Below are 72,089 nucleotides of genomic sequence, written 5' to 3' on the forward strand. Positions count from 1 at the left end.
AACCATTTTCCTGTTGTATCCAGTGATATTTCATAGTGCTAATACACGACAGACACAAACTTTTACAAACAACAGACAGACAGCGGTGTTTTACACCTGTCGACACAAAAAATTGTGAAAAAGGTACCTTCATATTGAAGTCAATTTACCGACATCATAGGGAGTTTCAGGGATGGACCACCATCCCTGATGTCACACACTAAAAAGAAGGAAGGACACATATTGTTTTAGCTAATTTTTTCTTTACTCACGATTTGGTGATTCAATTGGGATCAAAGGTTAAGTATTAGGTTATCTTACCTCGCTAAGGGTAGTGGTCCGCTCAACACTTGAGAAATGTCCCCGTCTCCCTGCATGTTAGAGACAGAGTGTTCACTTCCTGGTTTTTAAAGAAAGGCCCGTGATTGGCGCTAGCTATCACGTGATACAGTGTCACGTGATCCATTGTTAGATGATCACATTGCCTCTGTTATGATTGGTGCATGTGACCGGAACTGCCGGAGTTCATCATCTAGCGGGCTCCAGATATGCGTCCCAGCATCACAAGCTATCTGAGATTCATGTTATTATATTTGCCTGCTGCATGCGATTTAAGCATTTGATATGGAAATAGCAAAAACCGGCAGCAGCAAATAGTATTTCCCCTCTGTATTTGTACTAATGGGTCGTGCGCAATGTCAGGCATATGATTGGTATGTAACATTACGATATTGTTGCATATGCCATTTATGGTCATCCTGTTGTAAAGGCATTATCAAAAAACACTATCTCAAAAATGTGTGATATGATTTTTTGTGTATAAAATTGGAATATGTGAACACAGTCTTAGAAAATGAAACAGGATCTGAAGTATCCAGGTGGATTATGGGACACTGAGTTTACATAGCATGTAATTACTTGCATAGAGATAAGTCTAATAATCAGATGCTTTCATGGGCAAGGTAATAGGTGTTAATACCTTTCGTCAGAAATATATTTTATCACTTGAGTGCTTTTCAGGGGGTGTCACAGTATGTTATTCTAGGGTATCTCATCATTGAGTCCTGTTGTGTGCGTAGATAGTCTATACACCCACCTCTGTTCTTTTTCAAACATAATTTCTGATGTCCTCCGGTCTATCATTTTAGTGGTGTTATGTCTGCATCTTATGGTACTTCTGTGCTCTACAATTCATGTGCCTACTTTTCTAGTAGTCATGCCTATGCATTTGTGGTTGCATTGACATGTTATGAGATAGATGACATGTTTGGTATTACAATTAGTGTGTTTTTTCAGTTCCCAGGGAGTGGATAATCCAACATCTATTATTTTTGCTGGTGATGTCAAATGGCAGACACTACTTTGGCCACATAGGTAGTGTCCACTGATTGGTGGTAAACCAAATAGTGATTGTATCATCTGGGTCTGTTAAGGATACTGTATTGGTCTTGCGTGTACCAAGGTGTCACGTAAGCTTTTAGCTCTTTTGTGTGAGAACAATGGTAAGTCCCACTTTCTACTTCCTACGTTTAGTATTTTCCAGTTGTGTAGGATTATCTTTTTGACTTTATTGGACACTGTATAGTACGTAGTCACACATACCAATTGGGGTTCCGTTTTTTTGCTTTTGGGGAAGTTCCCAGAAGGATTCTCAATTCTTATTTTTTGCTCGTTTTTTTGATTTTTGGATTATTTCTTCAGGATATTTCCTGGCCCTCAGTTTATCTACTAGTGTCTCATCTTAATGTTTGAAATCCTTCATCTGGCTACAATTCCGTTGTAGGCGAAGGAATTGTCCATACAGTAAATTTTCACGCAATGATCTTGGGTGAAATCTAATAAATCGGAGAAGGTTGTTTTTTGCTGTCGGATTTTGGTAAATGTCTGTGTGTAGCTTTCTGTTGTTATTAAAAATTGTGACATCCAGGAATACCAGTTTCTCTTTATCCATTGTGTAGGTGAACTTAAGGCTGGTATCCTGATTATTCACCCAGTCCACAAACCATAATACTGACTCATTGTCTCCTTTCTATATTACAAAGATATCGTCTATGTATCTTTTCCATATGGATATTTGATCCTTAAAAGGTTTGTTTTCATGAAGTATGCGTTCTGTTTCTAGGTTGTGCACATAGAACCCTGCCACACTTGGTGCGAAAACACTACCCATGGAAATCCTGTGGGTTTGTATCTACAGTGTTCTTTCAAATTCGAAGAGGTTTTTGGTTAGAGCAAGACTGGCACATTCCATGATGAACTCTATCGGTGTTATGTACTTCCAATCTTCTTTTTGTAATATTCTTCTTATTACATTAAGCGTATCATTCTGCGGTAGAATGGTGTACAAGCTCTCCACATCTAGACTCATCAAGAGATGGATTTGAGGGTTGTATTCAAGGTCTTTGATTTTGTAACAGAAGATCTTTGGCGTCTCTGATGTATGTCTCAGTTCGTTGTAGAATAGGTTTAAGAAAAAAAAATTAAATCACAGAACTGTGATAGAGGTTCCAGTAAGGATCCAATTCCGGAGAATATTGGTTGTCCTGGTGGTGGATCCGGATTTTTGTGAATTTTAAGCAAGGTATAGAAATATGGTGTTCTGGGTGTTGTATTTCTCAGAAAATCTCCTTCTGACTTTGTGATCCAGCCTTGTGTTTGTGCTTCTTCTACCATGGTTGCAACTTCAAGTTTCAGTGATGGGGTGGGATTGACTTTGATGATTTTATAATAGCGGTCATCACTCAGTAATCGTAAGCATTCCGTCCTGTATGCCTTGGTCTTCTGGATTACTACTCCTCCGCCTTTATCCGTGGGTTTGATCACTATATCACTGTTGTTTTTCAGTTGTTTCAAAGGCAGTTTTTCTTGGTTGCTTAAGTTCTAGAAGGTATTTTTCTTGTTAGGATACAGAATCTCAATTTCTGTGTAGACAGCCATTTCAAAGATCAGTATTTCTACTGGTGTTGTATGTGTGGGAGAAAAAAATGTTGATCTCTTCCGGAGGCCTGTATCTGAAAGGTCCTCATCGCGCTCTTGTTCGTCAAAATGGGCTTTTAGGCATAGTTTTCAAAAGAAACCTGCTAATTCGCACTGTAGGTGGAATTTGTCAAACGGGGGGGGGGGTAGGTACAAACCCTAGTCCTTTATTAAGTACTTGTATCTGTATTGGTGTTAGTTTTTACCTGACAGATTCGTGACTAGGTTGTTGATGTGCTCGCTCCCTGCTGTGCTGACATACTCCTGGTGTTTACTCGGGTATCTGTTCATGTGTCTCCCTCTCTCTTCCCAGTGAACCTTTCTCCTCCCTCCCTTTTGAGTTTGGCCCCTGTCTAAAAAAGTGGGGCGATAGGTGATTTGAAAATTGGGATTAAACATTGCATTAAAAGGAGGTGCCCATGGTGGCAATTGGTGATCTTGTGGGTTGAAAAGCGGTTGAAAGAATGGCATAGGAGATGGTGTTGGATAATTATATCCTGACCATGGTTGCATCCAAGGTTTCCTCCTGTTCCTATTCCTATTGGACCATGTCTGTTCATTGTCACTTCCCCTTGAATCAGTCTGTTGAACTGCCAGCTGACATATACTATATTCAGCAGTTGAGTATGTGTATTTATTGAAAGCGAAACGTGTGACATCTTTTTGAAGTTTTTGATTTTAGACTGTGTTATGTATTCTTTGCATTCATTTGTCTCTTTATTTATCTCGTCCAATCTTTTCTTAAATGCTGTCACTGTGGCTCTCATTTCTCCTTCACTTATTTGTATTTCGATTAGTATCTTATCTGATAGTCGTTCTGAGTGTATGATATAGACCGGGTATATATAAACAGTAGGTAGGAAAACTCTCCTATTTGGACTGCGCAGCTAATACTACAATTAAACCTCATCAAGGCCACAATCCACTAGAAACTGTTTAAACAAGAACTAAATACATTATTTTGACATGTTCCATTGAAGTCAGGTGTGATGAGTCCTGTAAGGGAGGGGCAGGCAGATAAACAAGCCATCCTGCCAGGGTGCTTGCTTCCCTGAAAGAAATGTAAATATGCGCAACTGGTTAATCTGCACATGTAAAGGGTGCTTGGAAGCTGGTATTGGCTTTAATTGATAGAATCACTTGAAACTTCCTAATGATACACATTTATTCAAGCTGTGAAGTGTGTGCTTTTAAAGACAGTCATTAAAAAATGTACTATGCACAATCTCAGTATTACTAAATCTAAATTTTAGAAAGACTTTTTTTTATCTTATCAGCCTATCTTATACTGTGTAATGCAAGTTTAAAATAAAGACTTGCATGTTCACAGTGTTTTCTCTCACATACTGGGACCTTGTAGCCCTAAACATACATACGTCACAATTTTCCACTGCATCAATCAGGATTCAATTCTGTGGCTCTATGGTGAAGTGCATTAATTAATAGAGGGTTCTTAATGTACAAAGTGCATTTCCCTCTAATTAATAGCACTTGCATTTAATTTTAATTTAAGCTGTGTATTATGTTATATGTAGTTACCTGATGGTGAAAGACTGAAAAAATAACAAAATATGTTGTTCTTTTAGCCAAGCCTTTGACCACGCCCCAACGCTCATGCACACCGCCCTCATTGCACGCAGCATCACTGTTCCCATACTTTTTTTAAATGCACTTTGACCAATGGGTAAAACAGATCAAATCAGCCCACATTGCAGGTGGAAGACACCAGAACGTGGTTATGGGGGCATGGTTAGTGCCTGGCACCCTGTCCAAGTCTGAAAGCAGCCCACTGGCCTTTCACCTACCAGGGAAAATCCAGTCATAGAATGTCCAGTACAGCCATGGGACAGCTCCTTTCAGTTATTGGGTGTTGTGGGTCAGCTTCTGTACTTCAGTGGCTGGATAAAGTGACATTTACATACAAACCATGTGTTCACCTTGAGGTGGTGCCATTATTAACAGTAGCATATCAGTAGCCGTCAGTTGAACAGATGCCTCACGTCAAAATGGACCAGCACGGCCTAGCGGTGACGTGTGAAGTAGCATGCCAGCTGTCATTGTGGTTTTCAACCTTTATTTTTCAGTGATAAGCACATCATGCGTTCACTTTGAGGCGGTGCAGATCATTGCGGGTAGCACAGCAGAATCGGTGATACACAAACCACGCGTATCACACAAGGTATTGTGTGCATCTTTTAGACAGTTTAATTAAGTGCATCTTAGAGGTGCAAAATTACAATCTTTTCAATTATTTCCAGGCACTGCAGATCAGACAAGGTACTCTGTGCATACCAAGCTGTGAGGTGTGATCTGTTACACCGTATTCACCCATATACTGTTCTATAGGTGACATGCACATCACTTGTATCACGCAATGTACTTAAAGGCACCAGTTTTCACTGTGATACGCACACCTTACTAGCGTGCTACCTTAAATAAACCACAGCTTACTTTTATTTCTAGGTGTTGTGGGCCCCTTCTGTTTTTCATGCATACATTTTTTGTTTGTAACTGTGTCGTGATAGCAAATTATCGTAACTATGTGCACCCAAACATTCTCACTCACACCTCCCCTTCCATTTCTTCCTTATCCGGGAGAACCCCAGATGAAGTGGCCGGAGTGGAAGGAATTTTTCCCGAACTATATCTCTGCAATTGAAGATGATTTCCCTGCAGTAAGGAAAAAGATTATTTTGCACAGTTTGGGTCCAGAGGGGTTATGTGTGTTCAACCAAATGGCAAAAAAGACAGAACTGGCAGCGGACAGGATGTATTTGTGAATGCATTAGAAGATCTTGATAATTATTATCAACCTGCCGTCTGCGCTGCAATTGATAGGTTTAATTTCTTCAAAAGGAAACAGAACAAATTCGAACCAATTGAAGACTAAGGGCCTAAATACAACTCTGGCGGTCCAAAGATCGCCAGACTCGTGGTGGTGCGGTGGTGGCGGTCCAGCCACCTCCGCACCAGCAGTCCAACTGCCCCATTACAACTTGAGTGGTTGGACCGCCCTTGGACCGCTGACAGCGAACCGCGGTTCCCTAGTGTTGGCGCAGCAGTCAGAGACCGCAATATGCTTGGCGGGACTGTTAGTAGTAAGGTAACCATAGTGTATTCATGAAATGTTTGTGTATTAGCATTCACAGCTGGAAAATTCACGCCACAAATAAAAGACTTCTAAGCGATAGTCCTGATGGGCTTCAACCACGACCATAAAATCACCACCTGCATTGCCACGGCCATGTAAGTTATATATACATGGTTTGCAATTGTCAGCAATTGGTGTAGGCTGCGCCAGCACCATTATAAAAGCAGTATGGGAAAAAACTGCAAACACAAATATGGGTAGTCCTCTTAAAGGTTCAAGCTTGAACAACCAACAGATAACATTCGGTGCTTACTAAAATACTGTGAAAGATATTTCCCCAACCCCGCGATGTCTCTGGTGGTCAGTCTAAGGGGGCTATGGGCATGCACAAGCACTACTCAGGAGACGCGTTAAATAAGTACCAAATCATTGTTGGTGGTGCCATGTTGCAGGAATTCTGGTTGAAAGCAGAACTATGCCTTGGGAGAGCAGAATGTAGAGAGTGAGTCTTTCTGCCACGTCAGTACCTGTAGGCCCAAATCCGACTATCTTACAGTGCCTCACCTAGACTCCTAACCTTCCAGATTAGCAGGTGATTCCAGCAAACCTAGACATGAATCTCTAGTCCCCAAGGGAACCATGGAAACAGCTCATCACCTTTCGTTTCTCACTCATTCATGTCCTTAGTGAACAAAAGTAGGACACCAACTAAGTTTACAACATATTTATTGAAACTATCAAAGTCTATTTTGAAGTCAATGTACTGCGATAAATAGACAAATACAACTAAGCAACGTAATCAACTTTACTAGCAGGCTGATTGCATTGAACAAGCCAACCATGGCAACTATTATATCTATCTGGACCTACCCTCATTATGTGAGCACACAGATATATAAGGGTCCTCTGGGATTAGCACTGGACCCCATACCTGGTGTGTGTAGTTAGGTGGTCCACATCGTAGGTGTAAACTCAGTTTACACAAGGCTGCTGCCTCCGTTCCAGAACCGATCTCTCGGCTGTAATTCTCTTCTCTGCCTCCCCTATGGGTGAGACATGGTTTATATAATAAGAACTACTGGGTTGGAAAACTGGAGGTGTGCTAACGTGGTGTGTCTAAAAATGTTAGATGTTGCTGACTGGACACAAGAAAACAGTACACCTTGTTGTTCGAACCTGTACAAAATTTTCAGACTCAATCCTAAGAAAGATCAATGAATAACAAATAATATGTACAGCATATTTCTTGAAAGATTTCATGTCACAAAAACAAATATATTATGTGTGGCTGTTCACAGCAAAGGCAGCCTAAAACAGATAATATGTGCAACTAAGGGAGAACCAAAGTGGGCCCAGAAGGGAAACCACTAAAACAGTAAGTAGATGCTGGGGATCTGACTTGATTGGCAGTAGTTAAATCACCCCCTTCAACCATCCGCTAGAGTCACGTAGTCACACACACAGACCCTTGTGCACAGATAGTGTGGCGTCAATGTAGAATAAGTGTGGGCTTCGGAGCGTCTCCAGCCCTAAAATGAATGAAAGCACCACTGAAAGGGTGCATAGGGTGCAAAGTCAAGTACCGTTGGGATTCACACATGGCCCCTTTCCTTCTCGCCCTCGTGCCCCTTGCTCGCAAGGCATGGCACAGACGGGAGGTCCGGGTGCTGTGATTCAAAACTATTTTGAAATATGGACTTTTTTCCCCCAAGTGGCGGTTTTATGGCATTGGCTAGAACTGGACGTTGTGTACATGTTTACCATGAGCAATGAGGGAGGCATGATATCACTGGAGAAGGAGTGGGTGGGAGAGGAGAGGATGTGGCCTTAACAGAGCTGCTAACTTTGGAACTTCAAATCTTAGCATCAGCTCAACAGTGTGTCATTCTGGGCAAATCACTTAATCACCATGAGCCTCAAAAAACAAATATGAATATGTCCTTGTGTAATGCAAATGGTGCTCTTGTGAAGCACGTATAACTTTAGGTCGGTCAAGTTTGTGTTCGAAGAAAAAATGGAAAAAGAAGAAAAACAGAGACTCAAGCAGCACGAGCAGCGGATGGACACTAATTATCTGTACTTGGTCCATGCGCTCGGCGACAAAACGAAGTGACAGCATCGCACGTCCTGCCAAACTAGAAACCAGCAAGAGAAAGTGATAGAAATGCCAACAAATGGTAAATAATGGGTGGGCTAAAATTCCAGTTTTCTTTTTATAGCACAAGAGGTTGTCACCATAGCGACAGGGCATGCACGCTGCCTGCAGGCAAGACCTAAAAAAGGTAATTAAAATATGTGCAAGTGTACATTTTTACTATGCAATTGCTGTAATAAGGTTAGGAGAAGTAGGCTACAAAAATATTACATTTCCCTGGTGTACGCCTGGGACTTCATGAACAGCAAAAAAGTTATAAATGTCTGGAATGTGTAAGCCTAATTGTATATACCAGGCATTGTCTTTTCTGGCTTTTTCTGGGAAACCTGCCTGAAATTCATTGAGTCTGAAATAAATGTGTTTGCTAGGAAAGCTCAAATTACGCATATTTCATTCCTATTTAGACTTGGTTTGAAATGTTTTAAGTGGATAGGATTGAACTGATGTTTTGCAGTTCCAAACGTTTTCATAGCATAAACTAAAATGAGCATCAAATACATCTTAAATACATTTTATTATTGATAATTTTCAGATCGTTGAGCTAAAAAAGAAATTACAGGATGTGAATCAAGTATAAATGAAGGTGGGCAATATTGCAAAAATGAAAAATGCGAGTGCCTAAATAGCACATTACATAGCAAGAGTACAAGTTGAAATTGCATGCAACTCATTAGTGCAGTTGTTTAGTTTTCAGACTCCTGGCGAACAAAATGGAGTAAAATCTACTTTAAATGTTACAGGAGTAGAATACATTTTGGAAATATATGGTAAGTTAAACAATAAAAACTCCATTTGCGATAGTATGGGACAGAAGAAAATGCTTAGATGCATGGTCATCAGAAATACAACTGATTTTTATCTGCCATTAGTAGGTATTTTCTTTATTAACAATAAAAAGCGACAATGCATTCGGTGGTCGAGGCAGACAAGAAAAAACTGGTATCATAGCTAAACCTGACATCTATAGCGCTGAAGCTTTTTTACAGATATACATGTTGGAGGTGTTCTCTTCTGATGATTCCCAGGTTCCTTTGCTTCTACCTCCATTTCTTCTACTTCAAGTACTCTCTCCATGGTGGTACAGACTGGGGAACCAAAGGCTTAGGGTAACAGCAACATGTCAATAATCCTTCATTTTCTTTTCAAACTTTAGGTTTCCTGGTATGCACATGTGGTCTTCATCAACATGAAACCATGTGTTAGCCAAGGTTCTAATGATGCACTCACAACAAACAAAATATCCTGCTGATAAAAGTCTGATAACTAAATAGTGACATGCACATCTTAAGTACATGCATGACAATGCCTAAGACAGCCAACTAATAGATAATCGTTCACCAGGCGATGTATCATGGATGGTACATAGGCGTTCCTAGGCAACCACCCAAAGATTTTCAGGCAAAGTCCTAAATCAAAAAAAGGTAAAGAGAGGAATGTGCCAAAAATGCAAGCCTCCTCAAAACAGGCATAACATTGGAGAAAAGTTTTCTTTTCTCAGAACTTCCCAAACATTGCATGCATGCTGCCTTGTACGGTTGACTTACAAACCTGGAAAAGTTTAATAATATGCCTCAGCATAGTATTTTGTACTGGAAGGCTACCCTTCCAGGACAAAACTTATGCTAGACTTCACAAACACACACCCTTTATATTATGGTGCAAGATTGTGCGTGGTGCAAGGGAGCCTAAAGTGTGCCAGAATAAGCGAAGAGAAATACAGCACCGTATATTAATAGATGTGGCGCGGTTCTTCTTTCACCTTTCACACAATGCAGCATAGCACTGCGTGAAAACATAGTAAATTCGGTTCACAGTGTTTTTAATGTGAGATGATTATACATTTCTTTTTAAATATTTCATTTTGTAATGAGGCTCTTGATTTTCAAGCAAGAAAATAATATTTGCATGCACATTCGCAACAAGTATCCACATATTAATTTGCAGGTGCACAAGAGGAGACAAGTGTTTGTCGTTTTGTGCGTTTGCTTAGCATTTTTCACAGTGCTAAAAAGTATTTACTCCAGCTTCTCTCTGTGAATTGAGGAAGTTTGTAAAAATAGAGGGGCATATTTATGACACCCCTTGCGCCACCATAGCATCACTTTTTGTCACGTTCTGACAGGGCAAACCTTGAAATCATATCTATTAGGCCACGCAAAGCTACTTTTTGTTTTTGTGGCTTTGCATGGCTTCATAGATATGGAGTAACGCAAGGCACAGCAAATCGCTGTGATGCCTTACTCTGCGCTTGGGAGGCTCATGGGTGTTGCAGTGGGTGTTCCCACGCAACACCCATGAATTCTGATGCTTCCCCAGGTTTATATATATGGGGATGCGCCAAAATCTTACGCCTTCCGAGGTGAGGCGTAACAAGGAGAAATACATTCATTTCTCCTTGTTTTTTCATCTTTCTTTGTGCCCTGTGCAGCACACATAGAAAGAGGAAAACACCTCTCAGGATGATTTTTGTGCAGGAAGGTGCCCCTTCCCGCACAAACAAAATCCTGCCAACAACACAGGCACCCTTGCACCATGGAGCATGGGTACCTGCGTTGATGCTAGGCTGCCGAAACGGAGCCAGTGTAGGGGGAAAAGGACAGCAATGCAGCATATTGGATAAATACAGTGCCTTCCTGCCCTTTCGCTTTGACATAGGGCAGTGCAGCAAGATGACCTGCTGTGCTGCCCTATGCCAAAAACCCCGTAAATGAGGCCCAGAATGCATAAGCTATGAAAAAACAATGCCATACTCGAAAGAGTGATATGTGGATAGTTTGGATTTGCTCTATATAATATATTTATTAAGTGAGGCAAAACTGCTCTATGATTTTTTTAGGAATGGCAGGACGTTTGGGGATGGGCATTTGTATGAAATATGAGGCTGTAAATATTAGAGCGGCAAATATCCACAAACTGTCCTAATTGCGCAAGGCACCCCCCCGCTTCCTTGGTATTTGTCCGTCAATTTTCTTTACGCGCCTTGCACTCCTGTCAAGCTTAGTTTCTGCATACGCAGGACTAACCTTCTCCCACATAGCTTTGTTGCAGAGACCAATCACGCAGCAAGCAAGACGCTTGCCTGCATTCCCATTCTCTATACTGGCCTGGTTGCCGCCTTTCCCAAGATCATCTACACTCTTATGGACCAAAATCGATCTGGCTAAAACAGAGTATGGGCCAAAGAGCGTGGCCTGAAGGTTTCCTCTGCGTTTCCTGATTTTGCCACAGCTGGTGTCAAAATTGCCAAAATCTCCTGGGTGTCTAGGGTGATTAACGCCCAATGGGTTATAGTGACCAGCTGTGGAATCACAACCATCGCTGAGATCCCCAAATTCATGAATATGAATAGCTCTTAAAGTCTGATTGTCTTCGGTGGGGAAGCCATCCACTTCAAAGATGACCTCTAGTTTTCCAATAGGGTAGTTTTGTTTGAACAATACATGTCCGGTCACTGCCATCTCATTAGCGTCCAGCTTCTTGCTCGGTCTTAGTTCACAAGAAGCATAGTAGTTCCCATCGCTGTCTGCCTTGGAACTCTGTGGTGGCATCCAGTTCTCCCACAAGCTTGTTACTTTTTTGTGTATTTCTTTCAGTGAATCACATTCCGTTGAATTTCCCTCTTCAACAGCAATGACGCTGAATACCAAAAATAGCAGGGAGAAAACACACGGTACATGAAACATGTCTGCGGCTGTTCTGATCCTGCATAAATGAAAGAGAAAAAAAATCATGAGTGAAGAAATTACGAATTAAAAAGGTGCTCAGTTTCATGAAATAGACAACTCTAGCTGTCATTGAATATCCTCTGACAGAAACTTAAAAACTTAATCATTTACAACTGGATGACTAAACCAAACATCAAATTCCTCAGAAAGGATTTTGCTTGTTTCTTTTTTGTTAACAGATATGATCCATAAAGTAGGCAAAATGATCTAAAAATAGGTTTTCAATCACTTACAACAGCTCTCTTCTCTCATTGTTTAATCTTCATAGAGTTCTGACTTGTTAGACATTCTCATAGATATCCTGATGATTCAGACATCTAACTTTTTAGATAGGAACACAGGTAATTGAGCTGCATGCTAGGATCGGTGTCTAATTTGTCTGGGAAGAGTCTTGTGTCCTGTAATTTGGCTTGTCTTCGGTCTTTATGTCTGCTTTCTAAGGTTCCACCGCTACTGCCATGGCATGTTTATTACAGTGAGTTGTCTGTGGTGACTTTTGAGATGGTCAGTTAGGGGAGACAGTGGAGGTGGTACGTGTACAGGCATAGATGTTAGAAGTTTATCTGCAATCACAACTACAGCACTTGCTTTTCAGAATGCCTCATAGACTCTGTTTATTTTGTCAACGTTTTAGCACAAGTTGCCTCTTTCCAGAAAACTTTTAACACTTTTGTCTTCTATCTGAATTTTGCTGCCTATTGATTGATAAAGTATTATGTTAGAGTTGACAGTCCATAATTAATGCTCACCTTTTTATGTTATTGGCATTTAAGAATTACATATACAATGTGCATTTGTAGGATGATAATGCATAATGTAAGCCACCTATACCAATAGTAACCAGTAAACAAAGCAGGATATAAAAGGGGAGAAAAGTAAGCAATTCCATTCAGAATTAGAAGTCCACAGGTCCGCATAGCTACAGAAGAAAGAGCATGTGATATTCTAAAGCTTTTTGCTAAGTGTACGAAGTGTGTTGCATAGTGACACCATTGGTACAATACCAATTTTGCCTGAATCTAGGGCAGCCAGGTTGTGTGTGTGGGGATGACTTGAGATCTGCGTGTGCAATGTATGTGAGCCAGTTGATGTCATGGTGGCGTAGATGGGATGGAGTGTTCAGAACTGTGAAAGCATAACCATTTCAAAAATGGACCCCAAATGTCTTTGGGCTAGACCCGGTCCATTTGCAGCTGGCATCAGGTCCCAAAAGGTGGACAACTGTTCTTGGCAGTAGGTAATATCGTGTATCCAAGTGTTAATTGAGGGAGCGTTCAGTTTCCCCCCAGTGTATGGCCACCCTCCGTTTCGCCAGTGTGAGCAGCATGGCGAGGAGTCGGCGAGTTGTGACCGCGGCGTCATTAGTATGTCCCAGAAGGCCTGTCAGGGGAGTGGGTTCCAATGGTATCTCCTACATTTCACTAATTGCCTTAAACATTTTATCCCAGACCTGCGCTGTGATAGGGCAGGCCCATGCCAAATGCAGGAATGAGGCCAGTGGGGTATTGCACCTCCAGCAGTTGGCACCCGGCCTAAGCCGGCATCCGGCAGAGCTGCAGGGGTGTCCAATAGAGTCGGTGGAGGAATTTGAAGTGAATGAGCATTAGTTTGTAGTTAGGGGACAGGAGTTTTAACCGGCTGCAGAAAAAGCGCCATTGCTCATCTTTTATGGGTGGGTGTATCTCTGAATTCCATCCTTCATGTGCCTTAATTAATGTTCATCTTTAGCAATATTTTTGACGCATCCTTTATATCCTGTTGTATATCAGTATCTCAACTTCCTTTCCATTAATCTTCTAATATTTTTTCACATTAGTATTTCTTGTTATAGTTCTGCTAAACCCCATATTGGGTAACAGGGTGCTGTGCAACAGAGATAAATCTATCTGAACGCAGATTTCTGATCTTTAGAATATTCCCAGAGTTCAGATTGGATCTGGAGATTTTCAAGCAGTAGCATCGGTCCATAGCTAGGTAGTGCAGTGTGGCTGAATGACAACCTTGCACCTCCTTGGAAGTGATGGACCTGAGCTACATATATTTGTCACCCCTATGGCTGTTGTCAGCTTCTGTCAGTTTCAGAAGCAGCTTTACTCAAGCAAATTGTAGATGCCGGTAAGCTGAAAACTAACTTGGGACCTTTTTAAAATGCGCACATGTCTACTCCACAGAACAGAGAGGTGGAGGGGCAGTGTGGAATATACCGTTAGAGTTTTCATCAGAAAGAGCTTTATTGAAGGTAATAGTTTGTTCTTCAGATGGATACTTCTTATTGCAGATTCTTCACCTGTAGCATAGATACGCACGCAGTACCATCCCAAACAACTGATGGCCTGAGGAGTGGACTAAAACCGAGAAACCCTGCAAAACCATGCAAGCAAAATGACCCTCTACGCAGACCTGGCTGTCAAGGCAGTAGTGCTTTCTGGATGTGTGCACTGATGCCCATGTTTCAGCTTCATTGCTGTCAGCGCCAGGATGCTCAACCCGGGTGAGTTGTGAACTATACAAATATAGATAACATATCTAAAATGGGAACTCTCCCAGCTAACGCTGTCTTGGTGGCCTTTGCTCCGGTGGAGTGTACCATTAGGCCTTCAGGGGGATCTTTTCTAGGCTAGAGAGAAACAGATCTTAGTGCAATGGATGATCCACCTAGGCAGAGTCCTTTTCTATAACGCCTTTCCCTTTTGGCACCAGAAAACTCCACGAAGAGCTGATAATCAACACAATACTCCTTTGTGTACTAAACATAGAAGCCTATGGCCTATTTTGGTTCCTTCCTCTTTCCAGGGATTTGGTGGAGAGAACAAAATTCCAGTAAGGTAACTGATTGCCTTACACGAAGGGCGATACTACTTTGGACTTAAAAGTGGCATTGGTTCTCAGAACCAACTTATCAGAAGTAGTTTATAGAAATTGCACTGCAAGCGCTTCCAGTTCACTCAGCCGCTCGAGCACGCTAAATAAGACAATATTGATTGTTACGAGCCACAAGGAACAGCTATATATGGGCTCCAACAGAATGCACATGAGAAAAGTTAGAATCAAGTTAAGGTCCCATTGTGGCGTGACTAAAGGTTTAATGGAAAGCTTCTGTGTTAGACCTTTCAGATAATGTTAAGGGAGAAGGCTAGTCTGGTAAACATAAAAATGGCCAAAAGGGCTCACATGCAACCTTTAACTGTACCCACTTCGGGCCCTTGCAGGGTAACCACTAAAACAAACAAAAGCACATTAGAAAGTTTGGCCGGAAGAGCATCCAGATGATGGCTCCCTACACCAAGCCACAAATTTCTACCTCTGCCCAGAACAGATGGATTTGGTCAACGCCTTCGAATAAAAGTTGCCCAGTTGCCACTGTTCAATCTCCACATATGGAGGTGTAGATAGGATTTAGGATCCTCTGCTGTTGTTGAGACAGGAGGTCTTTAAGAAGAGGTAGTCAGAACAGGGGGCAAATGTTCAGGCTCACAGAGTCGGAGTACCACACCCTCCTAGCCGAATCAGGGGGCATCGAGATTACTTGAGCCTGATCTTACCAGACTTTCTTCAGGACTTGTGGCAAGAGAGGCTATTATGGGAACATGTAAAAGAGACTTTTGCACGCACCATTAAAGGTGGAATGTGTCTTCTAACAGCTTTTCTTGCAGAAACTCCAGTGCATAATAGTCCTAACATTGGGTGTTCTCAGCAGTTGGGAAACAAATCCAGCTAGATATTTTGGGGCGCCCTGGGTTGAAGATGTGGTTTGTGGTGCACCAGCTGACATCTGTTCAAATTGTCAGAGACCCTGATAGGTGACTGGGCACCCAAAAAATCCCCAGATGAACCATCGACCTCTATAGTGACAGAGGTTCCTGGCACAGGGCCCAGGATCCCACCCCATGTGGCTTGTTGCAGTACCACATGACTTTCATGATGTCATGAGACCCTTCACCAGCCTTTCTCTGAGGTTAAGTAGGAATGCTTTGAAACACCCAGCCGAAGGGCATGAAGCTCCAATAGGCTGAGGTGAAGCAAGCACTCCCCATGAGACCACAAAGTCTGATTTCCACTTCTCAGGTGGCCTTCCCAACAGTGAGATGACGCATAGGTCATTAATTTCAGCAGTGGTTTGGGTAGGGAGAGCAGACTGTCACAAGTACAGTTGGTGACCACTAGTCACTATTGAAAGTCCCAGGCTGTTCTCCTCTGAGATGAAGATGGTGTCTGATAGACTGTCACAGTGCTGAGCCTAGTGCAACCGAAGATTCCACTGTAGGACACGTATGTGCCATCTAGTGCATGAGACATGCACGATACATGAGGTTAGGAGTCCATGAAGCCTCAGAACTATCTTTGCCGAGACCCAGGATTGAGCCCGAAACATTAGGCTCATAGCCTGACTGCCCCAGACTTGCTGTGGTGGTGGAAAGACCTTAAAAAGTCACTGTGTCTAAGATAGCTCCAATAAAGGTAATCTTCAGAGTAGGCATCAGGTAGGACTTCAGTTTGTTGATGAAAACCCCAGAAATATCAAGAGAGCAATTGTTGTCCAGAGGTGGGCTGCAACCACTGCCATCACTCTCATGAACATCTGAAGGGTCAAGGTCAAACCAAAGGGTAGAATGGCAAATTGGAAATGTTCTAACTTCGCTGTGAAGCGCAGGTAGTATCAGTGGGATTTTCTAGATGTGTATAAGAAAATATGTACCCGAAAGTCCAAAACACCATCCAGCTTTCTGGGTCCAGAGAAGAAAAAACTTGAGTCAGAGTTAACATTTTAAATTTCTCCTTCTTCAAGATGGCATTCAGAGGTCTACGATAGGTCTGAGGTCTCTGCATTTTGACTACAAGGGCATAGCAAGCTTAAAAACCTTTGACTATCCTTAAATCTGGTACCCTCTCAATGACACCTCTAATCAGAAGAAGATTCACCACATGCATCAAAACTGTGTCACACAAAGCAAAGCAACTGTCTACACCCACAATGTTAAGTTGATGACAAGAGTTGTTTAGACATAGTGTTGTTTTTGCAAAGTAAAAATCCAGTAGCAAACAAAATCTAAGTATATTCAGTGAAGGGATGGTAGTTTTCTAGAATTGGGAGAATAGATTTTTTTATGAGGACCAGAGGCTGCAGATTATGCTTAAACATTCTCCCCTTTATTGCTCCGCAGCCCATCAGCTTCAAACAAATAAAACAATGCGTGGGACTACAACTCCCATGAATCCAAGCAGGTTCAACAGTCCACCGTGAGAAAGTGGCTCTGTATAAACTGTTCCCAAATAGGTACAGTGTGTACAGAGTCCACAGTCCCCAGAGGTTTGGTAGAGGCTAAAGTTAGATGTCACCTTACTCTCTAAAGTGGTAGCTTGGTTGAGCAGTAAGGCAGTATCAGAGGACAGTGTAAAGCATTTGTTGTACACACTCAGTCAGCAAATGGTCTCACGCACTCAATAACTGAACTCTAGGCCAATGGTTTATATAAAAGAAATATATGGTTGTTTTATTTTAGAACCAACAATAGGTATTAAAATATACTTTCTCAGAATGAGATGCTTTAGGTAAATACTTTTGCAATATGCAATTGACTTTTGTAAATACTGGTTACAGGTTGTTGCAATAGGCAACACAATTTCAAACACAATAATGCATTGAGCTCAATGGAAGTTTTAAGTTATTTGCAATAGATTACTTTCAGGATTACTTTTGTAACTCCAGGACTGGATCCTAGATTCAGTCCTGGGACAGTTCTAAGAAGCAAGTGATAAAAGTCGACTTAGTTACTGTTGTGATTTTTAGGTAATATTTTGCTATTTTAAAAGTTGACACTTAGAAGAAATTTCATAGAAAACAGTCCATGATTCCCTATGGGAGAAAATTCAAGTTGCAGGTAAAGTAGGTTCTTGTTACTTTTGTAATCCAGTACTGGGCTCCTAGACTCAGTACTGGGACCTCTATCTAAAACAGGTAAGTAATTACGTTTTAACAGTTGGTACGATTTTTAAAGAATATTTGAAGTTTGCAAAAATCGACAGAAGAAATTTCACAGAAAAACAGTCAATGATTTCCTATGGAAGGAAATTGGGTTACTGGTAAGTACGGTTGTGAATATTTTTCAGGTTCAGTGCTGGGCACCAAGATCCAGCACTGGGATCTCTCCTAATAGCAGGTGAGTATTTTCATTTTCGTTACTCGGTTGATTTTTGGTGAATATTTTAAGTTTTAGAAACTCCACACTTAAAATAAATTTCAGAAGAAACCAGTCAATGTTACCCTATGGAGGAATATTGGGTTATCGGCTTTTGGGTAAGTACTCGACTGGCAGAGTTAAGGTACTGGGCACAGACTCAGGGGTCTCCCAGTGTCAGGTAGGTACAGTGGTTACACCCTCAGCGGCACAGGGGCAGCCGGGTGCAGAGTGAGTTAGGCCCAATGATATCCTATGGGAGGCAGGGGGGCCTTGGTTGGTGGCTGCTGACTAGCAGCCCACGCGGCTGTGGGAGCTGGGCTCCTGGCCACTTGCTCAGGGCAAATGGGGAAGTAGATAGGTGTAGAGGTTACACTGCCAGGGCCACTCGGCTGACTGGGTGCAGGCTGCTTTTGAGCCTTCGGGCGCTCAATGGGTTTCAATGGGAAAGCTCCCAGTTGAACAAAGGCTGCAAGCTCGGGGACGAAGATTCTTCAGGTGCCACCACCACTTCGAGAGGTAAGTTGAGTAGTTGGAGGATAGGTAGGTACCCAGGAGTTGGGCACAGGGGGCTGCAGGGCGCCGGGGTGCCTTTTGGTCTTGGGAATTCTAACCCTCTGTTGATCGCGGTTGGGGGGGTACCTGGTTCTGAGACTGCAGGCGTCGTCAGGAGCGTCGAGGTGAGTTCTTGGGTGCCGGATTCGGGGTCACAGTCGCCGGGGGGACGTCCTCGGGGTCTTTGTTCACTCCGGCACAGGCCAGGCTTGGCGGGTGCAGAGTGTGCAGGGTTCGCGGTTCCGGGCTGATGCCAGGGGTTAGAAACTTGCTTTGAGCAGAGCCACTGCTCATGGGAGTCCCAGTCTTGGTAGAGTCTCAAGGTGGTCAGGTCCTCCAGGGTTTTTGAGGTTGCTGATCACTGAAGGTGCCGGAGTTCCACAGGAGCAGGTTCAAGGATCAACAGGCCGGTAGGGCTGGGGCCAAGTCAGTTGATGTCGTCCTTTTGTTAGCAGCTGCGCGGCGGGTCTTCTGGTTTCTTGATCTTCTTGCTTGTTTTTGAATCTGGATCTGAGGAAGGAAGGTTCAGGGTGCCCCTAAATACTAAATTTAGGGACGTTACAGGTAGGTAAAGGACAGGGACCATTGTGTCCCTGCCCTGGGGTGAGTACACCCCCTATCCTACCACTCTCCTGTGGGAGGGGGGCAGTGGCCTAGTCCTGATTGGGCAGGGCTCCCCATCCTCAAGATGGCGAGAGCCCGGGGACATGCTTCACCTTGTCTCCCCCACCTGAGGGGTGGGTTTGGCAGAGGCTGGCACACCCCCTGTCCTTCCTTGGGGTTTCTGGCCAGTCTTCCCACCAGAGAGGGGGTTGAGAACCGGTGGGGGCCAGTTGCTGGATACAGCAAGTGGCCTGGAGAAGCTCACAAAGGCGGAATGCCTTTGAAGCTTCCCCTGCCCATCCTGGGGGAGGAGACTTCGCACCTCACCCAGGATGTGCATGGTTGCAGGCCCAGGAGAGCAGATGGCTTTCCACCCAGGGGTCCAGCAACCTGTCTGCTGTGTGGCAGCCTAGGCAGCCCCTCAGTCAAGACGTGGATCATAGGTTAGGTTCAGGGGGCATCTCTAAGATGCCCTGTGTCGTGCATCTTACAGTAAATCCCACACTGGCATCAGTGTGGGTTTACTGTGCTGAGAAGTTTGATACCAAACTTCTCAGTCTTCAGTGTAGCCATCATTGCTGTGGAGTTCGTGTTGACGACCTCCCAGCACCATATACTCTTAATGGCAGCACTGCACTTACAGTTCCCAGGAATAGACCTGGGTACTGTAGGGGCACAGGGCTCATACACCTGTGCCCACACCTCTGACATAGGGCACCCAGCTAGAGGGGTGACTGAGGTATGCCAGGGCAATGTGTTGTGCCATGTCGACTCTTTGGTTTGTTCTGCACCCAGACACTCAGCCTGCAAAGGCAGTGTGTGTGTGTCAGGGTACACGGCCTCTAAGGGTGGCACAATAAGTGCTGCTGCCCTTAGGGTCACAAGGCCCTGGGCACCTAGGGTGCCATTTACCAAGGGCTGACAGGTGACCAGAGATGCCAATTGGGTTTTGGCTGTTAGGCAGTTTTCAGGGAAGGAACACAGGCCCTGGGCACTTGATTGGCAGGAGCCCTGGGCACAACAAGGAAGAGTGCATCAGTTATCAGGCAAAAAAAAAGGGGGGTTACTGCAACAGAAACCCACTTTCTTATATCCACCAATCAGGCATCTCTAGCACACCATAAAACCCACTTCAAGGAAAAGCAATTCCTCTTTCTTTGCTTCTCAGCAGTCACAAAAGTGCTTTTACTTGATTTGGGGTTTATCAGTGTCCTATTACATGTCGGGGATTTAAGGGTATACTGTGTGTTAGACCTGTCAGCCCTTTGGGTGGTCCCTCCTCATCATTATTTATTTTGTCCCACTTTTGCCTCAAACCCTGTTTGAATTTTTCCTTTTTGGGAACCACCAGACTTTTTCGTGTTGCTACAGATTCAGGGAGCCATTTTGGCTACCCCTGAAACTTCTGTCTGAGGGCCTGAAGCACAAAATGGTGGCCTCCTGTGACATCACCAGCATCCACTGGAACCTACCAGCACCTTCCAGAACCTTCCAGGAGATTCCAGAACTGTGTGACAGTTGGAAACCGTTTAGAATGTTGGGAGGATAAGAGAGGCAGTTGGCAGTTGGAGCTGGCAGTTGGCACCTGACTGGTGAAGAGAGAGGAGCACAACAGTGAAGGAGGAAGGAGTGAAGCAGCAGGGGTGGAAACTTGTGCCTGGAGTGGGGTCCATAAACCCACCCTTGATACTTGTCCCTACTGATGGATCCCAGCCTATAGCCCTGTGTGGGAAGAAGTCAGAAGAAAACCTTCCTAAGGACCTGGACAGCAGGAACAGGCCTTAGAACCAAGAAAGCAGCAAGATTCTGACCTGAGAACTGGTTTCCCTGGAGCCTGGCGTCGAGTAGCCGAAGACCTGGAGCCCGAGGTGGAGAAGCGGCGCTGACGGAGGTAGCAGACGTCGTACCCGGAGCCGCCTGAGGTCGTAAGAGGGCGCCGGCGGAGGTCGAGAGGAATACCAAGGGTCGAGAAGGAGGTGAACCGAGGTCGAGTGAGCGGCGTCATCGGAAGGGTGAAGTCCGCCCTCCGGAGTCGTCGGAGACCGAGGTAGAGGAGCACCGGAGGTCGGGAGTGAGGATCGCACTCCGGAGTCGCCCGGAACCTGTGAGGAAGAGCACCGGAGGTCGGGGGTGAGGATCGCACCCCGGAGTCGCCGGAAGTCGACAGCGAGGCCAGGCCGGCCGACGTCATCGGAGCCGAGAGCGCCATCGAACCGGAGCCGGCCGAAGTCGACATCGTGAAGAGACTGCCCGACGCCATCGAATCGGAGGTCGAGATCGAACCGAGGCCACCGACATCGGACCGGAACCGCCTACCGGCGTCGACAAAGAACTGACACTGTGCCGAGGCCGCCGAGACCGGACCGGAACCGCCTCACGGCGTCGACACGACTCCAGCGGCGTCGGAACATCAGAAAAGGGCAGTAAGTGGAGTAGAGGGCGCCTAAGGCCCTGTGGAGACCTGAGAGACTACTCTAAGGGGCTAGGGAGGTGCTGAAACCCACCTGACTGTGCCTGGGGTGAACTGGGACTAACCTAGAGAGGTTGTGCGGAGAGGAAAGCCAGGGCATTGGAATTCCCCCCTTTGATCTACCTCAGTTTAGGCCTCAGCCTTTGCCTCAGCCAGGGAGTAGGACCCCCCCCAAGCCTTCCACACCCTACAAGCTGTGCCTGGGCCAAATCAGCCCTTAAGTATTGAAGTGTCATCTGATTCATGAGTGTTACTGTATACTTCTAATTATTTATTGGGGAAACTGTATTTATTAAGTTCTTATCTATTTAATACTGCACTGTATTTATAGGTCCACAGGACTTGTTGGTGTACAGTATTTATTGGTACAGTATTTATTGGTACAGTATTTATTGGTACAGTATTTATTACCTCAAAGTATTTAATTGTCTGTATATATTGCACTGGTATTTATGCCCTGTTATTTATGATCACCCCTATTTATTTCAGCAACAGCAAATATTTATTTGACCTGCACTATTTAAAATTGTATATTGTGATTGACTTATTTATTTTTCCAATCAGCAACTAAGAGAAAAAGATAAAGAAGAATATTTTCATAATTTTTACGGTGTAGAGTCGTTTTTGGAACGGATGCACGCATGGTTATTGTATGGGTATATTGTATGCTTAGCACTGCGCCTGTTTCCTGACCACTCGAGCCAAGCTACCACAGTGTGTTCGGGGAGTCCACCACCACCCTGCGGAGTGGGAGTGGGCTGTTTCCAACATAAATTGGTGTTCAGTGGTGGGATAGAGCTGTGCCTACATATACTCAACAATAACTGTGGGTAGTCCATAGGCCTACACCGGGAGTTTTCTCACAGCGGCCTTCCAAATTGTGGGTTTTTGTTTTTTCCAAATTTACTCTGGTGGTGGGAGGAGGTATTATTAAAGGTACCCCCCTGCATTGTTACTGCACAAAACCTGTCCTCTAACCTGAGTGGGCAAGATGGAGTTTGTACTAGAAAATCTAGAAACGTACACTGTGGCCCAACTCAGGGAGTTTTGCCAGCGGGAGGGGGTGTACTGTCCCCCAGGAGCAAAGAAGGGTGCACTCCAAACCAGCTTAAGGGCTTGGGGGGAGGCACGCCGGGAAAGCAAGGCTGAGGAGGAAGATAGGGATGGGGAGCCTGACCCCGAGGGGGCTGAGATGTACCAACCTGAGGTGGGGAACCTGTCAGCAGGGCCCAGGACACTTTCTAGGGGGGGCAGCCGTGCCTCTAGCGGTGGCTTGTCTGAAGTGGAGCTAACGGACCGGAGGGAGAAAAGACAGCTCACATGGGACTTAGCAAGGCTGGAAAAGGAGAAGGAGGAGCAGAGGATGGCCCATGAATTGCGACTGAAAGAAATAGATCTTCAGATCTTGAGAATCGGGGCACAACCTGTTCCTAATGGTGGCAGCCAAATCCAAGAGTCCACCAGGGAACCCAAACCTTACCTGCCAAAGGACATAGTGGCTAGCTATGGAGTGGGCGACGATATCGCCAAGTGGCTAGCGGCCTATGAGGTCTCACTGAGGGCCCATGGGGTTCCGGAGAAGTACTGGGGAGGGGGATTGTACAAGTACATGCCTCCAGCTGGTAGGGATGCTTTATTGGCCCTCGAGGAGGATGAGCAGACCCACTACCCCGCCATGAAACTGGCGCTCATCAGAAAGTTTGGACTTACTCCGGAAAAGTACAGACAGAAGTTCAGGGGTAGTCACAAACTGGGCACACAGAATTGGGTGGACTTCCTGGACTATGCAAAGAAGGCACTGGAAGGTTGGATTCAGGGCAGTGAAGTAAGGAACTACGAGGAGCTGTTTGACCTAGTGTTGAAGGAACACCTACTCGAGAAATGTTTCCCTGAACTGCGGCAACACCTGGTGGATAGCAAGCTGACCAGTCCCCGGAAGCTTGCTGAGGAGGCGGACATTTGGGCTAGTACCCGGGTGTCCACAAGGGGGACTGGAGGGGATACTCAAAAGACCGGACAGGGCGCCCCCCAGAAGAAAGAAGGAGGGGAAAAGAAAAAGGAGTTCTCCAAAGGCCCCCAAAATAACTTCCAAGGGAAGGGAACAGGATTCACCTCTAAGGCTAACCCTCCCAGAAACCCTAATCCTGGCCAGAGTCAGCAGCCAAGGGTTGTCCATTGCTACGAGTGCGGTGGCGTTGGACACTATAAAGGAGATCCGAAGTGTCAGAAACGCTCACCCCCTCCCACTGGAGGAAAGCCCCCCGGAGTAGCTAGTGTAGTGCTCGGGGAGGAGATGCCCTTAACTAAGGGAAGGGAGTGGGCGGGTGTCACTTTAGTGTCCCTGGGAGAACGGGAGATGGTTCCTAAGATCCAGGTGCCCGCAAATACTGCAAAGTATGGGCAGTGGATCACCATCAATGGCCAAAGAGGGGAGGCTCTGAGAGACACAGGAGCCAGTATGACTATGGTACGTAGCCAACTGGTGTCTCCAGAGCAAGTCATTCCCGATGTACTCCACCCAGCCGCGATGGCTGACGGCAGAACCGGCCACTATCCCGTGGCTGAGGTTCCCTTTGAATGGGGGGGGGTTGCAGGTTCACTTCGAGTTGCCGTAAGCCCTGCCGTGCCAGTCGATTGTCTGCTGGGCAATGACATGGAGCACAACGCTTGGAAGGAGGTGGAATACCGGACTCACACCGAGATGCTGGGTACACCTGACTGGGCCTGTGTTAGCACAAGGTCCGAGACTACCCGAAGAGGGAGTTCATTCCGGCTGGAGCCTGGAACAAAGGCCCAGCCAGCTGCCAGTCAAGGGAAGAACCGAGGACAGGAGGAGCCTGCCTCGGCGTCTCCACCCCGTAGGACGGATAGGCCACCGGAGGTGGTGGACCAGGAGTCTGCGGAGGGGGACGTTACCAACCTGGAGGACCTACCCATCCCGGCCGAGTGGCACGTGGAGGGAGGCCCGTCCAGGGAGGAATTCTGCCAGGGCCAGAGGGAGTGCCCTACCCTTGAGGGGCTGAGGCGACAGGCCGAAGCCCAGGCAGCAGGGAACGTTGAAGGGAACTACAGTGTTTACTGGGAGGATGGCCTCCTCTACAGTGAACCCAAGGCACCCCTACATGGATCGTCACGAGCCTTGGTAGTCCCTCAACGTTATCGAGCCTTCCTTTTAGAGTTGGCTCACGAGATACCATTGGCAGGACACCTGGGGCAAGACAAGACCTTCGCCCGTCTTGTCCCACACTTTTATTGGCCTCAGATGAAAGTGTCGTCCGATACCTACTGCCGGACATGTGTGTCTTGCCAAGCCAGTGGGAAAACAGGGGTGAAGCTGAAAGCTCCCCTGGAACCACTTCCTGTCGTTAGCACCCCCTTTGAAAGGGTGGGCATCGACATTGTGGGTCCGTTAGATCCGCCAACATCAGCTGGTCACAGGTTTATCCTGGTTCTGGTGGATCATGCCACACGGTACCCAGAGGCAATACCTCTGAGGACCATAACAGCACCTGTTGTGGCTAGGGCCCTGATGGGAATCTTTACCCGAGTGGGTTTTCCCAAGGAAGTTGTGTCCGACAGGGGGACCAACTTCATGTCAGCATATATGCGGGCAATGTGGAAGGAGTGTGGAGTGACCTACCGGTTCACAACTCCTTACCACCCCCAGACCAATGGTCTGGTGGAGAGGTTTAACAAAACCTTGAAGGGCATGATCAGAAGTCTGCCTGAAAGCCTGCGGAGGAAATGGGACGTCCTCCTACCCTGTTTACTTTTTTCTTACAGGGAAGTGCCACAGAAGGGAGTGGGCTTCAGCCCCTTCGAGCTTCTGTATGGGCACCCTGTACGTGGACCTCTTAACCTGGTGAGAGACGGATGGGAAAGAACTCCCAGAAAGCTCCCCCAGGATGTGGTGAGCTACATGCTGGCCTTCCGGAGCCAAATGGCTAAGTTGTGGAAGCAAGCTTCTGACAACTTGGAAGCCAGCCAAGCAGTAATGAAGGCGTGGTATGACCACAACGCTCACCCGGTGGAGTTGGAGCCTGGCCAGAAGGTGTGGGTGATCGAACCGGGAGAGCTTAGTGCCCTCCAGGATCGCTGGTCAGGACCCTTTGAGGTGTTGGAGAAGAAGGGTAAGGCTACCTACTTGGTGGACCTGAAGACCCCTCGTCAGCCCCTGCGGGTGCTGCATGCCAACCGCCTCAAACCCCACCACGAGAGGCCCGAAGTCATCTTGATGATGGTGACTGACGGAGGAGAGGACGTGGAAAGCGAGCCTCTCCCTGATCTGTTTGCGTCTCAAGAAAAGGATGGGTCGGTGGAGGGAGTGATTCTCTCCCCATCTCTAACTCCTGAACAGCAGGAGGACTGTCGCCAGGTCCTGGGGCAGTACTCCTCGTTGTTCTCCCTTGTCCCGGGTAGGACTCACCTGTGCGTCCATGACGTGGACACAGGAGACAGCCCACCTGTGAAGTCCAAGATCTACCGGATGTCAGACAAGGTGAAGGCCAGCATTCATAGTGAAGTCACTAAGATGCTGGAGCTAGGAGTGATTGAACCTTCTAGCAGCCCCTGGTCCAGTCCGGTGGTGCTAGTACCGAAAGCTGCACCACCGGGTGCCCAACCAGAACTGAGGTTCTGTGTGGACTACCGGGGACTGAATTCAGTGACAAAGACTGATGCACATCCGATCCCTAGGGCGGATGAATTGATTGACCGGCTGGGAGCTGCCCAATATCTAAGTACCTTTGACCTTACTTCAGGGTACTGGCAGATCTCGTTGACTGATGGAGCAAGGGAAAGGTCAGCCTTCTCCACACCCAATGGCCACTACCAGTTCTGTGTGATGCCCTTTGGGCTCAAGAACGCACCTGCCACGTTTCAGCGCCTGGTAAACCAGATCCTCACCGGAATGGAGAGTTTCTCTGCTGCTTATCTGGATGACATAGCCGTCTTCAGTAACAGCTGGGAGGATCACTTGCGTCACCTGCAAGCTGTTCTCCAGGCCCTGAGACAAGCTGGATTGACGATCAAGGCCAGCAAGTGCCAGATCGGGCAGGGGTCGGTAGTGTACCTTGGACACTTGGTGGGTAGGGGAGCGGTGCAACCCCTCCAGGCGAAGATCGAGGCCATCATGGCCTGGGAACCCCCCAAGACACAGACTGAGGTCCGAGCATTTTTGGGCCTCACGGGATATTACCGCCGCTTCGTGAAGGGGTACGGTACCATCGTAGCCCCCCTCACGGAGCTCACGTCCAAGAAACAACCTCGACGGGTAGTCTGGACGGAGGCCTGTCAGCAGGCCTTTGTGAGATTGAAGAAAGCCATGTGCGAGGCCCCGGTCTTAAGGGCCCCAGACTTTTCCAAGAAGTTCATTGTCCAGACAGATGCATCAGAACATGGCATTGGGGCAGTGTTATCGCAACTCAACGAAGAGGGTCTGGATCAACCCGTGGTCTTCCTATCCCGGAGACTACTTCCCAGGGAACAGAAGTGGAGTGCAATAGAGCGTGAAGCCTTTGCAGTGGTATGGGCTCTGAAGAAGTTGCGGCCATACCTGTTTGGCTCGCACTTCCTGGTTCAGACCGACCACCGACCCCTTCGTTGGCTGATGCAAATGAAGGGGGAGAATCCCAAGTTGTTGAGGTGGTCTATTTCCCTACAGGGGATGGACTTTCAGGTGGAACATCGGCCTGGAGTGGACCACGCCAATGCAGACGGTCTCTCAAGGTACTTCCGCCTTAGTGATGAGAACTCCCAAGGGGTTGGGTAGCTCTCCCCACTTTCAGCTGGGGGGGACGCGTGTTAGACCTGTCAGCCCTTTGGGTGGTCCCTCCTCATCATTATTTATTTTGTCCCACTTTTGCCTCAAACCCTGTTTGAATTTTTCCTTTTTGGGAACCACCAGACTTTTTCGTGTTGCTACAGATTCAGGGAGCCATTTTGGCTACCCCTGAAACTTCTGTCTGAGGGCCTGAAGCACAAAATGGTGGCCTCCTGTGACATCACCAGCATCCACTGGAACCTACCAGCACCTTCCAGAACCTTCCAGGAGATTCCAGAACTGTGTGACAGTTGGAAACCGTTTAGAATGTTGGGAGGATAAGAGAGGCAGTTGGCAGTTGGAGCTGGCAGTTGGCACCTGACTGGTGAAGAGAGAGGAGCACAACAGTGAAGGAGGAAGGAGTGAAGCAGCAGGGGTGGAAACTTGTGCCTGGAGTGGGGTCCATAAACCCACCCTTGATACTTGTCCCTACTGATGGATCCCAGCCTATAGCCCTGTGTGGGAAGAAGTCAGAAGAAAACCTTCCTAAGGACCTGGACAGCAGGAACAGGCCTTAGAACCAAGAAAGCAGCAAGATTCTGACCTGAGAACTGGTTTCCCTGGAGCCTGGCGTCGAGTAGCCGAAGACCTGGAGCCCGAGGTGGAGAAGCGGCGCTGACGGAGGTAGCAGACGTCGTACCCGGAGCCGCCTGAGGTCGTAAGAGGGCGCCGGCGGAGGTCGAGAGGAATACCAAGGGTCGAGAAGGAGGTGAACCGAGGTCGAGTGAGCGGCGTCATCGGAAGGGTGAAGTCCGCCCTCCGGAGTCGTCGGAGACCGAGGTAGAGGAGCACCTGAGGTCGGGAGTGAGGATCGCACTCCGGAGTCGCCCGGAACCTGTGAGGAAGAGCACCGGAGGTCGGGGGTGAGGATCGCACCCCGGAGTCGCCGGAAGTCGACAGCGAGGCCAGGCCGGCCGACGTCATCGGAGCCGAGAGCGCCATCGAACCGGAGCCGGCCGAAGTCGACATCGTGAAGAGACTGCCCGACGCCATCGAATCGGAGGTCGAGATCGAACCGAGGCCACCGACATCGGACCGGAACCGCCTACCGGCGTCGACAAAGAACTGACACTGTGCCGAGGCCGCCGAGACCGGACCGGAACCGCCTCACGGCGTCGACACGACTCCAGCGGCGTCGGAACATCAGAAAAGGGCAGTAAGTGGAGTAGAGGGCGCCTAAGGCCCTGTGGAGACCTGAGAGACTACTCTAAGGGGCTAGGGAGGTGCTGAAACCCACCTGACTGTGCCTGGGGTGAACTGGGACTAACCTAGAGAGGTTGTGCGGAGAGGAAAGCCAGGGCATTGGAATTCCCCCCTTTGATCTACCTCAGTTTAGGCCTCAGCCTTTGCCTCAGCCAGGGAGTAGGACCCCCCCCAAGCCTTCCACACCCTACAAGCTGTGCCTGGGCCAAATCAGCCCTTAAGTATTGAAGTGTCATCTGATTCATGAGTGTTACTGTATACTTCTAATTATTTATTGGGGAAACTGTATTTATTAAGTTCTTATCTATTTAATACTGCACTGTATTTATAGGTCCACAGGACTTGTTGGTGTACAGTATTTATTGGTACAGTATTTATTGGTACAGTATTTATTACCTCAAAGTATTTAATTGTCTGTATATATTGCACTGGTATTTATGCCCTGTTATTTATGATCACCCCTATTTATTTCAGCAACAGCAAATATTTATTTGACCTGCACTATTTAAAATTGTATATTGTGATTGACTTATTTATTTTTCCAATCAGCAACTAAGAGAAAAAGATAAAGAAGAATATTTTCATAATTTTTACGGTGTAGAGTCGTTTTTGGAACGGATGCACGCATGGTTATTGTATGGGTATATTGTATGCTTAGCACTGCGCCTGTTTCCTGACCACTCGAGCCAAGCTACCACAGTGTGTTCGGGGAGTCCACCACCACCCTGCGGAGTGGGAGTGGGCTGTTTCCAACACTGTGATATTGTTATTTGTGCTTCCCGTTGTAGATATATGCGGCTAGTTTGTTATTTTCTTAGGTCATGTTCACTCTCTCAACCATAAGATTTGGCTTTGCCCTTGACCCTCATTCTCGGTCCCCGCCTCAATCAATCCTCACTTTTGCAGCCTTTCTCCTGTTTGTTGGGAGAAAGCATTCCTCACCACAGGGCTGAGGTATTCTAGGTCCCAGCCTCTCCGCTTCCTCATATTCTGCACGGTTTCAGGTCTTCACAGGCTTCCCCTGCAGTGTGCACAGTCCACCGTTGGAGGGCGCCAACATCCTAGATACACTTGCATCTATATCGCCACCAGTATACTGTCAAAGAAGTAGCGGCATCACATATATGTACAATTACTTCAGTAAAACAGTAAAACAGCAATAGGGGTGTTAAGTTATAGCAAGACTGTGCATAATAGTGCTGTGTCTCCGCAGATGTTGTTGGATTAGGGGAAATTTGATTATTGTTTCCCGGTGCCATCAGTGAACTTTTACAGGGTGAGGCCATCATTACATAACAGACGAGCCTTTGTTCTCAGCTTTTCTAATCCTTACTATATGTTGCTTGTAGGCCATGATCAACCATGGCAGGTACCAGGGACGGGAGCCTAGCTAATTTTAGGGAGGATCAGGGTCCTTTTCTCCTGTATGATGACTTTATGGATGCCACATTACAGAGAGCTATGTCTCTTGCCCATAAACCTCTAAGCAGGCGTATTTTTGGTGGCTGCTCAGCGCAGCATGAATCCCCTGCTGAGGGGAAACTGTGAACCCATGGAGGCTGTTGGAGCCTCACTAACTCATCATACTAGACAAACCAGGATGACCTAAAAACAGAGTAGGGGCCACGGTCGCTGGTTCCCCTTCCAAGAACGGATCCGGCAAGCATTCCTGAAATGGCAAGCTTCTGACCCTTTGAATTCCAACGATGCTGGCTCACCTGGGATTACCCCATGGATGACCAAGTGCTAACACTTGGGAATGGAGATGATGGGGAAGACTTAGGAAACCAGGCCGCCGATGATGACTCGGCCTGGGAGACTCTGGAGACAGGAAGGCAGTCCCAAGCATCCAAGGTTGGATAATTCTTGTAATGACGAGGTCTCAGGGGTTCATGACATTGAAGACATGTTGGACCTGGACGATATTACCCTCTTTTGGTGAATTGGGTCTCAGGCCCTAGAGTGACCCAGTATGTGGTCACTAAAATTAGGAAGCCCTCGGACAAGGAGGTGAAAGGCCAATGTAGGGCCGCATGTCCTACCCATGCCTTGACGAGAGCTTGCCCTGACACTTGAGATTGCTGGCAAAATGGCCACTTTTATAACCAAATTTCTGAAAGAATCCAAGAAGTAGAGTGATCAGCCTTGGAAGGCTTGCCCGAATAAATTATTGGACATTCTAGGTCTCTTAACTAACACACAGGATATGGCTGAGGAGGTCAAAGAAACAGGCAATTTGATTTCCCCTGATGTTTTGTCCCGCTGGAAGCAGAGGGCTATATGCTTCCTGGGAAATGCGAATTCTGTTCTATCGTCAGAGGGAAGACGCTTCCTCCTCATTAAAATTGGATCGGTGGTCGGCGGAGGCCTCTTTTGGGACCAGTTTACGAAGGAGCTGAGCAAATTTGTCACTACCTGTTCATCAGTGAACAAGGCCCAACAGTCTGTAAAATGAGTGTTCAGCAAACACATTTTTGGAGGGGTGACAGAGGCAGGGGGTGCTTTACTGGCCGTTGTCTTCTCCAGCCTCCCAGAGATTTACCGACGGCTGCCAACAGCAATTCCAGTTTCAATATCAGAAGGAGTTTGTTGGTTTCTTGCCAACCCGGGGTCATGGAGGCAGAGGCATCTTCCATGGAGCAGATACCACCTCTGGTGGCACATCAGGTACGGAGATTCTCTTCTTTCCCACCAAGGGAAGCTGACTGCGTCCATTCCTTCAAGTTTGAAGGGAGGTGACAGGGGATGCGAGGGTTTTGCAAACCATTTCACGTTTCCAAACAGAGATCTACAGGACCTTAGTTAATTCCATTGGCCATGTTTTATAGTCCAAACTGTGGCTGACAGTATTCTCATCTCCCAGGAAGTAAGAACTCTCATAGAGAAAGGGGCCATTACTCCAATAGCGCTACACCCCTGCGGGTTCCTCAGCAATTTGTATCTGGTCGAAAATAAGGACCAAGGGATGCGACCAGTGATCAATCAATGGGAGTTCAACCAGTGGTTGGTGTAGCGTCATTTCAAGATGGACGGCCTCCATATTTTGCATGCTATTCTTCTTTCAAATGACTGAATAGTAAGGATGGACCTCAAAGACATATTTTTCACCATACCAATGTTTTCCCCTCACTGCAGTTTCATGCAATTTCCCTGAGGTGTTCAGGTTTACGAGTTCGCAGTAATTCACCAAGGCCATGCAGCCAGCATTCCAGGTGAGTCAGATTGATAATTTGCCTGGATAACATTCTCATCCTTCATCGGGAACCATTGTACCTTCTTCAGTCTCTGTATTTGTCTTGATCCCTCCTTCAGTCCCTTGGCCTCATTGTCAACAAACAGAATTCAGAGTTCAATCATTCTGTTTCCTAGGCTTTCTCATAGACTCAATTCAACAAGTTCTCAAACTTACTCACACGAAGATGTCCAGTGGCAACTGGTTGAATTTGAAAGTGGTGGGCGTAAAAGCAGTGATTGAATTGTAGAGCAAGCGAGGATGGTGTTTATGGAGGGAGGGTTCTCCCACCCTCCCCCAAAAAAGGTTTGAAAATTGCTGTATTTTGGGGCAATTTTCAGCAAAATTTCTGTGATAAGTGGACAAAAAATAGAGTTCTTATTATGGCTTCAGCCTGCCACCCTCCCTCTACCCAGGACATGGTGTTACAGCTAGAGCTGGAGACTTGGGAATTGGGTAACTAGGTTTAATTCTCAGTGTGTATATCCTGCGATTTTAGGTAAATATCTTAATCCCACACCTGCCTATAAAAATGAATGTAACCTTGTGAAATGTAATTGGTGCTTATGAAAGGGCTAATATTTTCAAGGTCGAGTTTCTACTATATAAATCTGAACAAAGAGGTTAAAAACAAAGCCCCAAACATATTGAAAGACTAAAAGATACCCATTTAGTGGCTAATTTGTACGAAGTGAAACCAGAAAATATGGCTAAATCACAGCTACCCCACTTACATTTTGTTATCTTAGGCAAATATTTTATTTCACCAAAACTCAATTTTCTTCACTATGACGCATGAAAGCACTTTTAAATATGTGAGTTCAGAATATCAGTTGTACAAAAGGTGATGCTAAAAAACACAAAATATTCTGTAAGTTTCCCCATGAGGTAGCTACATATAAAATCAGTGGCAAACGCAGTCTAATACATTCTGAAAGTCTATTAGTTGATACACTGCAGAGGTCTGTGTGTAACCAGAGAGCCACAGAATTAAATCTTGGTTGGTGCAGTGCAGAATAGCAATATCTGAATTTTTAATTGTACGATGTCACAGCCTGTGAAAGAAAGCAATGTGAATATGCATTACACACAGTAAGATAGATTGCTACAAAATGCGGAAAATGTTTTAAGATACAATGGTGATTTCAAAATATAGATTTTAGGACTACCGAGACTGTACTTCATGCATTTTTCGTTTTTACATACCTGTCCCTTCAGCACCTGGTCAGAGGTAGTATTCGCTATGTACATGCAATTACAATTAAAAGCTCACACTTCACAGCTCAGTTGATCACTCTATGCACTACCACTCAAAAACAATAAATCTTTACCACAAACCTTGGAGTGAATTCGATCAATTATAGCTAGTATCCGGCTCCCAACCATACTTTTGCAGATTACCCTTCACAATTACAGATTAACTCGTTGTAGTGCACATTTGCATTTCTTTCAGGCCAGCGGACAGCCTGGGAGGAAGGCTTGATTTTGATTATCTGTCTGCCTGGCATTCATTTCGCAGCACCGGAAACTCACTGAATGAAACTTTGACGCGTTTAATTTAAAATATTGGAATTCACCATCCCGGGTTGTCTCTGCTGCTGCTACTAGAGAGAAGGACTAGGGAGAGAAATTAGCGGGAAAAGGAGAGAGTGACAGGCGAAGGACAGTAGGGAAAAGGAAGAGAGGATGAGAGATAAAGGGAGCCCGACACCACAGCAACCAGAGATAGCACCACTCACCCTCAGTAGTCTTCTAGTCCGGTCACAGTGTCGCAGTAGACGGAGGCACTGCACATCAACAGTCCACAGCGCCTCTTTCAACGAGGCCCAGCTGCAGCTCGTGAAAATCACCTCACAGGCCAAATGCTGGAATGCTGTAAACAGAATATACGAGGCGCAGAAGCACGCACTGTGCAACTCTTTAGAGCACATGACAGGCCAACCTGGTAGTGCTGCAACCCCTCCCTTTCCATGTCGTCACTCTATGAGGACATGAGAAAAGGAGGAGTGCTGAAAGGCAGCTGATGATAGACAAGCAGCCCTGGGAGTACAGGGCTGATACTGTACATGCCCAAGACTGCTTCAGAACGTGACACTTTAAAGCGTCATTTGTGGGTGGTTCCAGATAACCCCAATAATTGCAGTATTGGGCTGGTAGCATGTCAGCTCATACTACTTAGCTTTTACTGCTGCAGTGCTGGCAATAGACGCATGCCCACTAGCGCATGTGTCTAAATTAAAACTGCCTGACGTCCGTTGAGTAGAACAGACTCGACAGGCCAAGGCAGTAAACGCAGCAGCTCCAGGAAAGTTTAAAAAACATGGTAATTGCTTTTAGCAATTGCCATCGATATAACATTAAATTGGAAGGGCATAGCCCCGCCACCCACTCCCAGAAACCACAGATGAAGTTGTCACTGATGAGGAAGGAGTTGGGGTACAGCTTGGCGAAAGAGTTTATCGCTCTCTGCCATCAGGCCGGAATAGTGGGTCCCCTTGTGTTTTCAGGCCTGTTGCAATACAGGGCTCGCAGGGGTTGAAGACAGTCCATCTACAAAAGGGTCTGTCCTATTCAGCCCTGGTAGGTCAAGACAGAGATGCAATGGTGGCCTGGAATAGCAGGGATGTCTCTGGCCCGGTTCCGGACGTGGTTATTGAGTCCAACACCAGTCATCTTGGCTGGGGAGATGGGGAGAGATTGCACATCAATTGCTTGGAACTGCTCGCCGGGTAATTTACAGTGCAATCCCTGTCAAAAGACAAGGTGTTGTGCTCAATCTCAATGAAGATGGACAATATGTCGGCGGTCAGTCATATAACGGTACCCTCACTTGAACCAAGAGGTCAAAGGATGCTAACTCTGGCCGCTTATTTCTTGTTACTTTTGTCTGAAAACTGAGGGACTGTTCTCTACATTTCTATAATGTGGGAGCAACAGATTCTCTGTTGCAGCCAGCCAATCAGAAGCCCGGGGTCATAGATCTGGTTTTGGGTTTGCAATCCCAAAATCCGGTCATCTAATCCTGTATCACTTTTTTTATTTAGTCTTTGTGTTTATTTAAAGTTAGACTGTGGATAGGTCTGTGAACCCGAATTCGCGAACCATCTATGGCCCAACCACTGAATAACCAAATAGGTCAAAATTTGTAACTCTTTCAAGCCCACTCTAAAAAAAAATTCTAAATGTCTAAGTTTACGACTTTGGGAATTCACAAAGGGCATTTACGAATACTATCTTCATGTCTGCACTCGGCCGGATCTCTGCCCAGAGTGCGAACATAAAGATCATACTCGTAAATGCCCTTTGTGAATTCTCAAAATCATAAACGTAGACGTTTTGTCTAAGTTCAGGCCAAACGTCTAAGTTTACATTTGTGAATCGGGCCATTTATGTTTAGCCTTTGTGTCAGTAGAGAATAGCAAAGACTCCTATAGGCAGGAAAATGAAAAAATAAACTTTTTTGACCACTGCTCCTGTCCCAATGATGGTAAAGCACAAAACTGAAATTGGATGGATATAATTTTGTGAAAAAATGTACGTAGATTCGTCAAGGTGCACTAATGGGATTAAGAAAACAAAAAATGTCTGTTCCCAGATAGCTAACATATGCTAAATGTTCAGCACCCATTGGTCTGTCCTGGATTCAAAGGCAGGCCATTCCTCTCTGAGCCAGGGCAGCCGATTCTTCCAGCCAATGGTGTGATGACTGGAAGAATTGGTTTTAAGTCATTTATGTTCTAGGCAGCCTAAAGTTCATTTTTACAAAGTTACTTGTCTGCTTTAGTTAACAGAAATCTGATGTCACTATTAAGTCAGTGTTAGCCCTGATATCCTAGGTGTCTATTCCTGCAAACTTTTCCTCTTCACATCCTCCTGTGCTGCTTGATTTGATTTGTTAACTGTAGTACTCTGTGCACTTTACCAATGCTAACTGGTGCTAAAGTTCTTGGGCTCTCTCCTTCAAACATGGTAAAAATTGGACTACACCTAATTAGCACATTTATTTTAATTGTAAATCCCTATTATAAGGTACTACATGTACCCAGGGCCTGTAAATAATTAAAGGCTACTAGTGGGCAGCACTCATCGTGCCACTCACTCAAGTAGCGCTTTAAAAGATGTCTTAGGATTGCAGAGAGGAGTGAAGTTTTGAACTGCCATTTCGACATGGCAAAATACAACTTTTGCCAGGCCTAACCCTTCCTTTGTAGGTCGCAGCCTACCAGACGTGCAGCTGTCTGGTTTGCTAAAGACATCTTGGGGACATTCATTCATTCAATAAATCTTTATTCGGCTTGAACAACCATAAAAGAATACAATAATAATACTGATATCAATAAAAACTGCCATGAAAGAATACAGTGATAATATGAATATCAATAAAACATTGAATGGATCAGTTACAGTAGCATCCAAAACTTCCGGGGTTTCCAAGTTGGTTAAAAATCTAAAGCCTTCAAAATATTAATTAAAAGAGCAGACGCTCCAAACAGGGACAAAAAACTTTCTTCTCACATATTTATATAGTGCACAAAAAAGAAGAAAGTACAAGGTGCTTTGACTCGTGGTACCGTCACACGGCATGGCGGAAGGTTATCCTGCCACCTGCTTTGGACTGAAAATGCCACTAAGAAGTTTACAGTACCCAAATGTATCCTTGTTAATTAAAATCTGTATTATTTTCCATAAAACTGAGATAAAATTCCACCTCACAATTAAAAATCACGTGTTCCAAATTTGCCAAACGTACACGTTTGTACTGGACCTGTTCATAGTAGGCAATCTTACCGAAGGCTTTCGCTGCACGTGGTATTTGAGTTGGCTCTTCAAAAAGCCCAGCTGCCTAAAACTGAAGCATATATATGCAAACCAGGGAATACTATCAGTGTTATCCAGGGCCAAGCAAACCTGAAGGATAAGCCTGGAGAATCCCAATTCTGGTGTATTCCATACCTTTATCCACAGAGTACTGGAGCAAAACCCACACAGTCCTCTAGAAATGGTAAGCCCACCTCCGAATGACCAAAAACGGTCAAAGGTCTCCTAAGAAAATTATGTTCTAAAATGTTAAGCCTAGAGTAGATATCCCCACACTCCCACCCCATATGAAGCAATGGAACGACACTTGGCCTTAAAAAGAGCTATTGTTCCTTTTACAGGTCTATGACTGTATTTTACTGCAAATCGAAAGATTGATTCTATAGCGCTAGTGGTTTGTGGAGCCTTTAAGGTCAGCAGTGGGTCCCAACTAAGCTACAGGTTAAAAAAAAAGACCCAAATAACAGAAGTTCGATACATTAACTGCCAGATTCCCTTGGATGTAAAAAGCCTTGGACGTTGTCATATGTCCCGTCAGGGCAAGGAGCTCAAGGGGTTATCAAGCGCATGGAAGGAGGGAACAGACACCAATTGACATCTCAGCAAATGGTTTATTCAGTTCGAAACAATAGTGAGAGGCAGTCCGGCTTCCACAGTACTTTGCAGGAGTCAGCAATAACGAGTCCAGGCCGAAGACGGGCTCACTTCTCGGGTCCTCGCAGCACAGGGAGGGTATAAGGAAAGGAAAACAAAAAAACACAGATTAGTGGCTTGTCCAATACGTTCTTGGACTCAAGAGGGGTTTGTGAGGGATCACCATTTAACGTCACCAACTGTGGTCCCGTTTATGGTGTCCTCCCTCTAAAACCCACCCTTCCCTACCCAGTGCCCCGAGATTCCCCGTATTCTCTTCTGTACCTTGTTCAGCACCCTCCTCCTGGAGAGTGGCAGGGCGGACCATGGTCTCGATGGCCTCCTGGCGTTTCCGTGTCCTCCGGGACAACAACTTCAGTTTCTGGAGCCTCCTGACGTTTCTGACGTTTCTCCCAGCGGCCTGGCGTTTTTTGTGACCCTCGGTGTTCTTCCGGATTCTCGGGCTCTCCCTGTGATTCGTCCTCTCTTCTCTTCTGCTCGTTGTACTCCTCTGATAGGCCAGCAGGGAATGACGTCACTACGCGGGACTCCGCCTCTTGAACGCTTCACTGTGTTTTAAAGGGGTACTCCGTATCCTGTATATGAAGCAGCAGTACTTCAGTACACAATGGGGTGCACGTCACTAGTTCCCCTAGTCCACTTTCGGCTTCCTGACACACCCCTCCCTTAGGATTGCCCCGATCGGGGGAAAGAGGGAACCGGGACAGGTAGTCTGCATTGTCCCGGTCAGTGCCCTTCCGGTGCCGGATCTCGAACTGGAAGGGTTGCAGTGCCAGGAACCACCTAAGGACCCGATCGTTGCAGCCCTTTTTCTGTTGGAGCCAGGTAAGAGGGGCATGGTCCATATACAGCACAAAAGGCCTCCCTTCCAGATAGTATGTCAGCTTTTCAATTCCCCATATCACCGCTAAACACTCCTTCTCGATGGTGGGGTAGACGTGTTCCCTGAGGAAGAGCTTCCTACTGATATAGAGGACCGGTCGTTCTAGTCCGTCAGAGACTAACTATGAGAGGACTGCCCCTATACCCACCCCTGAAGCATCAGTCTGAAGGATGAATGGTTCAAGAAAATTAGGGGTAAGCAACACCGGAGAGGTTGTTAAGGTGTCTTTCAGTGTTTGGAAGGCTAATGCCTCGGGCTCAGAGGGGGAACGAAGGCGAGAAGGGGATGCTGCTTTTTTTAGGAGGTCTGTGAGAGGGGCAGCGATGGCAGAGAATTGAGGAATTAAACACCTATAATAGCCCACAAGCTCTAAAAAGGCCATCAACTCGTGTTTGGTTTGTGGGAAAGGGATGTCCTGTATTGCTCGTACTTTCTCTGTCTGGGGTTCAATCATGCCTTTTCATGGCAGATAGGCTAGGTATTTCACTTTTTGAAAAGCGAATTTAGATTTTTTTGTATTGATATGCAAACGAGCATTTCGTAATTCGGTCAAAACTGCATCTAGGTGCGTAAGGTGTTCAGTCCAGGAGTTACTGAATACTATAATGTCCCCTAGATATGCTGAGGAATATCCCTAGTGTCGTGCGAGCAATGTGTCCATTAGGCGTTGGAAACTGGCGGGTGCACCATGTAGCCCAAAAGGCAAGAAGGTAAAATGGTATAGACCGTCCGGGGTAGAGACAGCCGTCTTCTCTTGGTCATCGCGATTTAGGGGTATTTGCCAATAACCTTATGTGAGGTCTATGGCGTAGATGTAACGTGCCTCACCTAACCGTTCGATTAGCTGATCCACACTGGGAAGAGGGTAGCCGTCTTGCTTGGAGATCCGGTTCACGGCCCTGAAGTCAATGCAAAACCGGATACTGCCATCAGGTTATGGCACTAAGACAATGGGTGAACACCAGTTACTCTTTGATGGGACAATGATACCGGACTCCATCATTTGAGCTACTTCCCGCTGTAGGGCAACCATACGGGCTTCGGGGACCCTGTAGGGTTTTTATCGAATGAATACTCCTTCTTGAGTCGGTATAGAATGCATGGCCAGGTGGGCTTTTCCGGGCTGATTCAAAAAAACATCGAATGTAGGAAGCTTTGGATGTCCTGTTTCTCCCCCTTCGTCAAATCAGTGTTAACAGTGGTGGCATCAACCGTGTGTCCGTGGCTGTTTAGATGGCATGTACCTGTCTAAGGGGAGGGCCTAACCATTTTTTTTAAACAGATTTATATGGTACATCTAGGTTTTAGTCTGGCTGAGTCTTAAGGCCTAAGTGTTTTTCCAAATTCTTTTCCAAATTCTGTTCACTACCTGATATGGACCCTGCCATTCTTTCTTGAGCTTATGGGTGGATGATGGTAGTAAGATCAGAGCCCACTCGCCCACGCACAATTCCCTCCAGCTCTTGCCTTTATCGTAGAACTGCTTCTGTTTAGTCTGGGCCCTTTCTAGGGAGTCATGAGCCAGGAGTCTCAGCTCAGCTTGTGGAGACGGACTTTCACCTGGTTGGCATAGTCCAACATAGCATGGGCTTCGGTTGCTCCTTCTCCCAGCTCTCCTTGGTGATCTCAAAAAGGGTATGGGGTTTCCGTCTGAAGAGGTCTTCGAAGGGAGAGACACCCAGACTACTTTGTACCTGGCTTCTTATGACAAAAAGGGCCAACGGAAGTAGTTGGTCCCGGTTTTTTCCATCACCTGTTCATAGTTTCTTTAGGGTGAGCTTTATGTTCACAATATAGCGTTCCACGAGACTGTCTGTTTGGGGGTGGTATACCAACATCTTTATGTGTTTGATATTTAGTTGTTTACAAATCTCTTTCATTAGTCTGGAAACGAACGGGGTCCCCTTATCAGTGAGAATTTCGCGGGGAAACCCCATTCGGGAGAACACCTCGATCAATCTTTGGGCTCTGGTAGTGGCAGATCTCAATGGGAGGGCCTAAGGGTATCAGGTGGAGTAGTCAACCAGGACGAGGACATATTGATATCCCCTGGATGACTTAGGGAGTGGTCCTATAAGGTCCATCCCTATCCTATCAAACAGTTTGCCGATGATGGGTAGGGGTTGTAGAGGCACATTCGGAGGGATGTATGGATTTTTCTTCTGACAAACACTGAATTCTTGGCAGTGCTTTTTGATCTGGGCGTAAACCCCAGGCCAAAAACAACTGCGAAGAATAGACTGGCTGGTTTCGTCTGCCTCACAATGGCCTGCAAGGAGGTGGGAATGTGCAAAGAAGATTGGGACTGCAGTAGCTTCTTTCCATGATAGGGGGAGGGGGCCAGTAATAACAGCTCTAAAGATATTTGGCAGTAAGGGGGTCCATAAATAAGGATTGTCTTTAAATAAATCAACTGGGACCCCATCGGAGCCCAGGGCCTTTCCACATTTACCTTGCCTAATGGCTTCATTAACTTCCTTGTCTGAAATGGACTGGCTTAACCGCACTGCTCATTTGACTCCATTCCCTATGCTCATTTACTCTTCGCAGGATGCTAACTCTCTATTGAGAGGATTAAAAATGCGTGAGAAATGCATAAACTAAGATGTTTCCGAAATTAAAAAGTCTATATTAGAGGAAGAGGCCTCTGAAAACATTGGCCGGTTCATAACCTCCCAAAACTTTCTTGAATCTCTTAATCTACCTGCTGCCAGTAGATCCTCCTATGCTTCACTTCTTAGCTTGGCCTTTCTAGCTTTAAGTGGGTTCTATTTTTCTTTTCAACTGAACAATTAGCACAATACAGTTATTGCGTAGTACATTTACAATGATCAATTGCCTATAGTAAGAAACAATCTCTTTGTTAACATAGCCACTTCCCCTTCCCCCCTCTGATTCATATAAGATTATAAGCACCACCCGTATCCCCATCTGTCTGCCATGTGGGCGGAGTTGAGATCTGAAAGCAATATCGCACAACCACCCATTATATTGCCTACGTCAGTCCTCATCTTGACCCCGCTATGAGAGTTCCCTGTGTTGTGTGTGTTACGGACTGTTGTGTATCATCCCGCTTTAAGTAGATTCTTGTACAAAGAACGGGCGGCAATGATAGCTTCTCTATCTTTAGGGGAAGTCTTTAAGGCCAGCTTTAATTTTCTATGTGCCTTTGAACATGCACCATTAAATCACCTTGGGGAAAGAGACCTAGGTACAGAATGAGTGGTTTCTAGGGCATGTGAGATAACTGAACGTTTCAAAATCTCGAACTAGGGCTCTCAGGGAACTCTCTTCAGAAAGGCACCTCAACACTAACATATAGTTGCCTGCCACAATCATACCGTAGAAAATATTCGGGTCAACCTGGTCCCATTTTAATCAGCTTCCACTGTTTGAATTAAATACAATAGGAATGGTGGCAGCCTTGGAGTCAGCTATTGAGCAATCTAACTTTAAAAGAGCTACTAGCGGGTTGTGATCACTAGCAGGGTGCGAAATTATCCTAAAATCCATTACCCAATTATTATGCTCATTAGCCATTAACATGTGATCTATTGTACTGGGACTAGTACCACCTGAGAATTTAGGAAGCTGGTTGGGGATTTCCTTCACACAATCTGCAAAAAAAAAAAAATCAGATCATATGTCATCAAAATGGTATTAAGCGCATCCCCATAGGGAGCATGCTTATAATGTAATAAGGGCTGACACTCCTTGTTCTCAATGCCACACATCCTTGTGTCATGGAACTGGCATGTTTGGCAATTAATGTCTCCTACCCAAAAAATACAAAGCGTTTTTTGGGAATTAATGGCCTTCACTATTGCCTCATTCAACATAGTCACAACATTAGTATTTTGATGATCAAAAAGGTTATGATCAAATTAATAATCAGCATGTCTACATTACCTACTCCTGAGAGCATTAGCATTTGATACCAGTGGGAGGTAATGATTTCACCTTTATCTTATTACATGTACAACTGAGATAGGAAGAGTCAAACCGCCTATCGCTCTTCCTGAAGTGGCTGGAACGGCAGGATTATAGTAGGAAAGGAAACCATTTATATAAAAAGCCCATCCACTCCTAATTCTTTCGTTTTGCACGGATCTCAGCAATATTCCAGGATACCAAGGAAAAAGTGTTACCTGAAGTAACTTGGGCAGAACAATTAACCACACTATACATCCCTGAAGGATCAGAACCTGCGGCCCTGGACATAGGTGGTGGCGCAATAGCACATTGCACTATAAGATCCAACTCACTACACATCTGTGGGCGTCAATCATTTCCCTTCAGGCTGGTTAATACCGAATGTGGTTAGCAAGGTTTAATGGGGGGGGGAGGGGAGGACCCTGTGGCTGCGCCTTCATATTGGCACCGTTTTCCTGATTCCCCAAGTGATTGCTCAACTGATCTATATACAGAGCCTGTAGAACTCTGTAAAAGTAGTCCAGAGGGGAAGCTCTAATCCGTTTGGCAGAAAAGGGCTGAAAGAAGTTTCCTCACCAGCCATGGAGATTGAAAATGTATGACTACACACTCCCTCACCAAGGATTTCAGGCCATAACCTATTCCCGACACTCTTCCTACTGTTAATATTTCAAGAGAAAGACCGTTCATCCAACATGCATTTGATCTTAACCAGTGCATAGTCTTCTATTTAAAGTCTTCCTCCTTCCCCGCCTCTCTGATCGGGATATTATCCAGAATGATCACATACGGGGTAGAATCCGGTGGTAGATGAAGACATAGTCGAGTCAAAATAGTTTGCATAAGGCTACAGTTCGTTAAGTACCTTGGGGCCACAACCGAAAAGGACTCTCTCGCCAGTTGGGCAGTAGGTAAACCTGCAGTGGAGGTCAAGTTCAGAGTAACCACCCCAACATTTTCGCCCAATACCATATTACCAGTGGAAGGCTTTGGAGCAGATTGTGAATCCTGTATTGCGGAGCTTTGCACAGAGAGCTGATCGATTGTTATGTGGAGTGGAATCGCCCTGAAATTTCAAGCCTTTTCCTATATATAGATTTTGAAAGTTGACTTAAACCAGCCACAATGGCTGTCAAACGGGTGGTAATAGGGGATAATTTGGAGTGCAGGAAGTCACTGGCTTGTTTGCTTAGGATTCCCATAAATTGGCAGTGGTAGATTGTAAAGGTACAACATCAGACTGTCCACAACTTAAGGGCGCCTGCTTGGAGGTTATCGATTTTTGTTTTGGTGCTCGTTTGGGTGCCTTCTTCTTGTGCTTGGTTGATGGCTCTGAACTGGGAGAACACACCTGGATAACAGAGTCATGTCCCCCTGCCAGCTCAGAGCTAGGGTGGTCAGAGACCCTAATGATACCCCTGTGGATGTGTTAGGTTCGTCAGTGTAGGAGATTGGGGCTTCAATTTCTTTCAATGTACAGCGTTACAGGGAACACGGGATGCCCAGGTGGGGACAATTGCGCTATGAGAAGATCATCTGATGTAAGTGAAAGACCCAACTTTCTCATAAGCCATGAGATCCACAGCCCTCACTAAAACCGGTAATGGTTGTGTGGGGATAATGTTGTGGTTCTGCACTAGTTGCTCGGGCTGTCTTTATTTTACCCATGTTATCACAAATAGGAAGAAGTGGATAAACAGTCGTAGGTAAAGGCAAGTTATAGAGTGGTTAAAAAGAAATAAGTACCTTCGGGTATAAGAGGCTTCACCTCTATCAGGCAATGACAGGATTAAAATCCATGGACCAAGAGAATAGGCCTGGCACTGCGAGAGCCCAAGGCAGTTTTAAACAGGAGCCACCAGGTCCGAAAATGCTATCTGTGTTCTTCCCGCTACAAGGGATCCTGGGGGGTGTGGTTTGAAGACCCCTCTTCTCCGCCAGCTGCTCTCTCTCTGTCCTCATCAATCGTAGTTAATAAAGCAGATTAAACAGGGGAGCGGGCGGTTTTAATGGGGGAGAGGGCAAGCTGCACTGAGCAATTTTTGGACACTTCAGCACTCTCTGGCAGTAAAACACAGCCTCCTAGGGCCTCGCCTTGGTCCCTTTGAGCCCTCTCTGCTCAACACTCTGAAACCTGTGGGTGCACGTTGGGGCTAGGTTGTGTAAGTTGGGGCCAGTATACAACCCGTATGGTGGCTAGCGGCTGAATGGGGGGCACACAAATGATAAGCGGCAAGGGAGCAAGAGAGGTACTTTTTCCCCCAACTGGTGGCTCACTTCACTCTCTTCTCCTTGCTGCCACTGGCACCCCTCCTCGTGTGTTACAGGGAGAACCACAGAGACAGTTGCAATACCCCCCCGCGGCCCTCTCCCCCAAGGGTTTACGACTCCGGGCCCTACTGCCAGGCCTGTGTCCGTTGTCCAGGCCTCCAAGCAGCAGCGTGCTGTTTCCCACCCTCTGGATGCGTGCGCCTCCTCTCGTGTAAGATGTTAGGCAGTTAAAATATTGCAGATCAGTGATGACCATTAATACTGAGGCCTCCATATAAATATCTGATTCCTGGCACGATCAGTGATGACCATTGACACCGAGACCTCCGTAACAATATCTGATTCCTGGCGCCTCTACTCCTTCTTTCAGGATCTGTAACATCTGAGAGGCAGAAAAACGTACATGGTGACATCCATTATGGTTCCCTGATGAAGTCCTTGTTCAAGGGCGAAACGCGTTGACTGGGCCGGATGTTCTATATGTGAAGAATAATCTTTTTTTAAGACTCACCTCTACGTCTTTTCGTGTGTTTATGGACTTATGGAAGAATTTCTTTACCCATCTGGATGGACTTTGTCATGATTCAATTTTCTTTTTGTTCTTAATATGGATGCTATCTCAATGTCCTAGTGATTATGTTGGTAGCACTTGGGCTTGTGAACAGTGGGGCCTTTTTGGAGGTGTAGCGCTGAATAGTAAAATCGGGGTATCAACACTTGAGTGGTAATACACAGCCTACTACTGCTCTGTTTAGACTGTGTGTCAATTGAAATGTGTTGGCTGTAATGGCAGTGCGCTACCACGCCTCGCATACTCTACACTACGGTACTCCAATCAACTTTATGCCCTTCCACTCTATACCACACCACTCCATTTTACGCCACTCCACTCAATGACATATCACTCCACTCCACGCCCCTCCACTACACACCACTTACTCCACTCCAATCCACTGCACCCTGATCTACTCACCCCACTCCACTCACTCCAATCTTCCCCAATTTACTCCACTCCAATCTACCTTACTCCACTCCACCCAATCCACCCCACTCCAATCTACCCCACTCAACTCCAATCTATCCCACTCTAACCCAATCTACCCCACTCCAATCTACTCCACTCCAATCTACCCCACTCCACATCAGTATACCCCACTTCACTCAATCTAACCCAATCAACCCTACCCCACTCCACACCAATCTACTGCACTCCACTCAAATCTACCCCACTCTGCTCCAGTCAACCCCACTGCACTCCAATGTACCCCACTCAAATCTACCCAAATCCACCCCACTCTAGTGTGCCCCAATCCAATTCATTCCACTTCAATCTACCCAACTCCACTCCTATCTACACCACTCCAATCTGCCCCAGTCCAATTTACCGCACTCCGTTCCAATTTACCCCACTCTACTCCAAACTGCACTGCAATCTATCCAACCCCACTCAACTCTACCCCACTTCACCACAATCTACCACAATCTACCCAATCCAATTCACCACATTCTACCCCACTCCCCCTAATCTACACCACTCCACCCAAATTTACCCCACTCCACTTCACTCCGATCTACCCCACTCCACCCAAAACTACCCCACTCCACTCCAATCTAACCCACTCCACCACAGTCCACCGCACTGCAATCTGCTCCACCCCATGTCATCCCTATCTACCTGTACTGCTCGATCTTCCCGGCCTTATTGTGTTGTACTGCTATTGATGTGACTTCAGTCTCTTTCCATTCAAGTCTAAGGGTTAGAGTAGTGTATAGAGCCTAGTTATTAGGCACTTCGACATGATCCTGTGTTTTGGATAATAGACTGAAGTCAAGGGTGGAATGTACTGCTCGATCTTTCCGGCCTTATTGTGTTGTGCTGCTATTGATGTGACTTCAGTCTCTTTCCATTCAAGTCTAGGGGTTAGAGTTGTGTATAGAGCCTAGTTATCAGGTACTTCGACATGATCCTGTGTTCTTCCCCATAGATCAGGGTTTGCATACATATCCTAGGGGATAGATTCGTTAGCATTAGGGGTAATCTGTTCTGTAGTAAGGGTATTTCATGGAGCTGAATTCAGGCCTGGTAGGCCTTAAACGGGAGAGATATTATTCTTCCACCGATGTTAGTCCTGTTTAATGAATGTATAATAGACTGAAGTCAAGGGTGGAATGTACTGCTCGATTTCCCCGGCCTTTTCGTGTTAAGGGGGGCCTAATGTGACTTCAGTCTCTTTCCATTCAAGTCTAAGGGTTAGAGTAGTGTATAGAGCCTATTTATTAGGCACTTCAACATGATCCTGTGTTCTTCCCCATAGATCAGGGTTTGCATACATATCCTAGGGGATAGATTCGTTAGCATTAGGGGTAATCTGTTCTGTAGTGAGGGTATCTAATGGAGCTGTGCTGCATTCAGGCCTGGTAGGCCTTAAACGGGAGAGACTCCATCTTTCCTCCTGCTCTGGCAGCTTGGGAAGTTTCTAGGTCATAGGCAGTGTTTTAGTTAGGAGGTGTTATTCGCTTGGAGAGAACCGGTTCAGGCCGGCCCTTATCGAAGGATTGTATTCTCCTTCATGCCGAAGACACTATATCAGGCCGGCCGGCTGGGAACGTGTCCTTGGCACGGGGAGGTACAGGAATTTGGTGGGCGGCAGGTTTCGAACTGGAAATTTCCATGAGAGAATGCACATCTATATTAGTGAAAGTCTGAGGCAGACACTGGCACTTGCTTCTAGTCCGTAGGCGGCACCTGGCCGTTAGCAGAAAAGCTACTACTTGTTTCAGGGGAGACAGATGATGAATTTGAAGGAGAAGAAAACCTAAGAATCTAAAGAGGAGAGAGTAGCCGATGAGGAAGAGATCCCAGTGACTCGGAGAAAAGAGAAGGGAGTAGATCTGTGACTGCAGAGGTGTGACTTCCAGGCGAAGCCGAGGCGCAGACGGGAAGGGAACCTAGATGACCTTTGAGTACAGGCTACATATGACCAAGGTGACGTCGACCCCTTTCTATTGAAGTGTGTAACTTAACCTTTTACTTTCCTTGCAGGTTATATATATGATGTATTCTGTGAATGTGCATGTGGCATTTAAATAAAGTATTTAGCTTGTCGTGAGTTAGCATGTGTTGTGTATCTTTGTATAGGAGGATAGCCTATTCTTTTAGTCAGAGTTAACTCGACATGAACAGAGGTTAATCCTGGTCAGGTAAGTGGTAACTGCATGAGGGGAAAGGAGCCCCTCGAACTAAAGAACAGGTTGTGCTCAACTAATAGTCTTTGTGTGATCTGATATATAGTAATCCCGATTCCCCTGTCATGTACTACGGTAATAATAGGATGAGCTCGTGCTAAGGCTGCCGTCTGGTAGGAGATTCTGGGTCTGTCTGAGGCCGCGAGACTATGGGTGTTGCTGCCGTCTGGTAGGAGATTCTGGGTCTGCCTGAGGCCGCGAGACTATGTGTGTTGCTGCCGTCTGGTAGGAGATTCTGGGTCTGCCTGAGGCCGCGAGACTATGGGTGTTGCTGCCGTCTGGTAGGAGATTCTGGGTCTGCCTGAGGCCGCGAGACTATGTGTGTTGCTGCCGTCTGGTAGGAGATTCTGGGTCTGCCTGAGGCCGCGAGACTATGTGTGTTGCTGCCGTCTGGTAGGAGATTCTGGGTCTGCCTGAGGCCGCGAGACTATGTGTGTTGCTGCCGTCTGGTAGGAGATTCTGGGTCTGCCTGAGGCCGCGAGACTATGGGTGTTGCTGCCGTCTGGTAGGAGATTCTGGGTCTGCCTGAGGCCGCGAGACTATGGGTGTTGCTGCCGTCTGGTAGGAGATTCTGGGTCTGCCTGGGGCCGCGAGACTATGTGTGTTGCTGCCGTCTGGTAGGAGATTCTGGGTCTGCCTGAGGCCGCGAGACTATGTGTGTTGCTGCCGTCTGGTAGGAGATTCTGGGTCTGCCTGAGGCCGCGAGACTATGGGTGTTGCTGCCGTCTGGTAGGAGATTCTGGGTCTGCCTGAGGCCGCGAGACTATGTGTGTCGCTGCCGTCTGGTAGGAGATTCTGGGTCTGCCTGAGGCCGCGAGACTATGTGTGTTGCTGCCGTCTGGTAGGAGATTCTGGGTCTGCCTGAGGCCGCGAGACTATGTGTGTTGCTGCCGTCTGGTAGGAGATTCTGGGTCTGCCTGAGGCCGCGAGACTATGGGTGTTGCTGCCGTCTGGTAGGAGATTCTGGGTCTGCCTGAGGCCGCGAGACTATGTGTGTTGCTGCCGTCTGGTAGGAGATTCTGGGTCTGCCTGAGGCCGCGAGACTATGTGTGTTGCTGCCGTCTGGTAGGAGATTCTGGGTCTGCCTGAGGCCGCGAGACTGTGATTGCTGAGATTGCGAGGCTGTGAGGTCTTGATATATATATATATAATAGGAATTCCCTGTCCTTAGGTGGTACATATATATGTGGTTATTTAGGTGTAAAAAGGCCCTAGGGAGGGGGTAACGTTCTGGTTTGGGTCAGAAGGGCTCTGTGGAGCGGGTTCTATCTGGAGGGAAAACCAAAGCAGAACACTACCTCTACCCAATCTACTCCACTCCAACCTATCCCACTCGGTGAACAACCTTTACAACGAAACTATTACAACGCACTACACTTACAACGAAATTTTTACAACGCAACATCCACTACAACGCATTCCATTACATAGCATGACACTACAACGCATGTTTAAAAACTACCTTTACAACGCATTCCATTACATCGCATACTACCTTTACAACGCATACCATTACAACGCAATCCAACACTTACCCTACAGTTGCACCCCCTGGAGTTAGAATAGTAATTTTTACCCCTATACTATCCAATACTTACCTTGTATTGTATTGTATTGTATAAATTCTTGTAACGCGCGAGTCTGCCACCCAACGGGTATCCTGGCGCTCTAAGACACAGCAACAAAGGACAATACAGAGACTGCTAGCCAGGAGTCAGAGTTTGTGCCATACTATTCCTGACGAAAGAGCCAGGTCTTTAGAAGCCTCCTAAAACCCAGCAATGTACTAGCCTGGCGCAGTTCTAGTGGCATCTGATTCCACAGACAAGCTGCCGTCGTGCTGAAAGCCCTACCTCCCATCCTAGCACGCTTTACTCTAGTAACAACTGCCAGACTCTGGCTAGCGGAGCGGAGGGACCTTGTTGGTTGGTACCAGGAGAAGCTATCTCGCAGAGGCAGCGGGCCAAGATTGTGTAAGGCCTTATAAACCATAACTAGCGACTTGAACTCAATCCTCCTCTTGACCGGGAGCCAATGGAGGCCCTTTAGTGCCAGCGTGACAGATGATTCACGCCGCCTTCTGAGAGCCAGTTTTGCTGCCATCGACTGAACTCTTTGTAATCCCTGTACAATGAAAAGGGGAGCACCCAAGTACAGAGAATTACAATAGTCCAGTCTACTCAGGATCACACTCTGGACCACCAGAGACCTAGTCTCATCTGGGAGGAGCGGGAGGATTTGGCGAAGAGCTCTCAGCAAAACGATACAGGAACCAATAGTTTTATTGGCCTGGGATTGCAACTGGAGGTCATTGTCCATCATAACCCCCAAGTTGCGGACTGATTTTACTGCAGTTATGGGAGGGTCCTCCGGCCATAGTCGAAACTCGGACAGAGGAAATTTTGAAATTTTAGCTGCACCGCAGTGTAAGAGCTCCGTTTTCCCGGCATTCAACTGGAGCGAATTGAGCTTCAGCCAATCAGAGACCTTCCTCATGCAAACCTGGAACGAGTTTAAGGAGACTGCCTGCTCTCCTTCCAGGGGGAACATCAGTTGTATATCGTCCGCATAATTAACTACCTCGATCCCATGAGATTTTATCAGGGGGATCAGAGGTCCCAAGTATGCATTGAAGAGGATTGGGCTGATGGCTGAGCCCTGAGGTACTCCAAAAACAAGGGAGTTACCCCAGTGTGAAACTCACAAAGGGACGGGGTATCGACTTACAACAGAAACAAGAATGTCCCTATTAGGAAAGGCCTACGGATTTATCCTATCAATCAAGTGTCTGATGTTTACCGATTGTCTCACAAACATAGAGTCTACATACAGTAGCTTGTATATGCACTAAAGAAATCTAAAATACTAATCAGTAAAATTACAATTATTTATTTTGTAAATAAGCAACATAAAAATATCAACATAAAAATATCCTTCCCTCCCAAAATGGGTTACAATCTTTTAATCAAAATCAATTAATCATAAAAAAAATCAATTTTCGTGAATACATGTCACAAAAATCATCATCAAAGTCGACGCGGCGTTTCGGTGATTTCACCTTCTTCAGGACTAAAAAACAGTATGATCAAATCTAAAAAGAAGGGAAAGTATTGTCTTAAAATAAATGTTGACTAAAACAGTGCAATATACAATACTACATTTCATGGCTACAGTATCTTGACTTGAAAATAGCTAATTGCCTGCGTATTGTTACTAATTGGTAAGGCAAACACTTGACAGTATGACGGTATTTCTATAGACACGTATATTATTCAAATTTATTTTATTATTATTTATCAGCAGATGTCCTTAAAGCGTTTTATAAATTTATAGAAAGGACCCACTCATACCTCAATTGTCTTGTAATGGAAGGGATAGACGTTTTAAAAAATGTCCAAATGGAATAGCCCTTCACGATAGAGGCATCTACTGTTGAATAAGCCTATAATGAAAGTAGGAGTCATCACTTAACATGTACCCTACATTTACTCTACATTGGTGGTATGAAAACATAGCTTATACTTTATCGACATACCTTATTTTCAGTTGAGTTAGGAATTATATGTTATGTCCGTAAGAGCCACCGTGGATATACTCGTATTATTCGAGAGAAGCCCACTTTAAAATTTGGGGAAAATATCTCTAGGGTGACAAGTAAAAGAAAAAATCTCTCATTTAATCACTGGGGTTTTGTTCACCTGATGTATTTTTTGACAGTTTACAACATTCAATCACTGTTGCTCACCACAAGATTCAAGGGCGTGTAAATCCTTTTCGTTTCTTCAGCTCTAATCGTTAGATAAGGAATTCACATCTGACAGGCCAACGAAAGTAGATTTTTTCAATTAATCACTTTCTTGTGTTCAATCCTATACATAAAGAGAACACCATATATTGTCGTTTTGTGTATATTGACGTAAGATAATTACAGTCACATTGCTGTCCTATGCTTAATTGTGTGACCTAGTTATAAACGTTGCCCCGAGTCCTGATATTTAAGACTCACGTTCCATTCTGAACCGTGTTTGTTTCAATATTACCAAAGTTCATCGTTTGGGCTCAGGTCTCACTTTAAACCACTGTTTTCATTTAGGAGGAATAGTACAATCCGTAACAAATTAGTACATACCTATCGAGAAGATAAAATCCCTAAACAAAACACCATTAATAATGCCCCTTTTTCTGTGGGCACTTTTCCTTGCAATTCCTGCAAAATCTGTAGTAACGTGATCAAAGGAAGCACAGTGATACATAACGGTAGCAAACATCAGATTAGAAATCTGATCAACTGCAGGTCAAGTAATCTGATCTATATGATCATGTGCCCATGCAACAAGGCTTACATCGGTGAGACCTCACGTGAGATACGTACAAGAATCACAGAGCATAAATCAGCGATCAGAACTAAGAAAAGAACATCTCCACTGGTAGATCACTGGTTAGAGGCGAATCACTCGGTAGATGATCTGAGATGGCGCGGTATAGAAATTGTTTATTGTAACGCACGTGGTGGCGATATTACGACCAAAAGGAAAAAACGTGAACAATTTTTTATGTCACGCTTCAACACATACAAAAATGGATTGAATAATAAAGAGGATTGGGAGAAATTACTTTAATGAATTCGTTCAACAATATAAGCTTGTACCAACCTATATATTGAATGTCAGCTGTGATTCTCCTATTATGACACTTTATCGTTCGTTTTAATGATGCTATATTGACTTGTTCATAATATCTATCTACCATGTCAAAATATTCACTACATATATGTTGTGATGTTTACTTTTGGACACATTGTACAGCTTTTATGATAATAATTATGTTATAGGAAAATTCATTATTTCTTAGAGGAAAATAACATATTGATCTATATGAAACCTCTGATAGTTGTTATCCATATCTTCCATTATATATCGTGATAATTACATTACAAGTTCAAATGTATTAATATGAATGTGTTTCATGGTAGAACTATAAAAATAAGTAAATAGGTTCACTCTGCATTAACAAACGTATTGATATAATGCTTCACTAGTCCATCCCAAGATGGCCGCCCGTGTATCACCGCGTTACGCATGATGCATACGTAATAAGGGATGCAATTTCAAAACACGCAATGAGATCATCCGAGATAAACAACTAATACAATTACATTCATATTGATTTATTTTTAAACCAAATAAGATGAGTATGAAATAAAAAGGAACAATACAATATGACATTGGTCTTTGTTAAGATGTCTGCTAACTTCAGGCAGAATATACATCACTTCCGTACAAAAGAGGAAGTGACGCAAATGCGTAAGTGCGTGAGTAGGAGGTCTAAAACCACTGGGCATATAAGACAAGAAAACAAACCCTCTTGATACGCTGCTATCGAGGAGTCCGTAAGAGCAGGGAGGCCGTCTTGTCCGGTTGAGGTAAGCGTCACGGAGTATTTTAAATGACCGTGGTTCACTGTAACTTTAAATTAAAAGACCCGAGCGCTAGCGGCAATTAGTTGTACAAATATAGAGCGTTTATACAAACATAATAAACCGATAGAATGTTAGTTTAAAAAAATTTTCTTCCAGCCTTATTAAATAAGCAATATTGAGCATTCTTAATTGCTTGGATTGGCCGGGTACTATTTAAAGCGAGACCTGAGCCCAAACGATGAACTTTGGTAATATTGAAACAAACACGGTTCAGAATGGAACGTGAGTCTTAAATATCAGGACTCGGGGCAACGTTTATAACTAGGTCACACAATTAAGCATAGGACAGCAATGTGACTGTAATTATCTTACGTCAATATACACAAAACGACAATATATGGTGTTCTCTTTATGTATAGGATTGAACACAAGAAAGTGATTAATTGAAAAAATCTACTTTCGTTGGCCTGTCAGATGTGAATTCCTTATCTAACGATTAGAGCTGAAGAAACGAAAAGGATTTACACGCCCTTGAATCTTGTGGTGAGCAACAGTGATTGAATGTTGTAAACTGTCAAAAAATACATCAGGTGAACAAAACCCCAGTGATTAAATGAGAGATTTTTTCTTTTACTTGTCACCCTAGAGATATTTTCCCCAAATTTTAAAGTGGGCTTCTCTCGAATAATACGAGTATATCCACGGTGGCTCTTACGGACATAACATATAATTCCTAACTCAACTGAAAATAAGGTATGTCGATAAAGTATAAGCTATGTTTTCATACCACCAATGTAGAGTAAATGTAGGGTACATGTTAAGTGATGACTCCTACTTTCATTATAGGCTTATTCAACAGTAGATGCCTCTATCGTGAAGGGCTATTCCATTTGGACATTTTTTAAAACGTCTATCCCTTCCATTACAAGACAATTGAGGTATGAGTGGGTCCTTTCTATAAATTTATAAAACGCTTTAAGGACATCTGCTGATAAATAATAATAAAATAAATTTGAATAATATACGTGTCTATAGAAATACCGTCATACTGTCAAGTGTTTGCCTTACCAATTAGTAACAATACGCAGGCAATTAGCTATTTTCAAGTCAAGATACTGTAGCCATGAAATGTAGTATTGTATATTGCACTGTTTTAGTCAACATTTATTTTAAGACAATACTTTCCCTTCTTTTTAGATTTGATCATACTGTTTTTTAGTCCTGAAGAAGGTGAAATCACCGAAACGCCGCGTCGACTTTGATGATGATTTTTGTGACATGTATTCACGAAAATTGATTTTTATTATGATTAATTGAATTTGATTAAAAGATTGTAACCCATTTTGGGAGGGAAGGATATTTTTATGTTGATATTTTTATGTTGCTTATTTACAAAATAAATAATTGTAATTTTACTGATTAGTATTTTAGATTTCTTTAGTGCATATACAAGCTACTGTATGTAGACTCTATGTTTGTGAGACAATCGGTAAACATCAGACACTTGATTGATAGGATAAATCCGTAGGCCTTTCCTAATAGGGACATTCTTGTTTCTGTTGTGAGCCCTGAGGTACTCCATGGTGAACCGGGAGCCAAGGAGAGACGAAAGGTGTCAGGGTCACTGCCTGTTGACGATTAGACAGATAGGACTTCAGCCATTTCAGAGCCCCGCCCGTGATCCCTAGTCCTTCCAGTCTTGCCAGTAGCACCGAGTGGCTAACCGTGTCGAAAGCGGCCGACATGTCCAGCAGCACCAAAACTGAGGAGCTGCCGCCGTCGGCCCGCATTCGAAGTTTGTCCAAAACGGTCACCAACGCGGTCTCTGTTCCATGCCCTGGTCTAAAGCCAAATTGGTCTCTATCCAGGAGCTGATGTTCTTCCAGGAAATTGGACAAGGATTTACTGACCAATTTCTCCAGAATTTTGACTGGAAAAGGTAAAAGGGATATTGGGCGGAAATTGGCTGGCAGTGAGGGATCCAACGAGGGTTTTTTTAATAGCGGGGTGACCATCGCCTGCTTCCAGACACTAGGTACGGTACCCTCCGTCAATGATTGGCAGCAGATATGCCACAATTCAGGGAGTAGGTTAAGGCCAGGTTCCTTCCAGATCTTATGTGGAAGGGGGTCAAGAGGTGACCCGGACGAGATCTCCCGCGCAATGTTGATGAAGATTTCCTCCGTAGGAGGTTGGAACCTGCTCAGGGAGGGAACCTTCCTGGTGACTTCTAACATCGGGGAGGTCTCAGGACCATCTTGATCAAACCCGCTTACGATGTTATTAACCTTGTCAATGAAGAAGGTGGCAATTTCATTGCATAGGTTTTGTGAGGGTTGGACAGTACTAGCCAGACAGCCTGGATTGCTAAGATCTTTCACGATGTTAAATAAAGCCCTGGTTCCGTTGGATGCCTGCAGAATGGAATTGGCGAAGAATTGGGACTTGGCCTCCCTAATAGCCCTTTTATATTGATGTTGAATTATTTTTAGCTCTTTTTTATTTGTATCCAGATACCGTCGGCGCCAGCTTCTTTCTGCCTGACGACGCACTAATCGTAGTGCCTTGAGCTCCTCACTGAACCATGGGGCTGATGGAGTATTGCGCATGCGAAGCTTTTTTTTTGGAATGAGATCCTCCAGTATTAGATGGATGGAGTTACTATAGCTGTTATAGTTCTCTCCAGGTGTCTTTCCTGGGTCGAACCGATCCCATTTGGAAAGGAGTTGGACATTATCCTTCCCCAGGAGCTTGGCCCAGTCCCTTCCCCACCTGAAATTCGCTGCTTTATTTACTACTAGGTTTCCTTCACGTAAAGATAACCTAAATTGAATTAGGAAGTGGTCTGTCCAATTTAGAGGGGAAATACTGTGTATCTCTGTCTCTAATGCATTTGCAAACACCTAGTCGAGCGTGTGACCTCCCTGATCCTTAGCTTGTTGAATAAGTTGATGAAGGCCACAATTCTCGCAAGTGTGGTTTAGGGTTTGCAAATAGCTTCCAAGGCTTCCCGTTCCCCACAAATTAAAATCCCCCAGGATCAGCAGTCTAGAGTGAGTAGCTGCCAAGGCGACAATAGTGTCCAGTAGTGCCTGATGGTTAACATCCGAGCCAGGGGGTCTGTAACAGACCATCCCTGTCAGCATTCTCCCTTTGGCCTCCTGAAGGGTGAAACCCATGATTTCATAGCCCACTATATCGTTAATAGAGAATAGGGCACAATCCCACTTCTGCTTAAAGATAAGTCCTACCCCGCCTCCTTTCCCAGTTAAACGAGGCTTGTGAAGAATCTTATAGCCAGCAGGACATGCCAATCCTAGTTCCACACTGGAGTTCGGGTTCAGCCATGTTTCGGTTATGGACAGCAAATCCAAGTTAAGGTCTTCCAGCAGATTATAGATATCTTGGTGATGTTTCACGAGAGATCTGCTGTTAATCAATCCACAAGACAAAACATACTGGAATTCCTTTTTTTGCCTGTGGCCCAGTTTAAGGAGGGTGTCTCGAGAATAACAACGCCTACCTGATCCCTTTAGGGCAGCGTTAGTGGCACTAGGCACGGCAGGCGCGCGGACGGGCGCAGACGGGCTTGCCTCTGGCGCGCGTCCGGCGCGCCCGCTGTGCGCGTGCTCTGCGCGCTTGCGTTCCTCTCATTTAAATACCGTAGGCCGCTAGAGCGCGAACAAAGATGGCGCCTGGGTATGTCCCTACTGTGATGAGGTATCGCCAAGGGCGAAGTGAGGGAATATTTTTATGGTGCAGGTATGAGGACACAATTATTTATAAAATATCAGTCACAAAATTTCCTTTTATTAAATTTTTAAAAGATTGTCGCCAAGCTAACTGTACACTGGAGTCAACACCCCCCAGTTAAATGCAGGTACTTCTGCCCCTTTCAGCGAGTCTTTCTGCAGTCACGTTAGATGGTTACAGCGTCTCTAAGATTTAAATGCAATTTAATATTATGCGTTGTAATGGTATGTGTTGTAAAGGTAGTATGCGATGTAATGGAATGCGTTGTAAAGGTAGTTTTTAAAAATGCGTTGTAGTGTCATGCTATGTAATGGAATGCATTGTAGTGGATGTTGTGTTTGTAAAAAATGCGTTGTAAGTGCATGCGTTGTAAAAGTGTGCGTTGTAACGACATACATCCATCCCACTCTAACCCACCCCACTGCAATATACCCCACCCATCCTACTCTATTCCCCCCTACCCTACACTAATCTACTGCATTTCACTCCAGTCTACCCCACGCCCACTCCAATCATCCCTCTTCAACCACCCATTCCATTCTACCCTACTCTAATCCACCCAAGCTATCCCACTCTGCTTTTCTCTGATCTACACCACTACACAACAGTCCAATCAACCCCACTCTACTTTTACCCAATCTATCTCACTCCACTCCAGTCTATCCAACTCAACTCCACTCTACCTCAATCTACTCCAGTCCTATCTACCCACTCCAGTCCACCCAATCGGCCCCACTCCTCTCGATCACAATCTACCACACTCTATTCCACTCTACCCCACTTCACTCCAGTCTACCACATGTCACCCACGTCTACCCCACTCCAGTACAATCTAACCAAACTCCAATCTATGCTACTCCACTCTACCTCAAACTACCCTATTCTAATCCACCACTCCAATCCGCCCCACTCCAATCCGCCCCACTCCAATCTACCCAATCTACTCCACACCACTCTATCCATATCCACTCCAATCTACCCCACTCCTATTTAGCTTACTTCAGTAGGCACCACTCTACTCCAATCTACCCCCTTCGCTCCAATCTTCCCTACCATAATCCACCCTAATTTATCCCACTCCACTCTACTCCTCTCCACTCGTATCTACTCCACACCACTCAAATCTACCAAACTCTCCTAATAAAACCCCACTCCACCCCAATGTACTCCACTTCATTTCATTCTACCTTGCTATAATCCACCCAATCTATCCCATTCCACTCCAATCTGCCCAGCTCCACTCCAGTCTATCCCACTCCAGTCTAGTCTACGTCACTCCACTCTGCATAATGTGATGTGGATCTTAGTATAAATAAAATAACACAATAAATCGTTTGCTTGACAATAAGATATCCTACCATATCAGTCAGGAGCACTACACGAGTTAAGTAACAGCGAAACATATGCTCATTGACACTTTGTTTCTTCTGAGAGGTAGTTGAAATTCCAGTTGGCCACTTGTAAGTAGTTTCACTGGTTTTAGTTGACTTTAGGGTTTTTAACATTGGACTGTGTATGTCTATCATTAAAAAAAAATAAGCTTACATTTTTATCACAAGGTTTCGTTTTGGGAGTTAATACATCACACACAACGACCAAGAGGTGGATGAGCTTCGTGAATACTACTTTTGTTGTTGTTGCTCTTTTTGTTAGGTAACACGATAATCCATGATCGCGTACCGTCGTGAATTGGATTTCGAAAACTGCCATAATGCAAAAATATATATATATATATATATTTCATCAATGCAGCAACCATTTTCCGCAGTCAGTGTTTGAAAGAATAGTAAAAAAACATAACAAGCAAAATCCACCAAGGTATTTTTTTCAAAAAGCAATTGAAATATTAAGCATTTTTAATCGCGACGTATTTGAAGGCGTTGTTTACTCTGCAGCAGCAGGAACATTTTGTAACTTTGGAAAAGAAACACGTTTGCATAATCGCAAACGCACTAGATTTGGAGAAAAAAGTATGGCTAAATGGAAAAGCAAACAAAAAAAAACACGTTATTTTTGGAAGCAGTGCGCACCGTTTTCAGCCACAGCAGCGTGCAACCGGTGGTAAACAAACCAAAGATTTTCTAACTAAAGGTAAAGCAGAACTAACATTTCTGTCAATAACTTACACTTCACTGCAGGGCTCAGGTTTTCTCGTGGCCTGACGCGGCCTCTTCTTCAATTGTTCGCCCCTGTCCTCGCGCGCACAAAGGGCAGCTTCAACATCCAGGTCCCAGGAATCTGTGGCGCTGAAGCCAGAGAATGGCTGGCTGTTATACAGTGACGAGGTAACTCTATGCTGTGGGCGGAGTTACGCGCTTCACGGGGCAGACAAAAAGCAGATTTAGGAAAATATTTGTTCTAGCTCGTGAACAGCACTCAGTTGGATACACCGACACTGCACGAGCAGTGGATTTTACTGGAATTGAGCCATTTTAACTTTCAAGGTAATGAAGGAGACGACCTGACGGTCACGGTTACAGACCCCCAGTGTCGAATCAACAACCTGTGATTCTAGGCAATTTATTCATATTTCAGTGCCTTCAAAATAATAATTAATCTGACTTTATGGAATGTAAATGTGGTGCTCATGCAAACATCTCCAGACTGGCTATTTAACAATGCAAAAATAAGAGCGCGGCTTGCTCTGTGGGAATCTTCCTAACTCGCTGCTTTTCCCCACAATCATGTGGTTTACTTTTGAGCAAAACATATTTCCATAAATGGAAGAAAAATAATTTGCGTCAGGAAATTTTCAAATAAAAGGCACGCGAGTCTATTTATGGTGGATGAGTAGGGCGCCTGCAGAGGAGATGCGTTTCACCGGCTTTCTTTCAACCAACATTCTGGAACGCTGGCCACGCGAGCGGCCACGCTGTGTGTGCATTGATGAGTGGCTATCCTGCAGCAATGAAACCACAGACAACGCCAGTAGCTAAATCTACAACAATCTCCAATGTGAGACAGTCCCTCCGATGAGTGAAGTCTAATCTTCCTCGAGCCTCCCCCCCCTGCCCGCACTTGTCAGCCGAATAAGCAAATGTTATTTTTTCTCAATTCAGAAGTAACATACATGTACCAAAAAGGAGTAGGTATTTTCATGATGAACTGCAGCGTGCTTCAGTGAATTTAAGGCACATATATATTCAAAATATATAAAAAGTAAAATTTCATAAAACCACTGGGAAGCAGCCAGGTGAATAGCATAATACTTTCAGAGTGAAATGCATAACGCCTGGCTCACAGCGCGGTCCCTCTAAGCCTCCTAGTATCATTCAGTAACCAGTTCATAGCCAGATAGGAGTCTAGACAACCCTGCTTTGATAGGGTCCCAGATACCCAATAGCCGAGTCCTCCCTGTGTCATTTTGTACAATGGACATTTCTAGACCACAGAGGGTGACACATATCTGACCGCCAAGCTTTGCTTGTGGTTGGGCGAATCCTTACACAGCCAAAACCAGGCCAGGCTAAGCCGAGCTACCACAATTGCCATAAAGTACACAGCTGAAACTCTCAATGGAATACTAGAGGAAGGCCTCAACATAATTATTTCAAAACCATGGTATGTTACTCTTTGTTACCTCATTGAACTGCCAGAACACAAAATCCCAATATGCTTTGATAGATGGACAGGCTGCAGAAATATACTTAGTATCTGCTCCGTTACAATCACATCAAAAACATCTTGAGTCGTTTCTCACTCCCCATTTACATAGGAGAATAGGTGTATGATATAATTCATTACGTATTTTACATTGATGAGCTTTAAGACACTGAAGACTGTATGAGTCCTATTTAATGCTCTTTTGGATGTCCTGACATGTTGCCTTTTTGCCAAGCTACTGGCTCCATTTAAGTTCCAAGTAATGAAACCTGGGCCCAAAACGCTGGCTAAGAAGTTTGTATGGATAACGAATATATATATATATATTCACTGAAAAAACCATGGGTTTCACACACGTTATAGTTAGGAATTAGCATTTAAAAAACCTTAGAAATTCAGTGAAAAAACCAAAGGTTTCACACATGTTATAGTTAGCTGGACATTTCACTCGTAAAAAACCATTGAAATTCCCCCCGTTATAGTTAGTTCAGCTAACTATAACTCGCGCGCCCGCAATGCACTGCTGATGACGTCACATATTACATCACTCATGACATGGTCAGTGACATCACTCATGACATCACTGATGACATCTCAAATGACATCACTGATGACCTCACTGATGACATCATCCAGTGAATGTGTGTTTTTCTGAAAATTAAATATGTTTTATATATGTATATCTCAAGGTCGATGGAAGAATAAATGGGTATATTACTGTCTAAATGGATGATTTCTTTTTGAAAAATTGATTGTGTAACTGACTGATTAAGTGTATCATAGTGAATACATGGCTTAGTGAGTAATGTTTAAATATATAAATATCTGTATCAGTCTCTCACTTTGTGTATAAGTGGCTGCATGGGTTGGAGAGTAGCTACATGGGTGTCTATATAGGTTATTAGTTGGTTTTTTGAGTATCAGTATGAGTGTCTGCATGGTTCGGTGGGGGGTATGACGTAGTGCATAGGTGCATGAATGAGTGACTCACTGTTTGTATGTGTTGAACAGAGCATGTGTGCAGGACTGCATGGGTGGATGAGTGTGTGTATGGGTGTGTTAGTGAGTGAATGACTGTCTCAATAGTGTCTTTATGAGTAACTACATATGTTTAAAACTAGTATATGTGACTATTGGTTTATATATGTGAGTATATGTGAGAGTGAGAGATTGAAAGAGTTCCTGTATGAATAAGTATGTATTTCTATAAGTAATTGTTTAAAAGACTAAGTATGTGTAAGTTTCCGTAGAAGTAAGTGTGGTGGTGTGTGTATAACTGTATATGCAAGTAAATGTATGTTTGATTCTTTATTAGCATGAGTGACTATGTGTGTGAGTAGCTCTATGGATGAGTGGCATTGTGTAACAGGATGTATAGGTGTATGAGTACATATGATAAGTGAGTACATGTATGAGTGACTGTATTGGACTGTTGGTGAATGAGTGGATGTGTATGTGGATCTTAGAATTACTGAAGAGGTTGTTGTAACTGTTATTGGTATGTCCATTGTTTTGTAAATTTTAGTCTCTATTTTTGAATGTGTGTATCAAAGGTTTTATTAGGGGAAGAGGAGGTCTGCCACTCTATCACAAGGATGATGTCATCAGTGAGGTCATCAGTGATGTCATTTGAGATGTCATCAGTGATGTCATGAGTGATGTCACTGACCATGTCATGAGTGATGTAATATGTGACGTCATCAGCAGTGCATTGCGGGCGCGCGAGTTATAGTTAGCTGAACTAACTATAACGGGGGAATTTCATTGGTTTTTTACGAGTAAAATGTCCAGCTAACTATAACATGTGTGAAACCTATGGTTTTTTCACTGAATTTCTAAGGTTTTTTAAATGCTAATTCCTAACTATAACGTGTGTGAAACCTATGGTTTTTTCACTGAATTTCTAAGGTTTTTTAAATGCTAATTCCTAACTATAACGTGTGTGAAACCCATGGTTTTTTCAGTGAATTTGCAAGGTTTTTTAAATGCTAATTCCTAACTATAACGTGTGTGAAACCCATGGTTTTTTCAGTGAATTTGCAAGGTTTTTTAAATGCTAATTTTTTTTTTTCTTCTATTTTTTCTAACATATTTTTATTTTAATTTTCTTACCTTTTATAAAGACTATGATTAAATTTTTAAAATTCTTTAATATGTTTTTTTTTATATATTTTTTAAAATAAACATGTAAAATTTATTTGCAGTACTTTTTTTCTATTTTTTTAAAAAAAATTTTAGTACGCGTACCGTAAGCTCACGGTAAGCGTACGGTTTACGCAACGTCCGTAATTTTCCTACGCTGCTTGCGTATAGTTACGCAATTTGCGTAGCCGCGCGTACTCCGCGTGGGACGCGTACGCGTGTACGCTACACGCGCACGTTACGCGGAAGTGCCGGGAGTGACTGTTATGCGCATGCGCGCAAGCGCGTGTCTTTTTTACGCGCATGCGCACTTTTGCCGTAAGCGTACCGTAAGCGTACGGTAGGTCATGTGATCATGAAACACAACTTTTGATTGGTTGAAACTACTTTCAGTTCTAGAACTCTCCTACACCACACCCATTCCCCTCATTTCTGCTTGTGATCCCTTGGGAGAAGGAGCTGGTTTGTCTTTGGGATACGATGGCAGAACAGCAGAGCTCTTCTGAGAGTGAGGCTAGCACTAGCAGCACTGTCTTGAGGCAGAGATCGAGGAAACAAAAGCCCTCTTATGTATGGGATTATTTTACTTTTCCTGAAGGCCAGCAAAAGGTAAATGCACCCTTAGTGACTTGTAAGCTGTGTAAGCGTGTACTTTCTAGAGGTAATCCTAACAGGAAGTATTCCTTTGGGAATCACACCATGAAGAGACACCTCCAGGATGTACACAGAAGGACACATGGTCATCTTTTTGGAGGTAACTCTTCAGAAAGACAAGCCAGTACATCCACAGCAGCTCAGCCTGGACCATCATCTGCAGGGCTGACTCCTTCTTCTGCAGGTCAGGTGAGCCCTTCATCTGTGGGGGGAGAATCTCCTTTTGCTGGCCCTCTGGATATCAACCCTCGATTTCGGAAGGTTGATATTCGATGCACATTTTGTCAAGATCTAATTTGCTATAGGGAGACCAGTGTTTCCCTAGTGAACAACAAAATAGATCAGCACATTTGTCGCTTTGAATAATTTTCCCATGCTTCCTTTCCTCTGTCCCTGCATGAACACAACGGTTCTTTTAAGAGCCAACCTTATCTTTCATCTTTTTTTTACATATGTTTTTAAAAACTTTTTTTTATTTTTTTTTACCGTACGCGTACGGTGCGCGTACTTTTTTTTTTTTTTTTTTTTAAAAACACTAAAAATCAATAAACACATTACAAGGTCCTTGAGAGACTACAATTATTATTATTGACTTACCATACTCACTGAAAAAATATTTATTCATTTGTTTTTTTAAAAAATAGTTTTAAAAATGTTTGTAGTTTTCGAAAATTTTCTATATCTATCTGGAAAAAAAGAAAAAAGTATTAATATTTTTAAAACATTTTATAATACAGTACACATATTTACATTTTTTTCCCAAAAATATTTTTGCCTTATTTTTGCTGTTTTCAGAATATATTGCATTTCACTATAAATTGTGAAAGCAATTGCATTCATCATTTTACAGCGGGCAAAAAAAAATAACAATCACAAAGATTGTATTAAAAAAGCCCTGATTCTTTTTTTACTTAAACTTAACATTATAGAAATGCATAATATTCTAAAAAAATATCATCTAATACCAATACTTATTTCTTTAAAATACCGTCTGATATGTTTGTTTCAGAAGTATAATCACAATATTATATCTCAAATAACTCCAAAATACATCTGATTTCATTTCCTTTAGACCAAATAGTAATTTAAAATTTTTTTTTGGAATAAATTTCCAACGGTAATCCAATAAAATTCTAAAGTTTAATTTGTCCAGATCTCACCGATTCTCTGTAACATTTTGGTTCACGAAATTTTTTTAAATAATTTATTAAGTCCACAATAGAATTGGTTACTTTTCCGCATGGCCAAATAGTAATTTTTTAAATCATTTTTGAAAAAATTTCCAATGGCAGTCCAATAACATTCCAAAATTTAAAATGTGCAGAAGTTACCGATAATCTCTAAATTATTGGTTTTTCAAAGTTTCATTAAAAATTTAAAAAGTCCACATTACAATTGGTTATCTTTCCATTAGGCCAAATGATAATTTAAAAAATCTTTTTTCTACAAAATTGCAATGGTAATCCAGTAAAATGGTAAAATTATTTTGTCGAGATCTTGCCAAATCTGTCTAAAATTTAGGTTTCAGGAAGATTAGATAGGAATTTGCTAAATCAAAAGGCAAACGTTGTTTGAAAATCAATTGGGAATCATTACACAGTGTCCAGCCTTTTTCACATTTAAGATAAACTGTGTAATGTCCAGAAGTAACAGTAGGTCCATCATGGAAAATTATTGCAACAGTTACAAAAGTTTTTCCTGAAATTGATAATTGCTGTCCTGTAAACTTCTTTATTAAAGTATCCAATTTTGAACCATCAGCTCTACATCGTTGCATCATTAAAATTACATACTGTCCGTATTCCTTTAAAATTAATGTTGAAAACATGTCAGAATTACACTCACTACATTTCATGCTATGATTAGCATCTTTAACTAATTTTGCAAAAGTGACTGTTTTACTCTCTGGCAATGTCAAATAAATAAATCTTTCATTATCAACAATAGAGCCACATATATTATAACAATTATCACAACTATGTTCCCATTTATAAGAGAGACCAAAAAAAATGTCAATGGGAACTCCTTCTTCTTCCACTACCTGAAGAAAATACATCAAAAATTCATGTGCATCTTGCTGTTCATTTTGAGAAAACTGTGTTCGTCCTGAACATACATCTAAAAGTTTTCTAATTTCAGTAGCACTTTCTATTTGAGTTTTATCTTTACTCAGCTTTTGAAAAAGGAGACTCAGCTCTGAACAGAATCTTTTTCCCTGATTTACTATTATCTGCTCTTGCAAACTTTTCAGATAAAATGCAACATTCAGCACTACATTTGCGTAGCAGTTGACACCAGAGCTATTTTCAAAATGACATCCTACAACCTGTTCTTCATTTTCCTTTTTCTTTTTGCTTGCAATTACATCACTCCTCTTTTTTTTCCTCTTCTCTACATCTTCATTACAGATATTCTCATTTTTTCTTTTACGAGAAACTACACGTTTCTCCAACACAGGATACTGACCTAAATGAGGAGCATAGCTTCTTCTTAATCTATTATACTCCTTTACACAGTTTGTATCAGCACTAACTTTTGAGTCATCAAAGTCTATCATGAATAAACCTGATAATGTTTTCACTCGTGACAAAGCTACATATGCCATACCTTCTTTGAACACAGTTGAACCAATGTTCACAAATGCACAATCTACAGTCAATCCTTGAGACTTGTGAATAGTTACAGCATATGCTAGAGAAAACGGAAACTGCTTCCTACGTACATATAAGTCTTTCACAAGCATAAAACGTACTGTACAACGACAAATATCTTTAACTTCTTCTATCTGATCAAATTTTATTTTTAAACATTCAACTCCTTCTTTTTTCTGGTAATTAATAAAACCCACAACTCTTCCCATCGCTCCATTAACTAAACCTTTTTCAACATCCAAATTTCTCCTTAAAAATACTCTACAGTTCATGCAAACATATAGATTTTTTTCTAATCCAGCTGTTTTGGAGATGTTCTTCTCTAGTGAGTCCAATTTATTTTTCAGTTTGCCTGTTACTGTGACACTAATTCTTCCATCCTCAATTTTGTCCACTGCTTCCAATTTCCTGATCTCTTCCTTTTCCAATTTCAAAAGCTCCTCATTGAATATTGAGCATTCACGTAGAGTTGGCATTAAGCAGATGACACTTTTGTTTTCTGCAATGTTCTTGTATATCTTCTCTGCAACTATTTCTTCCTTTGGAAATAAATTATGTAGCAGCCGACTCTGTAATGTTTTTTTGCCAACTTCTGTGAGTAGTCCAATCCTGATATCTTTCAGAATACTTCCATATTCTTCATCGTTTGCTTGCCTCATATTAGTAGTAAGTTCCTTGTACTCAAAGAAGGACCAAATATTTGTATTTCCGATGCTTCCCAATGACTTCTTCGTGTCTTCATGTGTGACAGTATTAAACACTGGTTGTCCTTTAACTGGAGTAAGTTGCAAAAGATCTCCAAAAACTATGACGTGTTTTCCACCAAATAACATGTCATAGTCTGTCTTCAAAATTTGCTGCATTCTTAAATGCACAAAGGCAAGCATTAAGTTTGATACCATGCTCACCTCATCAATAATGAGAACTTGCATCTTCTTCAATACTCTTGAAACTTCCAAGGATGCTTCTCCAGTTAGCTTGTTGAATTGTATTTTGTTCTCATGCTCCACTGGTAACATTAGCAAACGATGTAAAGTGATTCCTTTTATGTTATATGCTGCTAACCCAGTTGGAGCAGTAACCACACAAGACAAAGTAGAATCCGTTTTTTGCTTTAGGTAGCTTCTGATGACTTTTATTAGGAAACTTTTTCCAGTTCCAGCTTGTCCGCTTACATACATCCTGATTGGATGAAATGATGTGCATGAGCACTCTTTTTTTTCATGTAGAAATCCGTGATCAATTTTGTTTTTGATCTCTTCATAAATTTGTTGCTGCTCTTGATTCAGTTGTCTTTCCAAATTTTCTAAGTCTATAAATTCTTCTTGAGCTTGATTCATAGCCGTTTCCACTTCATTCATGGCTATTGATGCTTCATTTTCAATGATTGGTTGTCCTAGGGGATCTTGACTGAGTGTTCCTGAACTTTGGCTGTCCTGAGAACTATCTCTAGCAATTTCTGCTGCAATTGTAGTTTCCTGATCAATTTCTTCATTTAACATTTGCAGATAAGTTGAGAATGTACTGCATTGTATGCTGTCTTTGCAAGCATTAAAAGAATCTTCATAGCTCTGGAATTCTCCCAGTAGTTCATCCTCTGTACGCCATGGTTTAAACAACTGTAAAAGAGCCAAGTAGTAAAATTCCTTCTTGTCAGTAGTGTCGCAACTCAGCTTCCGGTGATTTATCAAACTTCCTTTTGTTTGCTTCACCAAACATCCTTCTTCACCAACGACTTTATATTTTCCATTATTGATGTCTTCTGTGGCTTTCCGTGAATAAATGTAGTTCTGCAGCACTTCATAGAGACACATGTTCTCCAGATGTTGACTTCTCTTGGGATAATATGTGTCCAACATGTTTGTTTTCAAAATATCTGTACTTTCTGGGTCATTCTCGGCCAAATATTCAATTTCTCCTACAGATTTCAGTACCCGATTTCTCATTGCTGCAAGGCCTAAACTTGCCCAAATTATTCTTCTTGACTTCGAGTAGAGACTTGCAGAAGATAACCTATCTGAACATTCGTAGGATCCAATTTCTCGATGCGATAACATCTTCAAACTGAAACTGTACAGCTTCTTACTGACAGTCTTCTCGTGAGAAATCTCTTCCCACATTTCCTTCAATTCTGTTTTTTCTGATTTCGTAATGTAAGACGTTACATATCGAGCAACAGCAATGGAATTGTCAGCTACATACTGTATATCCATGTTAGCGTTCCACATGGATAAAATGACTGGGTTGTAGTCATTTATATTTTTTGATTCTTCTTTTCTTTTAAGGTTGTAGGTATTCTTAGGTGATTTTCTTGTGATAGTATGTCTCACAGCTGACATAAAACTGTTGACTCTTCCATTTGAAAGAACAGGTCTAGGAAATCCAAATCGACATTTAGTGTAGTATTTTTCTTTGCTCTTGTATTTCCGTCGACAGTATTTTCCACACCGATGACTTTGGAAACGTAAAACTTGCTCCTTTAACTTGTTCTCTTCTGTGCTTTTTGGTATAGCACATGTTGCATATTCTTCAATGTAAGATAACACTGCTTCATCAGCATCTGTTCCAAACTTTGGGGCATCCTTGATCCACAACAGCATATGAATATGAGGAGCACCTCTTGCCTGGTACTCTTTTCTCCAAAAGAAATCCACTACTTCTCCAAGGGGTGGATTTTTTTTATTGCAGATGAAGGACATCATAGCCTCAAATCTATGATTGAAATATCTGCAAACATTAACCGGATCCAATGAGCACAGTTCTCCTGCTGTCTTGTATTCGATGTTTTTAATGTTTGAATTGGCCTCTCGTAGAAAATCCAGTAAATCATCCCAAGCGTACTCGGCACAGCTTAGGGTAAGGAACCATGTTGGTGTTCCTAAATTCCGTAACATGCATTTTAGTTCACCATGGCGTCGGTACCAATATTCATTTGTCCCACGCTGACAAGCCATCAGATTGATCAGTTGTGTTTCCAAATGATCATCTCGGTGCTGCACTTTCTCCATAAAATCCTTAGCAGACACATTTTGTAAATGTACTCCACTTTTTAAAATGTGATTTACTGCATAAGACAGTGCAGACAAGTCGCTTTCAAATAAAAGATGGAACAAATAAGGAATACTTTGTCGAAATCTGGGATCTTCAGCATATAGTCTTGTAGTCTGATACTCAGAAGCTGGAATCTGTTCTGGACGTTCATCGTATCGTCCTCCTTTTCCTTTAGGAAACAGCTGGGGAAAACATCGAGCTTCCAAGCTCTCCTCCCATACACTCACGGGAGTTCCTTTTGCTTTCTTCATCTGAAAGAGATCAATATTGTCTCCCATAACTTCTTTCGAATGAAGAGGATGTATGCTAAAATGTTCATAAATTTCTTCTTCCTTTGACTTGTCCACTTTTTCAATTTGTCCAGTTGGTATTTCTGTGTCTTCTTGTAAATCTTCTTCTTCTTCTTCTTCTTCTATATAAATTGATTCATACCATTTGTTATTTTTTTTCAAATACAAATTTGCTCTTTGTACTTTCCGCACATCTACCAGCTCCTGCCAAATCTTCTTATTCTTTGTAGGTACACCATTAACCAGAATAATTAATGGTTCAGTTTCCAAAGTATCCGCATCAATAGTTTCCATATTTTTTTTCAAATCCAAGGGCAAATACACCACTCTACCTTTTAAACCTCTCAGTAAATCTGAAGGAGGTAATTTACCAGTTTTGGGCTCCATACGTACTATGGTCTGGAACGGATGAACACATTGAATGAGTATAGACTCATATGTATTTAATTCAGAAAGTTCAGCAGGAATAGCATCCAATTCTAAATTATTATGTACAGCTCTGGTCGGCATTCTATTTTCCTCTAACTTGTTGTAACAGTATTTACAAATACGCTGATCTTCACCCAATTCAAAAGAATTTTCTAGAAATATATATGTGGCAAAATCCTTCCACTTATTAATTATCTTCATTTTCACTCTTTCTGTAGAGATCAACATTCCTAGTTTGTTTTCTATAATGAGTTCTGCGGCAACAAATACAAGTAAAATTTGGTCTTTCATTAGAGACTATTGCAAATTTTGTTATGTGATCATTAAATGTGTTACTTACAGAGGGTTCTACATTCTCTTCCACTTCTTCCTCATTTACTGTGTCCTTCTCTGCACTGTTTTGTTCAGGACCAAAGTAACAAAACTGAATTTCATCAACAACCTTCTCTACATCTGATACTGTTCCTCGGAACAGAGCCCTATTCAATTCATTTAACTTTATTGCTGGACTTTTGGCAAAATACAACCGTCTCACAAACTTTCTCATTTCAGTATGATGAACAGCCAGCATCCTAAAATGATGGAAAACACTATTGCACACTTTTCTTGATAGACAAGCCAGAGAATGACCCTGCAAACCAGTATTCTCTCTCACTCTGCATGGATCCAGACTTTGAAGCACCTTAATCTTCTGTTTTACACTTTTTTTACTATATTCTCTTAGAAACTCTCGAAATTTGTCAATAGATTCCTGACGCACAGTGCAAATACTACTACAATTCCAAGTGTACACTGGGGCTTTAGGACGTCTCCCCATTGCCTCATCTGCCATCACTTGTACCTCATCTCTTGGAACCATTATCTCCTTCTCCATTATGCAACCATTTGTTACTTCGTATGAACGACCTCTGGTGTCAACTGCATGCAGCAAACTATTACTTTGAAAATAGCTCTCTTCATTAAAAAAAGGTTCACTACTTGAACTATGCATCCACTTTCCTAAAAACACTTTACAAAAGTTTGTTCTGTTCACTACTCTTTTCCTTTTGCTATGTGATTTCAGTACATTAACCATTTTGTCTAATGTACGCATCCTATTCAAAATTAATATGAATAGTTTCCTTTTTAATTCTAATGCCTTTGCTGCAATGGCTTCAATTTCTTTTTTTCTCTTGTAATATTTTGCCTTTTGCTTATATTTCTTCACATCCTTTATCAAATTGGACATAACTCTTCTCTGAAACATTTTTCTACGTATCTCTTTAAACGCTGTTTTTCTGTTTATGTAAATCTTTTCAGTTGCAGAAGGTATATTTGCATTAACTAAATTCTCAATTTTTTCCTGTTCTGTTCGTTTCGTAACATTCTTTCCAGTACAGACATTTTGTACATTTTTCCTTGTTTTGAATATATTTTTAAGAAATTGTTTTTTCTGCTTACCAGAAGATTTTTTCTTTTTCCCAACATGAGCATCTTCTACTAACTTTGGTCCTCCAGTTGTCTTCAAATATAGTTTTTTTTTTAGCGTTTTTTGAACTCTGGATTTTGTAGGCATCTTAAATTTTGTTCACTGCTCTTCAGCAATACCTGAAAAAAACTAAAAAAAAATTCCTTTATTGTATTTAAATATATTACTACATTTCTTTTCACAATAGTCACAAAACGAAATTTCTATGCCAATTTGAATGCACACTAACTGCTCTTTTTTTTGGGCAAGTGAAAATCACTTTTACAAACTGTCACATTATGAAACCACTTTTCAGATTTTTTTAAAAGCCCATGTCCAGACTGCTACACTACAGCAAGGGCAACCAGCCTTAGTGATGCTGAATGTATTTGCATTACAGACTGAAACCTGAAAACCCCACTCGCTTGTAAATACTGTGCATGATTATACATGGCAAGCACATGGGTGTGTGCTAAGAGTCTGCTTCTTCCCCCAAAAATTCGCTCCCCCTTTCCATCTAATGCAACTGTGAAATCACCAGAGCAATACGCAATAAATCTCTGCCTATAATTCCTCTCTGCACACAGAGTCATGTTTTCACATTAGTCCCAAAACGAAATTTCTTTGCCAATTTGAAAGCACACTTACTGCTCTTTTTTTTTCGGGGCAAGTGAAAATCACTTTTACAGACTGACACATTATGAAACCACTTTTTTTGATTTATTTAAATGCACATGTCCAAACTGTTTTTTCAGACCACCACCATGTGTATTCTCGGTGACTGCCTACACTCCAGCAAGGGCAACCAGCCTTAGTGATGCTGAATGTATTTGCATTACAGACTGTAACCTGAAAACCC

At 43.8% G+C, this 72,089-nt stretch overlaps 1 protein-coding gene across 1 annotated transcript; it reads right to left on the reverse strand.

Moving 5' to 3' along the window:
- Positions 1–8,696: 8,696 nt before the first annotated feature.
- Positions 8,697–59,225, reverse strand: SOD3 (superoxide dismutase 3). Its single transcript, XM_085642335.1, has 2 exons — positions 59,090–59,225; positions 8,697–11,903 (listed from the first exon to the last, which is right to left on the reverse strand). The coding sequence occupies exon 2, from the start codon at positions 11,882–11,884 to the stop codon at positions 11,120–11,122; it is 765 nt and encodes a 254-aa protein (XP_085498461.1). The 5' UTR covers positions 11,885–11,903; positions 59,090–59,225; the 3' UTR covers positions 8,697–11,119.
- Between the last annotated feature and the right edge of the window lie 12,864 nt (positions 59,226–72,089).

The sequence above is a fragment of the Triturus cristatus genome, chromosome 2_2, assembly GCF_964204655.1.
Source record: "Triturus cristatus chromosome 2_2, aTriCri1.1, whole genome shotgun sequence".
In the NCBI taxonomy this organism is placed as follows: Eukaryota; Metazoa; Chordata; class Amphibia; order Caudata; family Salamandridae; genus Triturus; species Triturus cristatus.

What these genes read in the sequence shown, in the direction of transcription:
- SOD3 (XM_085642335.1), bottom strand. Translation starts at nt 11,884, where the DNA reads ATGTTTCATGTACCGTGTGTTTTCTCCCTGCTATTTTTGGTATTCAGC.